At 35.3% G+C, this 72,089-nt stretch overlaps 1 protein-coding gene across 1 annotated transcript; it reads left to right on the top strand.

Moving 5' to 3' along the window:
• The first annotated feature begins 25,628 nt into the window (after nt 1-25,628).
• Nucleotides 25,629-35,984, top strand: LOC131069049 (protein mago nashi homolog 2). The gene is made up of 3 exons (XM_058004361.2): nt 25,629-26,001; nt 28,299-28,475; nt 35,416-35,984. The coding sequence occupies exons 1-3, from the start codon at nt 25,789-25,791 to the stop codon at nt 35,473-35,475; spliced, it is 450 nt and encodes a 149-aa protein (XP_057860344.1). The 5' UTR covers nt 25,629-25,788; the 3' UTR covers nt 35,476-35,984.
• Nucleotides 35,985-72,089: the final 36,105 nt, after the last annotated feature.

Genomic DNA, 72,089 nt, shown 5'->3' with positions numbered 1-72,089 from the left:
TTTGTAAGCATGGAAAGATATGATGGTGGAATAGTTAGATTTGGAGATGACAAAGCCTGTGTAATCTGTGGGAGAGGTTCAATTTCTTTTTATGGTAAGCATAACATTGATGATGTCTTGTGTGTTGAAGGTTTGAAGCATAATATCTTGAATGATGGACAGATGGTTGATAAAGGTTATGATCTACAATTCAAGGATGGTAAATACAAGATCTTGAATGCCTCCGGTATAGAGAATGCATCTGGAACTAAGACTGAAGGTAACATTTTTCATTTGAATGTTGGTGAGAAAAGTTGTTTGATTGCTAAGATAGATGAGAGTTGGTTGTGGCATAGGAGAACGTGTCATGTGAATTTTGATTCAATGATTAAATATCAATTCTACACATGTTGTTAGAGATCTTCCTAAGATTGTTAAGCTTGGTAATCTGGTATGTAAGAAATGCCAGTTGGGTAAGAAAACAAGGATTTCTTTTAAAAGAAAACAATATACATCAGAAGGATTGCTATATCTTGTGCATATTGACCTATGTGGACCTACAAATGTTAGAAGTGTGTAGGGTGATAGATATTTTATGCTGCTAATTGATGATTATTCCAGGATGATGTGGGTTGTCTTTTTGAAGGAGAAATCAAAAGCATTTGATAAATTCAAGATATTCAAAGCTAAGGTTGAGACTGAGTTTGGATTGAAGGTGAAGTGCTTGGGATCTAACAGAGGTGGAGAATTCTATTCCCGTGAGTTCAATTCATTATGTGAGAAGCATGGGATTATAAGACAATTATATGCTCCTAGAACCCCTCAACAGAATGGAATTATTGAGAGAAAGAACATAATTGTTTTGGATGTTGCAAGGACTATGTTGATTGAAGGAAATGTTACGAAGATTTACTGGAGAGAAGCCATTAGCACTGTTGTTTACACACTCAATAGAGTTCACATCAAAGGTGATACCAGTAAGACCCCTTATGAGCTATGGTTTGATCATGTTCCTACTATAAGATATTTTAGAGTATTTGGTAGCAAATTTTATATCAAGAGAGATGAGGACATATGAAAGTTTGTTGCTAGAAGGGATGAATGTATCTTCTTGGGATATTCAACTAAGAGCAAAGCCTACCGGTGCTACAATAAGAGACTAGGAAAGATTGTGGAGAGTGCAAATGTGAAGGTGGATGAAAACCTTGGGAAGGAGATCAGAGCATGCGGTTATGATGATGGTCAACATGTTGTTTTAGCCCCTATTCAGACTAAAGAGCCTAAGAAAAATGATTTGGTAGAGATTCTTAATCCAGATTCTGTTGTTGTTGGTGATGAAGTGCAGGAACCTGAGAATCAGAACAATCAAAAGACTCCAAGGTATGTAAGATTGAATCATTATTACAATCAGATTATTGGTGATAAGAATAAGGGTGTAATGACTAGAAGAAGGTTAATTGTTGAAGAAGTATGTTTGATTTCTAAAGTTGAACCTAAAGATGTTGTCGAAGCTTGTAAAGATGAAAGTTGGATGAGAGCTATGGAAGAAGAACTAGATCAAATTGAAAAGAATAATACTTGGGAACTTGTTCCTAGACCTAAGGATGAGAATGTTATTGGTACTAAATGGGTATTTAGGAACAAATCGAATGAAGTCGATGAAGTTGTCAAAAATAAAGCTAGACTGATTTGCAAAGGATATTCACAACAAGAAGGAATTGATTATGAGGATACTTTTGCTCCAGGTGCCATACTTGAAGTTGTTAGACTGTTTCTTGCTTATGCTACTTATAAAGATTTCAAGGTATATCATATGAATGTCAAATATGCCTTTTTGAATGGTGATCTAGAGGAAGAAGTCTACATTGAACAACTTGTTGGATTTTCATTGTCGGATGATGGAGACATGGTATGTATGTTGAAGAAAGCTCTTTATGGACTGAAACAAGCCCCCAGAGCCTAGTATGCTAGATTAGATAAATATTTGTTGAGATTGGGGTTTTGTAAAGGTGTTGCTGACAACAATGTGTACTTTAAGATTGAAAATGATAATATCCTGATTGTTGAAGTATTTGTTGATGATATCATTTTTGGTGATGATGATGACTTGAGCATGAAGTTTGTCTGTGATATGCAAAAGGAATTCGAGATGTCTATGATTGATGAAATAATTTTTTTCTTAAGTTTGCAGATAGCATAGACAGGAAAAGGTATATTCATATCTCAAACTAAGTATGTGAAGGAATTGCTGAAAAAGTTTGGATTATATGACTCCAAACCAATTGGAACTCCTATGGTGACTGGTTGTAAACTGTCTAAGAATGATGAATCTCCTAAAGTTAATTAGAGTCTGTATAGATCTATGGTTGGTTGTCTGCTATATCTTACTCAGACTAGGCCGAACATTATGCATGTTGTGTGCATGGCTGCTAGATATCAAGTTGATCCGAAAGAGAGTCATGTCACTGTTGTTAAGAGGATATTCAGACACTTGAAGGGAACTGTGGACTATGGATTATGGTATCTGAGGAATGATGATTTCATGTTATGTGCCTACATTGATGTTGATTGAGCTGGCGATGATGACTGAAAGAGCACTACCACTGGAGCATTATTTTTGGGTAAGAAGTTGGTTTCATGGGCTAGCAAGAAACAAGATTCAATATCCTTATCTACTAATGAAGTTGAGAATATTACTGTTGCTAGTAATTGCACTCAGGTAGTTTGGATGAAGCAAATGTTGAAAGATATCAAAGTTATTCATGATGACCCTACTATTATTTACTATGATAATTCTAGTTCTATCAACATGTCAAAGAATCTGGAGCAACATTCTAAGACTAAACACATGTCAATCAAATATCATTACTTGAGAGAACAAGTTAGTGAAGAAAAGGTGAAGCAAGAGTATGTATCTAGAAAGGAACAAATAGCTGATATTTTCACTAAGCCTTTGCCTACAGATACATTTGTCTATTTAACAGACAAGTTAAGGGTATCCACCCCTCCCAATGAGAACAAGATGCATTGAGTTGCATCGATCTGGTGGATTTTAGAGCAATATCTTTTTATCTGGATTGGTGAGTTGGTGTTTCTCCTCTGCTGGAGTAGTTTCTTGATCTGATTATGTGTTTCAGGGAGAGAGATTCAAGTTTTTGTTTTGGGAGAGAGATTTTTCTTATCTGTTTTGAGCACTTTGGGGAAAATAACAGCAGATAGAGACACCCAAAACAAATCAATAGACAGTGACACGAAACAAATAAAAAGAAGCCATGGATCTGGGCAAAACTCCAAGGTGAATCAGAATCACGGAATCAGTTGAAATCTCAAGTGGTGATTCCTAGCAAGACTGAGGAAATAATAAATTTGCAGGGAGCGAAACAAGGCTCGCCCAATCTGGTAGGTATAGTGATAATTCAAATGAATGCATTGCAGTACAAGAGTAATTTTCACAGAAGCTAGACAACTAAAACACTAAGGACATATACGACACACAAAGAACGGGGTCGGGAGCCATATATAGAAAACACAGGCCAAATATATATATATATATATATATATATATATATATATATATATATATATATATATATATATATATATATATATATATATATATATATATATATATATATATATATATATATATATATCCCAATTCACATAGATATAAATATCCGAGTCCATATGATAACCCCTATAAATGATTTCCAAAATGATTTTCCCTACACACAATTCCATGCACAAAACATACATTCTTTTTGAAATAAATTGCAGAGGAAGAGAGAAAAATCCTTCAACCTGGATAATTAGAAGTGATGGTAAGCAATTCAAAGAAGAGCCAAATCCAATTCAAAACCAACAAGCCAAAAATCAAGAAAAACTCCAAACTGACCAAGATCTCCAATACACAGAATAATTTTCGAAGCTAACCCGACATAAAGCTTAGAGAACTCAATAAATATATTTCATTAAAAAACCATGCAATAGAGTCGGCCAATCAAAATATTCCAAAAATACTATATTTCATACCAACCCTTTCTGAATGAAAGGTAAGTATTATTTAGGAATATTATTTACTTACTCATTCGAAATTAACCAATTAGAGAAGAGGGTGGGTAAACTATATATTATATCAACTATACAAATAATATTAATGTAACAATACAAATATAGATGGGATAATAATAAATCAAATCCCAATAATAAAATAATAAATATAAGGCTTGTAAAAATAGAAACTAATAATTAAACATAAAAAATCAAATCAACGATTAAGCATAAACATTAGATAAATAATAAAACATAAATAATTAACACAAATCAATTAAATATTAAATCAAATAAATTAATAAATTAATCTCAACAATGAATTAATAACCAAATTAATTAAAATAATTAATAATAAACAATTCATTAATCAATAAATCAAATAGATTAATTAAATTAATCTTAATTAAATATATACAAACCTCTACAATAAATAATTATCAAATACTTAACTAACCAAATAAATAAACGGTAATCATGCTATAGGATCAATTAGTTTAAACATTAATAAATTACATCACTCCCGTTATTAATTAAATAACAACACACACTCACATCACCTCAAGCAACCCGACAAAAAAGGTTAACATCAACATAAGACTCTAACCACTGACTTGTGTCGTGGCACAATTTGACAAGCTGAACAACTAAGCCTAGAGTGAGTGAAAGAAACCCATGCCATCTGCAACAACTCGCCATTGGGATAGGACACACTCAGACTTGTGAAACCAGTTGGAGTCGATGTCGGATACCTACAATCCTGCAACCACAATATGATACATATACAACATATATCCATCATGATAAACAAGCAAGTGAAAAGAGAATCACAACACCTTATCATGCTCGCAATGAGTGATAAGGCATCGTCCCTTTCATGAAGGCAGTCACACAATGACAACAACAATACATCGCATGAAACCATAATTACCAAATAGGGGTTAGAACCATCACAACATCATACATCATATAGTCCACATAGGAATATCAAGTGCATATGATCCATCCAATGTAAATCCATCCATCAAGTAATCTAGAATGTATCATCGATCACATGAATCACCAGATAGCATATGTCCATATAAAATGTCTAGCATCATTAGTATCATCTGAATAGAAATAGAGTCATAAGTAATCATCAAAACATCAACCATAAGTCTAAATAGGTCTATCCAAGCATAAATCAAAATGTGAGTCTAGGAGGGGCACTACATTGTTTCTTTCCATATATGTCCTACAAACATAGATGGGACAGTTATACATAGAATTGCCCATACTATATCTCTCCTTCCCCTTGGCCAACATGTTAACCAATCCTTTAGGTCATTTTTTCTTGCACCTCTCCATTCCATTACATCTTGAATTCAATCCCAACATTTGCTTGCATATGCGCATTCTAACAAAAGGTGATTCATTGTTTCATAATTTATATAGCACAATACACATATGTTAGGTCCTTAGATATCAATAGTATTGAATTTATTAGTTGTAAGAATTTTTTTGTGTAATGTTGTCCATAAAAATGTGCCTACCTTTGCTAGAACCATTGAACTCCAACATAAGATATTCAGCCATGATGAGTTCAATGTTTTGGATTTCATATCCTAATCTCACAAAATATTCACCAAATTGAGCCCCACATCAGATTATTTCATCTTCTTTTGTCAATTATAATTCTCTTTGTTGCTAGTTCATCTTTCAATGATGTTTTTGCTTTCCTCGTGATGGGTAGTAAATCCATGTCTATCTAGTCATAATGAAAACTATATTTCATACTACCCACATTTATATAGTCGCAAACCTTATGCTCCACTATCTTCATTAGCATGTTGATGTGTTATTTAACTTCCTCAATCTCAACTAATGCTTGTTATCATTCCATGACACCGTCCAAAAGCTTGATTGTCTCCCTCTTTTGATCTTCCAAGTAAGATGGTTTGTAATTATATTTCTACTTTCCCATAGGAATTTCCATATAGTAAAGCCACCCATTGAGTTCACTATAGTTAGAATCCTCTTTGAATTTTAATTATCCAAGCATTTCTTTTGAAAGCTCTTACACTACAGGCACTCCACATTTCTATACATCTTGCATGTGAGCTTGATGCCTAGAGCCATATTTTATTTTTTTATCTTTCTAAGTACTGCTTCACCCACATCTTTTGGTTTACATGCTACATCCCAGTGCACCAATAATTTTTTTTGTCTTCCTTTATCCCTCCCAATAGGAATTTATTAAAATAAATTTCCAATTTTGTTTCAATTTTGTGAGTCATCTGAAAGTAGGATATTATATATATCAAAACTCCCAAGAGTATCGATTTAATCATCATTATTCTGCTTGCAACTGATAGCCATTTGTTTCTCCATTCTAAGGTTTTATTTATGCATTTTTTTTATAATTTCTTCCCAATGCTGGGAGCAACATACACCAAATATGAGTGGAGCACCAAAGTACTTGGTCAAAATAGTAGTAATTGAGAACCCAAGAAAACTCACAATTCTTCTCTGGGTTGCTTTTTTGCTGTTGAAGAATATAATTATTGATTTATCCTTATTTATTAATTGTCCTAAAATCCAATAGTAGTTTTCTAATGTTTCCTTTATCATTTTTGTGTCCTTTGAATTTGTTTCTCCAAATAAAGTTGTATCATCAACAAATTGGGTATGTGTAATTGGATGAAGATCTCATGCCACTTTTATACCTTTCCATATTTCTTGGTCCTATTTTATCTTAATTTCTCTCCCCACAAGCTTGACCATTAAAATGAATAGGAACAAAGAGATAGGGCCTCCTTGCCTCAATCCATTTTCAGCAAATAAAAAACCACATATTTATCCATTCACAATAATTGAATATCTAAGTGTAGATGTGGACTAATTAATCAATTATATCCAATATTCGTTAAATAAAATCTTTTGAGAACCCCAATGAGAAATCTCCACTTTACTCAGTCATATGGTTTCCTAATATCTAGTATTACCATCATACCTTTTATCTTGTATGCAATCATCGTGTGAACTATTTTCTTTGCCACTATAATATTGTGAATAATTTCTCTATCAGGATAAAATCCATTTTCTTCTTTTGATATTATAAAATTGAGAATTTATTTATCCTGTTTGCCAATACTTTGGTTAGGATTAATCATTAAAGGAGTTGCAATCTTGTTTCTTTGGAATGAGAATTATCATTGTATTGTTTTAAGGTCCTTCACAATTTTTTTCTTCTTTCTAAATTCCTCAATTACTTTCCATACATCTTTTCCTATTATGTGACAACATTTTCGATAAAAACTTGCTAGAAATTCATCGAGTGCTTAAGATTTCTCTAGATGATGTTGGAAAGTTGCAACTTGAACTTCCTCCAATGAAATTGGATCATTTAGCATATTATTTTTTGCCTTTGTCATACAATTAAGTATCGCATCAAAAATCCTTGCATTGTCGTTTACTCTTTGAATGTGTTTCATTCCAAAAAAAAATTAAAGAACATTGTTGTCATTGTTTCTGTAGGAGTTGATGATCAACCATAGGAGCCAAGAATCATCTACAAGCAAAACACCTATCACACAAAATGAATCAAGCAAATTTTGTATGCTCTATAACAACTAGACAATTTTATATAACTGTACAAAAGAATTGAAGATTCAATATTGAAGGTGCAATTGCATTGAATGAATGAATTCCTTTATAGAGAGAAAGAGATGCCCCAATCCTAAAATTAGAATAACTAAAGCAATGCAAAGTAGGAGCTAAATTAAGTTCAACTGCAAGCTAAAAAAGCTAACTAGAAGTGCGTCTAAGTTATCCTAGACTAAAAAAGAATAACACCTAGATAAAATAAAGCACCTAAGTTTAGCTTAAGTGAAAAAGAAAACAAAGGACCTAATCAATAAATAATTAGATAAATGTCCTAAAATTACTCCAACAGTTTCTACCGCTTCTTTTTCATTTGCAAGTCCCCATTCTTCAAAGCAATACATTATTTATTATGTTAAAAGCTCTTCAATATTTTGAAGAAACATGAAAAAAATTAGAGTTTGTGTCTCCTAATTTTAAACACTTTCCCCTTGCTCTGTCATGGAAAAAGGCTTCTTCACTTGCAAAATTTTATTTATGGTAGTTCTTTAATTGTTGCTCCTTTTGAAAGTCTTCGAAAGACATTCTATGCATTATCACTTTATTGTTTAGTTCTTCTACTTCTTGTTGTGTTTTTTCTTTTTTCTTTAAATATGTTTCTAATACTTTCTTTTTCCAAACTTCAAGTATTATTTTTAATGAACTAGAGCTTTTCATAAAGATGTAGCTTGATGTTCTTCTCTACTTGCTAGTGCAGGAGAACCCAAAGACAAAAATGAAGTCTAAAAGAGCCTAATATCCCCCATGAGGTGAAAATGACCATTTGTAATAGATTGATAATTTTGTGAGTCAATAAGACCCAATTGATGTAAGGCATTGTCATGGTTGCATTTTATAAGCCACCGTGGATAAATGACCATGTGGGTCAGTAGGAGTCTAGGCATGAGCCAGGAAAATAATACTGGTCTTAGAAACATCAAACCAATCCTTGTAATAGGTTGAATACACCTTATAGTCGCCAAATTTGAAAAATGCAAGTTGGCAACTTTTGTTGTCATTACAAAATGTTGTAAAAAGGGATAACTAATCCTCTAACGGTTTCAAAGTTTGAAAAGTCATTGGAAACCATTAGGGATGCTATATTATACCCACTTGGATCGATTCCAGGTTTTTGTTGGCGTAGTTGTTGAAGTTGATGAAAATTGATGATGTTTTGGAGTTTGGAGCAATACAATATATTTGGAGTTTTCTGAAATTCTGCGTTTTTGCTGTTCATTTCTGACTAGTACAGATTGGTGGATTCCTGAAACCAATTGGATGAGTTAGGGAAGCCTCTTAAATTTCCTTTGAATCAATTTTGAGGTTTCGTAACAATCGGGTTGTAGAGATCCATCAAAAACTAACCAGACTTGTCACAAACCCTGCGACACCTAGGGTTTCACTGTAAAGATGCCCTTAATCTGACATTTTCACCAGAGGACCAAACAACATGTGGGAAAATGTTAGAAGGTCCATTGTATCATAATATTTTGGTGTTGGTTTTCAAGGAGGCTCCAAGCCCGAAGAGGTTGAATTGACCCTAGGCGGGCATCTCTATGTGACTTCCTGAACTATAGAATTGGAAATCACTTGCAAAAGACAAAGAAGATGGGATCCAGTATTGAAACCTTGGATTTGGTGGTTTGACACCTTACCCCACCTTGCAAAAGTGTTGGTTTAGTCATAGGATTAATACAAGGGATACTTGATTTGTAAATTAGGCCTAATTGACTTAATTAGGTATGGAAGGACAGTAAGGGTATAGATCTTTCAACTTTTGGTTAGAGTCTAATCCTTTGGTTAATTGTGTAAATAGATGAAAGATATCTAAATCTACCATTATTTTTTATTTTCCTTTGGAATTTTGTTAAGTTGTGTTTGGAGAACTCAACCGGTAGGGCTACTATACAATAGGACAGTTGTGAGACAAGTATCCCCTAACACATCTGATAGACAGATCTTATGGGTGTTTTGTCTTGGTTGGACCACTAATAGACAAAATCCAATTGGTTTCCATCCCACCAATACCAGAAGATTGTCTTCCATTCACACAAGGGTAGAGTGTTTTCATCATACCCGTATCGGAAGATACTAAACCGATATGGATCCGGTCACACAAATTGTTGCGTGAGTTGAGTATTTCGTAGGTGTGTTGTTTACACCTTGAACAAACAAAATAACTTGTTTTGGATATAGAGTTTTTGGGTGAGAGAAGGTTTTTCACCTAGTTTGTTGCCTAGCTCTGCATCACTTGCATTGTCCCACCGGTTTTCTATCAAAGATATGACGCTCTCATTCCTTTGCCACATGTTTTGAAATTTGAAGTATGATTTTATTAGTTTGTCTCCCATTTGTATTTCTAACAAAACTAGAAAGTTATTTGATGCCAAAATTGGGATGATGGTAGTATTCATGATCGCCTCTTCATCTAACCAACTAGAAGAAATCTGCCAAGTATTTCTGATATATTTGTGAAACTAACTCTCTGATTGGTCCATGTGTAGACCCTATTGGATTTTGGGTAGTCAATTTCTCTAATATTACCTACTAATTCACTAAAATCCTCCATGTTCTTATTGACTCTATTAAGGTCTCCTTTGTTTTATGTAATTTCCAATCTATGTGCATGTTTAGTTCTTGTATTCCATTTTGATATGTCTGTATACATTTATAGCATTATAAATTGTAACTGGTACAATTCGCACCTCATGTTTGTGCTCCTAATTTAGTGCATCCTATCCATTCCCTACAGGTCTATTTTGGTAATCTTTACTCCAACCTTGATGTCACCTATTGACACTATTAAGTGGGCCCCATCTTGGAGTTTCCTTTCCCCAGTTTTCGAGTTGTTGGTCCTATTTTTGGAGGACCAAGGTGTGGAGTGCCTTGGTCCTGGACTAGGGCACCCCAAACTACCTTGGTCCCCCTTAAAAAGGACTGAATTTGAATTTGGGTGAGCTCTCTCCCTCCTTGATTGATTTTGGTCGCCATGGCTACGCTTGACCATTGGAGGTTGGCCTAATCAATGATTTACCCAGGGAACCCTATATAAAGGCATCCTATCAATTCATTTTGACTGGTAGAAGCAATTGATCACCCATTAAATATTTATAATATTCTTGCATCCATCAAGCATTCATCATCAAACATTTTTCAGGCATTCATGACATCATTTATCCTTCGAGCACTATGGAGCAAATTTACATCAATCTCCATGCAAGCATGTGTGTTCAATTAGGTATTTCATGTTCATGTGTATTTCATGCCATTACATCTAACATGTGTGATAATATCTAAAGAGCATTGCATCATTAATCTTTCTATCAACCATTGCAGATTTGAGGTATATCTCCTAGCATTTACTTCAATATTTACATTATTCAATTCGAGGTTAATTCCTAAACCAGGGTTTGACCCAAGGAAAACCCCTATCCACAACCCTTTCTTCTCTCTTTTTGTGCATGGGAAATCGACTCAAGAGTTGTTCTTAGAGATTTTGATTGAGTTGATGACAACAAACAGGTTCAAATTTTGACGGAACAAAAATCGAAGGACCAAGGCGAATCTCTACTACCCGATCTTGGAAAATCAACTCAAAATTTTGGGAACATGTTCTAATTCTCTTCTTCTACTCAAATCCCTATTTGTGGTTCTGTTGGATACCTATGACAATCTGTTTTTACTATTTCATCTCAAATATCCATTGCTTTAGCCTAATTTCACAACTTACATCCAAATTTCAACTAAAAGAGGGTGGCAAATAGAACCAATGAATCTAATTAGAATTTCAACCCTTGTCCTATTTGGATTGTGGATATGGATCTCACCCCTCTTTCAATATTTTGGTCTCGTAGACAAGATTAGTGATTTTATTATCTTAATTGGTGAAACCCTAATTTTTCCTCACTGACACATTTTGGTGAACTTGACTTGTTTCATGCTTACTTCTGATTTGTGGTTCTAGATTTGATTTGTATTCACTTAAACATTACATTTTGCACTCATATATGCAATTAAATCACATAAATTTAGAGGTTAAATTCATAAAAAACCTTAATTTATTTTGCAATTGACTTGTGGGTTGCATAATTTTTCATTTTTGTTTTCAAATCTGATTTGGGCTATTTCATAATAGAATTTACTTAATCTAATTGGTTTTCTATTTCACATATGATTACATTGTTCCTTACTTACATTTATCATCATGTGTTGGATAATGGTTGCCTTCACTTTACATTACTTTTTTTCATTCGTAGTACTTTTTCATATTACATCTTTAGAATTTCAAAGATGTTTCCTACTTGAAAATCATCTCTCAAAGCTTCTATCCATGTGGTATGTTGTTTTATGATGACATTTTTAATAAAATGCATTACACATGTACATCACATAAAATCTTTTGTAGGCAATGATAATCTTAGAAATGACAATAAAAAAGCGAACACTTGTACCTCTCCTAGGATATATCGTGCGAACGAGGAAAGAGTCAATACTCCCATCAATGATCTCTCTAATGGAGAGAATATGACATCATCTTCTTCTCACATGCATATTATAGTGCAAGGGGGGCAAGATCAAAATGTTGGTGTATCAATCTCTCTAGATCCTCCTCAGTCCCTTAGAGCTTATCTTAATCATCAACATTTTTGTAGACAAGATGATGTTATGCATTTTATTCACAATCTATCTCCTCACGTAGCATTAAATAAATATGGAGCCTTATATGATAAGGACCCTCCTTCCCAGCCTATCATAGATGACATGAATGATGATAGAAAGGAGAATTTTCCCACAAGGGATATCCCTTCATCATCTACTTATCCCTTTGAATTCTCTGTGTCCTTACACAACAAATTTTAAAGAAATTCATGATAATAGTCCTTCTTCTTCACAATTAAAATATTCTTATAGGTTTTGTTATGATATAATCTAGAAATAAGGATATAGTGGACAAGGACTTGGAAAACATGAACCGGGTTCTTGTCAAAGTCCCTATAAACCCTCCTTCACAAGGCAATACAAATTTTACAGGACATCCTCGTCACTCATCTATGGATGAGCTCCTTAATGATTATTTTTCTAGACAAATAAATTATCACCCATCCAAACATGCTTCTACATCAAATAATCCTCCTTCTTTACAGATTCCTTTACTGCAGTAAACTAATCCTCCTCCATCTTTACCAATTATTTTGATTAAATAAAACAACACTTCTCCTTCTACTGGAACACATAGTCCTACATCTCAAGAGACGAGACCTACCCATATTGACAATCAAGACAAGTTAGCTACAAAAAACTTTTGGAGATTAAAACTTATGATAATAATGTTGTTTTTCCTTTTATGAGATATAATTAGAAGAATTTAAAGAAGGTGATTAGTATTGCATTTTTCATCATTGTTATTCTCGTTCTCTTGGAAATTGTAAGGCTTAAATTAAAGAATTTGTTCAAGACCAATATGACTGAGCTTGCATAGCTCTTAAAATTGATCTTGCATATTTTCTTGGTCAAGAGGTAGTGTCTTAGCACTCCATTCACCTTATTATGTTGCTCCTCACCCTACGACCTTAGTAGTTTAACCTTATTGGGATATCTTTGTCATGTGTGGTGATACATATTCATTTGCAATCATACTTGGACAACAACATAATTCTTCTTTGTCTTCTTGCTTGGGAGGCAAGGATAGTATATTCGATCCTCTCTTCTTTCGAAGATTGCCTCTTCTTTTGGGTTGTATTTTCTATATCTTGATGTCTTTTCTCACATTAAATTTTCCTTCATGTGAGTACATGTGCTTAGGACCTTTTATTAGCTTGAAGTGGTACATCTTTTATGCATAATATCTCTTCAAAGGTTGTGTAATCCTTCTCTTTATCCTTGTGATTGGGGGGCATTGATTCTATCTTCTATCTCCTATCTTTTCTAAGGATCCATTTTTCCTTTGTTAAGTGGTGTTTGCTTATGTTACGATGTTATTCCTTGTGTGAAGTTGTCTATTTGCTCAAGGATTCTCTCTTCTGAAAGAGGTGTGTATCCTTAAGTGAAACCTCTTCTTTGTCTGGAAATGTATGTTTATTACAAACAAACCCCTCACTTTGGGTAAAAAGTGTGTTATCCTTCATCAAGAATTCTTTTATCTAGCAATAGGAGGAAGACATGAATTCTTGTTCTCCTTCCTTTCTTTTGGTTAATGTTGTTATTTAAATCTTCAAAGTCTCCTCTTGGAGGTAGATGTCTTTGAGCAAAGACATCTTCCTCCTTCTCCTCCAAAGGATTCCCTCTACACTTTTTGCAAGATATCTCTTTTACAATTATCTTTTCCTTGATTATAGGAGTCATGCCTCTTTCGCTTGGATTATGTACATTTTTTACTAAACGATATCTCCTTGGTGATGAAAGTGTGTGTCCTTATTTCCAACTTCCTTGAGACATCAACGCACCTCTATGTTGACATCTTAAGGGGGGAGGGGGGCAAGGGGGCATATATATCACCCTCTTTGTACGGTATTTTTAATTTTGCATGTCTTATATGAGGTGTACATTCTTGAAAGTAGACCTTTCTCAAGATGTTCCCAAAACCATACATATTTGTTTTTCAATTATAGATCTTATATAGGTTGTTGCAGTCTCGAAACCAACTCTTAGACGAGATGCTTAACTCCTAAAACTAGATGACAACATATGCAACAAAGTGAGTTGGCTAGCATAACACAACTTGCTAGACCTTTCAACTCTTCCTTTTTCAAGATGAGTCGAACTAACATAACACAAGTTGCTAGATTATTTAGACTCTCCTTCTCTACATGAATCACACAACATACCACAACTTGTTATCTTATGAGTATTCACGTTCCCGTGGGTCACCTAGCATAATGCAACTTGTTAGCCTGTTGATTCCACGATCTCTCTTTCTCTTCTTCTCATGGATCACCTAGAATAACATAAATTGCTAGCTCATAGCATCCATGTGACCACTTATGTTATTGTAATAGCAATCTGAGAATGAGATTAGTGGCTAAGTCATTTTGATTATCTAGGTATCCTTAACTAGTTGACTTGGAGCCTTTTTTATTTTTTTTAGTACCAACCCCTCGTGTTGTGTGTCTTTGTGTTTGTTTGGCTTTTTGCCTTTGTCTTGTCTTGTCTATCTTTGCATGTGATTGTGTGAGTTAATATCTTAAGATTAGGGGCTTGGTTCCTCAAAATTAGTGATGTATTATCTCTTTGTGCTGTTGCTCCCAATTTCTCCTCTCTCTTTTCTCATCTTTCTAGTTTACTGTGAGTATTTGCATAGGTTCATACTTTAAATAAAGTGGGGGCTAAATGTAGCATTGTAAATTATGACTAGTACAATTCACACCTCAGTTTGTGCTCCTAATTTAACGTGCCCTATATCCATTCCCCCTACATCTGTTTTGGTCCTCTTTACTCCAACCTTAATGTCATCTATTTACACCACTGAGCAGGATCCATCCTGGAGTTGCCCTCCCTTGGTTTCTGAATTGTTGGTCCTATTTTTGGAGGGCCAGTGCATGGAGCATCTTGGTCCTGGACCAAGGTGCCCAAAACCACCCCAGTCCCCCTTAAATTAGACCTAATTTGAATCTGGGCCAACTCTCTCCCTCCCCGATAGATTTCAGTCCCTGCGGCTACACTTAATTGTTGGAGGTTGGCCTAATCGATAATTTACCTAGGGAACCTTGTATAAAATGTTATCAAATCATTTTGACCTAAAAGAAATTCATCATCCATTACCTATTCATAATATTCATGCACCCATTAAACATTCATCATCAAGCATTTTTAGGCATTCAAGGTAGTATTTTATCCTTCAAGCATTATGGAGCAAAGTTACTTCAATCTTCATGCAAGCATGTGTGTTAGATTAGGTCTTTCATGTTCATGTGTATGTCATGCCATCACATCCAACATTTGTGATCATATGTAAAGAGCATTGTATCATCCATCTTTCTATCAACCATTGCAAATATAAAGTATATCTCCTAACATTTACTTCAGTATTTATATTATTCAATTTGAGGTTAATTCCTAAACCGGGGTTTCGACCAAGGCAAGCCCCTATCCACAACCCTTTCTTCTCTCTTTCAGTGGGCAAGAAATCAACTCAAGAGCTATACTAAGATATTCCAATAGAGTCAACAATGACGAATAGGTTCATATTTTGACAGAGTGAAAATCAAAGGACCAGGGTGAATCTTTGCTATCGAATCCCGAAAAATCAACCCAAACTTTTGGGAATGGTTTTTTATTCTCTTCTTCTACCCAGATCCCTATTCATGGCTCTGTTGGATACCTGTGGCAATCTGTTTTTACTTTTTCATCTCAATTATCTATTGCTTTAGCCTAATTTCACAACCTACATCCAAATTTAAACCAAAAGAGGGTGGCAAACAAAAATAGTGAATATAATCAGAATTTCAACCCTTTTCCTATTTGGATTGTGGCTAGATCTATTGGATTCACCCCTCTTTGAATGTTTTGGTCTCCTAGGCAAGATTAGTGGTTTTATTAAATCTTAATTGGTAAAACCCTAATGTTTCCTCACTGATACAACATTATATAGCATAAAGTTTGTTGGCATGCTAAAATATGATACTCAACATTCCATCCAATTTAATTGTGCTTAAATGAGGTCGATAGTGATATTTTCCCTTTTTCATAGGATTGCCACATCACCTGTTGTTCCTATGGCATTAATGAGATGTCTCACCTAAGGTTTACAATATTTTAAGAATTTCTCATACTCATTGGTGCTTAGTTTGGTTTCTCGAAGTAATATAATATCTGGTTTTTTTTTTAAATGATGCTTGATTAAGCGTCTCTTTTCAGGGGTGTTTAGGCCCTTGAAATTCCATGTTTATATCTTCATCGCCTCCAAAGAGAGGTCTTTTCTCCCCTGGTGTTCAAAAATTTGGTACAATACCTTTTCCTTTTTTGACCTTCCTTAATACGTTGGTCATTGATTGAATTAAGAATCATAAATCAATACTTCCTAATTTGTCTGCTCCTATAACCTCTTCGTCTGTATCTATACCTTCAAACTCCATTTCTTCTTCTCTAAGATTGTTAACTCTTCCTAATTTATTAATGAATTTGTTGTCTCTAGGACCTTGTCTTGTTGTGTTTCAAATATGTTACATATCCCTTCATATTGCAATGGATTCGAGACCTCTATTTCCACATTTGAGAGGTCTACTTTCTTTTATTTTGGGCTTTGAACTTTATTCTTTGATTTTAGTCTCCATACTATTTTTCCTTTTGGCTTTTATTCTATGATTTTTCAATCATCTTCTAGTTTTAAACAATCTCTCTATGCTCCCTGCTACAAGAATAGAGACAATTTTTTTTGTTTTCCTATATTTCAATCATTTGTATCGATTGTTCCGCTTATATACATAATAAGATTTAATTTGGTATTGTTTTGATTGTTGCAATTTTCAATCTGGCTTATAGATATGAGTCTTCTTCGATGATATTTTGCATCTATGTCCATCAAGGTTCCCAATGAGTAACCAATTTCCTCTAAACTGTCTTTTCACCAGTATTACATGTGCAAGTTATATAGATGAATCCATACCCATTGATCATAAGGGTTCATCTTGGTTGGATTGAAATTTTGATGCCATTTCTGCATGTATAATGGGATCCATCCATTTCCCGTAGTCCCCCTTGTAATACCTTTTCTCTTTCTTTTTCTGAGACAAAAATAGCAATGAGAAACCCCTTTAAAAGAAAATTTAAGTATCTCCCATTTCATCCATGCTTTTGATACCCATGCTCTAATTCTTCTTTTGTCACATTTTGAGTTAATAAATCTGCATATAACTGTCGAGTATTCTAATAAACCAAGATCATTCTGCGTTTCATTTATTAAGTCAATATTTTGATATTCTTTGTGTATTTTATGTTTGCATGTTAACATCTCTTCTATGATAAATCTTGAACTTGATTCTTGATTATTTTTGAGTTTGCCTTCTTACTTTTTACACATTTTGTGAGAAGATTTTTCATTTACAATATATCTGAGATATTAGTAGTTACTGATAATCAAAATTCCATCTGCAACCCTAAGCAAAATTAAATAAGAAACAAAATCTAAGTTGACTTTTAACTGTAAAGAAAACCTAAGGTCTAATAAATCTGTAACTGTAAAAAGAGTAGTGATGTTTTTGATTAAACAAGCTACGTTAAAAAGGGCATTGACCCTTTACAAAGCCAAAGGCTATCAAAATTAAAAAGACCAAGCAGGGGAGCAAATCCCAAAAGAACAAAGTTGGATAGGTCAAACTGACTTGTGAAACCATCAACAACCCAACCCAAGTCAAGAGGGAGGAGAAAAACCTGAAACTTGACCAGGGGGGCTTGGGAAAGGGGGTTAGATTTTCCTTTCCTCCTACGACAAACAACCGTCCATGCAACACTATAATTAGGAACTTTAAAAGAAGAACTCTAAAATAGTAGCGTTGTTATGTCGCGTTCTTCAGTAATTATTGTGAATGTTTGACATATGTGTGGTGATGTCGGCACTTGATCGTAATTGATTTGATTACATACAAGTTTGCAAATCTTCTGAATGTTGCTAAATCAAGTTTGCAAAAGTGTGAAAAAGTCAGAGCGCTTATTATTATGTATAAAATATAAAAGTAATGAAATAATAATAAAATAATAACAAAAATATATTCTTAAAATATTAAATATAATAATAAATATATAATTAAGTTGAGAGACTTCTTACAATGACAACAAAAATATTGGTAAACAAATTGAAATTTGAGTAAATTTGACAACCATCTCAAAACTGAGGTGGTAACAATGCAAGAGAATGCTATTGATTAAGGAAGTGGAAGAGCTAGTGAAGTAGTGGAAGAGTTTGTGAATAGTAAATATTTCCATTCAATGTCCTTTAGGTGTAATTAGTGGTAAATTCACTATCCTCTCTACTTTGTGTTACCCTCCACACCCTTCCATATTTCATATATGCCTATTCATAGGGAATCATTGTCTCCACCATTGTATCCCTACTCAAGGAACACTTCGCATGCTAAGGAAATAGAATTGAGGAGGCATCATGCTGAGTAAAGACTCGGTTCTTTAGTTTTCTATAGTTTTTCTACAAGATGCTTGGGGACCCCGTTCTAATGTTATCATAGCTAACAACACATTGAGTCCCCATGACCTAATATGGTCATTTGTGGAGATTGATATAATTTATTTCATTTTCAGTTTTCTATATGTACAATTACTTGTAATTTCCATAGAGCTAAAGTTTTAGCACTGTATTTCATGGTTTATTATTTTTACTTTTATTTTTATTTTTTATGCAATTAGTACATATTGACATTTTGAATCATGCAAATGTTTTTAAAGATGGCAGTCCTTTGAATAGCAAAGGTTTTTATTGGTTGAAAAAATAGGGAATCTAGGTAACATCTCCTTCCTTTGCCCATAGTGATAGTAAAGGCGCTCTAACCTTAAACATCATTTGTGCATAATTTAATTAGCTTACCACAAGCATTAACTACTAAAACAAAAGCAATCTCATACAATAGGCCAACCCACCAACAACAACATCAAATTGTCACAAATCTTTATAGTTTTGTCAAGAGTATCCTATTCCTAATAACATAAGTTCTTTCATGTTCGATTTGATTATATTTTCTCATTTTTTCTTATATTGCAATGCATGTATAAACATGAAAATAATGAACCAATTTTGTCATCTTAGTATAGGCATCTACAACTTACAAAGTAGGTGGTTTTAGTTCACCTCAACGTAATGAAGGTATACATGAAAATGCAAAATTCATGGTTTTTATTTTTATTTTTTAAATTTAGAAATTGAAGTCTTTTGAATTGCATGTTATTAATTTTCTTTCTTTCTTCAAATTAGCAAAAAAGAAACACAAGAAGAATAAATGGCTGCATGATGGACCTTTACCTTTCATATGTAGCTATGTATCCTAAGCATCTTATTTCATTGAATTATGTCAATACTTATATGATTCAAAGCATTCTTGTTGCAAAACCATATGCAAATATGTTTTGTAAGCCTTAAAATCTATTATTTTAAAATGTTAGTCTCTTTTTTCTCTATGCTTCCAGTTTTCAAAGCGCTCTCTCTATTGTGTATGATGTCTCCATCATATTGAAGTGCTCTCTTTGTGTATACAAGACTAGAGGCCATCGTTCATGTAATCCAACTAAAATATAGCAATTAAAATCTATCCTAATTATATTCATTGCTCAGGCTGTTGGTGTAAACAATAGGCCTGATGAGAGAAATGGATATGGATATAATAGATATATTTTAGCTTCAACTTCGTCTACGGAAGGGGAAACATTGTACTATAAATATCTTTTAAAATTATTTCTTCTTTCTCTTTGCTGTAAGCTGGAGGGACTGACATTCATTCTATTCTAATTTTGGAGTCGTTCACCTTCATATTTATCGTGTATGTGTAGTTTTCCAATGGCACTTGGATTTGTATTAACAATATTTAATGAAAGTACTTATCTTGCTTTAACTGAAATTTGGTTATGGATTATTTCTCGCCTATTAAAATAATAATTATGAATTAATTGTGATAAAAAGCCTTACTAAAATTTATATAAAATTGACTTTAAAGTAAAGTTAATTTCTTTGAAATCGTTATTCGCTTATATATTATTAATAATTTTAGAATAAGCCAAGTTGACTTATTCTATATATTATTAAACATATATAAACTATAATATGCATTATTATCAAATAATATATCTATATCATTTGATATATATTTATTATATATATATATTAAATAATATTAAACAATAAATATATATTATTAATAATAAATAATATCCAATCAGCCCATCAATGGGCTTCAAAGGGTTAATCCTTCACAATAGATGGCTAACCAAGCTAGATGGATACCACTAGAACAGGGGTGGGTAAAGATCAATTTCGATGGCACAGCGAGAGGCAATCTTGGTCCATCGGGTGTAAGATGTATAGCGAGAGATTGCCAAGGTCATGTTATTCTTGGATGCAACCAACGTCTTGGAGTGGGATCTAACAATGACGTCGAGGCCAAGGCGACCCTTTTGGCAGTTCAAATGGCTGGTAGAATGAGAGTGGAAAAACTACATCTTGAAGGAGATTCTTAGGTTATGGTGCATTCTATCCTTAGGGGCAAGGTGAAAAATTGGAAACTCGATCATGAAATTCAATGTATTAAAAACCTCCTTGCCACCTTCTAGAGTTTTAAGGTATCCCATATTCAGAGAGAGGGAAATAGAGAAGTAGATGAATGTGCAAATCAAGCCTTTGATCTTCAAGAAGGCGAAATCAACTTAACTATTCTCCAATCAGATAGTCAAATTACATAACGATTTTGAATGTCACGACCCGTTTTAGGTAATAAGTTTTAGATTAAGGTTGATAAATTAGGGATTAATAGTTACTTGACAATATGGTGTTTAATGTTATTATTTTGACATTATTATGCTTGGAGACATGTTGTTAATGTGGTGATTAATTAATATGCTAACTGGTATTATTGATGTTATTTAATGATATTAAATGTGATGATGCTATTAACAATGTTATTTTATATGATATTATGTTAATTATGTTACAATTTTTTTAATATCATGTTGATTTGACGATTTTGTTGAAGTACAAGGTGGATCCGGAGTCGACCATCGAAGGCAGACAAATAACCAAGGAGGGGTCTTCTAGCTCGTCGACAGTAACTCAGGGAATGTGGTCTATGCATTCACACACATGTGTAATAATTAAACAAATTAATCGAATTGGGAAGATAACATAATTGACGTATAAAATATAAGATTTAAATTAAAATGTTAATAAGAGATTACAAATAAATGAATTTAAAATAACGACTTATTTCAGTTCAAACATGTTTTAAATTTAGCACATGGGTTTTAAATGGAAAGTAGAGTCGAACTTGTTGTTTCTTCCTGTCAACTCTCAACTTACCTTTCCTGACTGGCTAATCAATATAGTCCAACTTTTGATCAACTGACTAATCTAATTGAATTTACTTCACTTCTAACTCTCCAATCACCCTAATTTTTTTGCATTCAAGATCCACTTTTCCTGGATGAAACCTCAACCAAATTATTTATAAATACTTGACTAGTTATCATAGAAAACACGTCGAAGTTTAGTCATCATCTTCTTTTTATTTGTTCTTGCGTTGAATCAAATTCTTGTGGGGAAGGTCGATTTGGATCAGGTTTCCAACGCCCATCTCCATTTCTCCTCCTACGTTGGTCTGCAAAGTGAATTTGTTTCTAATTTGCTATTTAGCGTCCAAATTCTTTTCTCTTTGCATCGATCTGCGCTAATCATTAACTTAAGGTTTTAAAGATTATTTTTTGCTATTATATAATTGATCTTGTTGTGCAAATCGCCCCTCTCCACATTTACTTCTTTGTTTGCACGAGGAGATCGAACTGGCATGAGGCATTAGTTTGGAAACCAAAATTTGGAGGCCTTTCTTCTTATCAACTTGGGAGGGCACTCTTCTGTAGGGGGAATACACCAAGATTTCCCCTCTCTAACCTCTCCTTCCATTGTGCTCTTTCCCACATGTTGCAAAGGGTTCTAATTTGTGGGGAAAGCAGTAAGGAAAGTCAGTCTCCTGCTGGAGGACCACATTGCCTACCTCCTCTCTCTTCCACAGTCTCTACAGGGTAAAGTTTCCTTTGAATTATGCTTATTGCCTATACTCTTCCACTAATATCAAATCGATTGTTTTAGTAAATATGATTTCCATTTCTTAACGCTCGCAGATTTCTCTGAAAACGTGGCAGACATAGATACATAATAATATCGATTTTGATTGTTGATGTTTGTTTTTAGTGTTTCACCTCTTATTCCAGATTTAGCATGAATCAATTTTCTATGAAGACTTTGGGTATCACATTTTCTTCTTTCTACATATCCTTTGGTGCTCAAATCTGCATTTAAATGATTGAATCGACACTTAGGGGGCAAGAAATTCATCGCCCATTCTCTCCTGTCAAAATCGACTTCTCTCCTTAACCGCTGTGACACATGAACTTGTTATTTTCTGCTTGATTCAAATCGATTTTTCATATTTTAAATGAAACCAGTTAGGAATGTTGCAGGCAAAGATCTGAATTGAAGACATAGTCAATACCCAGGTGGGTAAAATCACATTATTAGTTAAACATGAGGTTTGAATCATTCCTTGTTTTCCTACCATTTTTAGATTCTTATTTATTTCTTTTGACAATTCTTTGTGATTAGCCTTATGCTATTATGGTTAATAAGAATAAACCTTAAATAATAATCACTTGGTTTGAATTTATCAACAATTCATTTATATAAAAATATATAAAAATATATGGGTTGTGTTATAAATATTATAATATGAGTATGAATAAAAATTAAAAATATTAATATTGAATATAACTAATCGGGAAGGGTAAATTTTCCAAGTCTATGATGGATGTATGGAAAGATGTCCTTGATTATGGGTTAAATCAGGGAAGGGTGTTTACACCTACCCCAAATAGGTTAAATTGGCTAATATATGAATTAATAATCTCTCTACCATAACATATGTAGCTAAGTTCAATACATGGGTTGTCAGATACTACATGCACGCATAGGTTCCATTCTCAATGGTTAATGTCGGTTTGTTAGGAAACTCCATCGTGAGGGACAAGAGCTTGTCATGAGCACGAGGAAGCAAGAGCTTCGTTTGGTTGGGCAGATAAAATGCCTAGGTTATTTGTCTGTCTTCCAGATCGCAAATGGAGGTGACTTCGATGGCAAGGAAGACACTACATCCGGAGACAAACTTATAAAATCTTATGTAATATTGTATGATGTATTAATGATTCCTTGTAATAGACCAATGTGGTCTCAAAATCAAGCTAAGTAAGCTCTGCATGATCAAGCTATGTAAAAGGCCTACGAGGCCTAATGTTAAATATGCGAGAGGAAGCCGCCAACAGAATGTAACTAACAGAAAGTAAGGAAAACTACTAACCACTAACCCACTAACATGTGTCCTACTTGTGTGATTTGGAATGCATGACTTCATGTTTATTTTTCCTTCATTTTATGAATGCTAGTTTAAGTTGATGCATACCTTAAGTTCATGCACGAAACATTACATTCGCTTTTGATGAGTTTTCTTTGAATGTGTGATGCTCGGGTTAGATGCTTGTCGTAATTCATAGTTTTCCATTAACTCGTGGTCATTTTTAATTTATCTCTTTCGTATATTCACTAACTAATTGGTTGGATTATTTATCCATTTGTCCATTTTTCATAACTTATGGATCTTACTTTATATTGTTCTTTTCATTGAATGTATTATTGGCATTCATATTAATGGCGATTGCTATACATTTGTTTAAACTAATTGCATTTATGTAAATAAAAATTTACTCAGATTTAATTAAGAATCAATTATGTTAATTTTTCCAAGGTTAGAACTGCGAGTCCTTACATTGAAGGACATTCAATTGACATCCATCGACAAGGGGTTGAGGTGGTAGGGGGCGTTGACAAGGGAGATGACTAGATTCAAATTTGAATTTGCCAAAGAGTTAGTTAATGCTTGTCAGAGTGTATTAATATTGGGTAGTATTAGACCGAGTTTGTAGAAAACATATCTTGGCAAGGAGATCCTACCATACAAATGATATGTGTAGGGGCAATAGTTCATTGTGGTGGCGACGACCAACCCAGGCTTCGTACCAATATTGATAGTGATCCTAACAGAATTGGAGATAATCCCGTTGTCCATCCCCTGTAAAGGCAGTGCATTAATGGAAATGTATCAAATGGAGATTTTGAACTAGGCTGAGTTGGAGTGATCATGAATCGTAGATACAATTTGTGTACATTTATGTTTTCAGGTGGCGGGATGTCCTTTGTCTAGCTTTATGTAGCGGCTAGAACCCGGTGCTATGTGTATCATCTGAAGGAAGCTCAAAATACATTCCAAGGGAAAATTCTTCAACAAGAAAAATGGAAGCAAACTTCTCCCTATAGGCGTCAAAGCCTATGGTTGGCTTTTGGGGACACATCTCTGATTAGCGCTTATTGAACGTGTTTAAGTTTGCAGACATGTATTTCCTTAATCGAGTTAAAATTGTCCTTGAAGATGAGTACATGAAGGCACATTTTCGATATAGAACCAATGCCAATATTGCCTCCATGTTTATTGCATGGTCTTTGGAATTTGAATCCAGAGGGACGATGGAATGGATCTTCGACAATTGTGTCATAGAGGAATGGTGCGGGGGTTTGGAGAGTTTCATGGGAATGTCAAGGGATGGTAAAGGCTTTGTTTGTTCTGGTGGAGATTGGCTAGATGTAGGCGAATTAATTCCACCTTGGAGGCCTTTCCTTTTATGGAGTGCCAATTGTAACAAAGAAGTGCACAAAGCCTCAACACAAATTGGAATGAATGGTGTGAAAGATTATTTGAGGGCTAAGCAGGCACAAAGCATTAGGGAAGAACTGGCAAAATGGGGGCCATAGGAGTCGCGATTGGCACCAATGACAATTGCCTCTTCTTTGAATTGTAAGCAAGGAAGGTTGCAAGGGTCGACAAAGAAGAAGAGGGTTCATGTATAAGTTTCGGTCCCTTCCTTTTGTATCTGTAATGCAACATTTAGAGGTAAGCCCTAATGTTTGTACTCGTGTAAGGAAGTATAGTTGTTTTGTATGTTTTAATCTGTTTTTAGCAGGTTGAGGGCGAAGTGTGGATCATATACATAATTTTAGTATTTTCTGCTGATAATGTACTTTCTTTGATAATACTAATATAAAGACATATTTACGGATAATAAATAAATAAATAATATCCAATCATAATAATAAAACTAAACTACAAATGCACAATTTATATTCTAACATTTTATGCCAAGTTTGTTTAATTTTTCTATTTAGCTGATTTCTTTTGTTTTGTTCACAGGGAAGGGGATGATATGTTTCGACTCTCTCGAGCCACATTACTGACCGATATGTTCGTATTTGATGTCTAAAGAGGTCTCATTCTCTGTCAAGTGGAATATTGGCTTCCTTTTCAGAAGCTAGATTAAGCGGTCGAGTCGGCAATAATGGCAGAGGATGCGGGAGAGTTTTACGTTCGGTATTATGTGGGGCACAAGGGCAAATTCGGCCACGAGTTTCTCGAGTTCGAATTTCGTCCTGATGGCAAGCTTCGTTATGCGAACAATTCAAACTATAAAAATGATACCATGATTCGCAAAGAGGTTTTTCTAACCGAGGCCGTGCTCAGAGAATGTCGTCGGATTATCTCAGAGAGCGAGGTGAACTTTTTTCAACGAAGTTTTTAGGGTTTTTGTGTGATTTGTAGTTCTTGATTTGCAAAACTTTGTTGAAGTTCGGTAAATGCTGCTAAACGGGTTCGTCTCTGATTGATAATCTCTAGTGAGAAAAATCGATGTTAATGTTTTTTAAATGCTGCAGAGCCTAGTTTTTTAAATAGGGTGGTGGTTTTCTTTTTGTTCTTTTCGTAAACCTTAACGCATAAAACCCCATTTGAAAATGTGTTGTGTGCTAGAAAATCCTAAAAAATATAATTTTAGGGTTTTCTGTGGTTTGTAAACTTTAATGAGCAAAATCCTAATCAAGGTTTCTTGTTTGGTATTGCTGGAAACTCAGTTCGAGGAAAGAGGTTTTACAGTTTGGTTTGTATATGATTTTTTTTGAAACCCTCCTCTCAAAGAATATAATCCTAGTATGGAAGATTCTAACCGACAATCCATTTTTTAACTGCTGCATAATGCACCGAGTCAGCTACATTTTTCATGAAATTCTCCTCAACAGATGCTTTATTACCCAAAATCCAAGTGTTGCTGAGGCATTTCTCTCCTAAAATATCCTTACCTGAATCCAATGTCTTAGCATCATGAACTCAAAAAGTGCATCTCAGCATCCTGTCTGAGATGGTACCATTGTAGGGGTAATACCTCTCTCATATCTCCTGCACCATAATCCTAGCGCTGGACCATACGAATCCCGAAACAGTTTAAAAAATGAGGGTTTGACTCTTACAAGCTGCCTACCGGTGATATAAAACAAAAAATCAGCTATAATCAGATGTGATTCTGAAATCTTTCTGATGAGGTCTGGATTAGGCTGTGTGCCACTTCCCACATGTGGATACCTTGCAATGACTAAAAAGATGGTGGCCTCATTCTTTACAGATAATAATTAATCGGAATAATCTAAATCAAATGGCCAGGGATAGCAAACAAAACTAAAAGTCAGGGAGAATTGGAGTAGAGAAGGGAATCTTCTCGAATAACAAGTTTGCTTTAAATCCCTAATACCCAGGAAAGTATCACTCTCAGCCTTGGGAGAATCAATCTTCAAAAGGTTTTTAATCACCCAGTTGTTTGAATAGTATCTTTTGAGAAAGGCAGTTGTTAAATACCTTCATTTGCTCAAAATCTGTCATTAGTTGCATTCTTTGTAACAAGGACAACATAAAATCTCTCTAAAGATTCTGCCAACTTCTGGAATTTCATGTAAAATACTGGGGAGCTTCCAATCACTCAGCAAGCTCTTAACGCATCCCTTTATAATCACCTGTGAATCACCCTCAACTTCCAGAGAGTTATATTCCATAGAGGCTGCCAATTTAATGCCTTAATTCAAAGCCAAAATATTTGCTTCATTATTAATCTTCACTCCAAGGAAGAAGGATCCACCTTTCAGAAAAGTTCCTTATGGGGATCTAATCATAACACTGACTTCACACAGATCAGGATTACCCTTTGAAGCGCCATCAAAATTCCACTTGACAAAACCAGTGACTGGCCATTTGCATGAAGCTTACCGTTTGTGCTTATTCTTGATTACTCTATTAAAGGGGTTGTCAACCCTAATGTTGCAGAACCTTAGTGATGGTTTTATTTAACGATTTACCAAATTTAATTTTTTTCTTCAGTAATCACTGGCTTAGATGTCTTGATCAAGGGGTTTCTCTTACCTCAAAGTCATACTAGATTTACACCCTGCCTTTCTTTTGGGATATGCAGGAATCAGCGTGTTAGATGTGGCATTTTTGCTATTTTCAGTCCATTTTCATGTCTTCTGTGATATACTTTACTGCTTGGGCTCATCTCAATTGACCTTTTTGACATTTGTTGTAATGTTGCGAAGTTCAGTAGGTAAGCAAGAGTTTATGGGTCATGTGTGATTTTTTGTATATCTTAGTGTGCAATATCTAATTGAAGTTTAATAAATGAGGCAAAACTCACTCTTTAAATAAGGGTTTAGGGCTTTGATGTAAAATTTTGTAAACTTTAATGTGGAAAACTCTTATTAAAGTTCTTATTCAGGGGTTTTCTGTATTTTTTTGATAATCTCAGTGTGTAAGCACCTAATTAAAGTTGTGTCTTTTTATATAAGGGTTTTTTAACTTTTAAATTTTGGGGCTTCCATGTGAATTTTTGTGAAGTTTAATGTGAAAAATTTGTAATAAATTGTGGTAAATTTTGCAAAACCTACTTTTAAAATTTTTTCTTAAGAGTTTGCATGTGAATTATTGTAAAGCATAATGTGTAAGACCTTAAATAAACTTTGGTAAATGTTGTAGATCATGAAGGAAGATGACAATAACTGGCCTGAGCCTGATAGAGTTGGGCGACAGGAGCTTGAAATAGTGATGGGGAATGAACACATTTCATTTACAACTTCCAAAATAGGGTCATTGGTTGATGTGCAGAGCAGCAAGGATCCTGAAGGCCTTCGTATTTTTTATTATCTCGTTCAGGCATGTTTATTTACCTTTTTGCAGAGAGGTTTATGTTAAAATAACTAATATGATATCAATAGATCTATCTTTTAATTAAGCTTCAATTAGTTAATTTGATGACTTGATGAGTGCTCATGGAATCCTTTTCTAAATATAATTATAGAGAAATATGAGTCAAATCTTAAGCTACCAGGTTGTATCTATCAGGTCTACTTAGGATGCTAGAAAATCTGACAGGTAGAAACTGTTTTCAGTAGGCTAGAAATTTGTTTTCAGGGTTATTGAATCTTTGTTTGCATATTATTTCTTATTATGTATACATGTCTCAAATTATAGTGATGAGGTGATTTGAGTATGACTCTCAGGGTCTCAGACAATGCATTGGCAAAATTAACCTTTGTAATAGCTGCAAATACTTAAGAAAAATGAGTACATTGAAGTGTAATTACACAAATTTAAAGGTGCAATCACTTCTGAATTCAAATTTTACTTTGCTCTGTTGCCTCCCATTTTCTGGTGCTTTGAAGTGTAGCCCTTCTAGTCGTACAAATTGCATATTAATTATTTTTAGATGCTGCTTTCACAATAACAGATGAAATTAATTATCATAACCTTTTATTCTCTTGGGTTCTACAGCAAACAACAGTGAGAATTGACTATGGAAGTAAATAAAGAGCTATTCCTATATTTTGTTTTACTAAAGCTGTCCAAGCTTTCAAAATGTTTGACATTGAGCCTGTTTCCAGTGAAGCCATTATCATAATGGTCTGAAATTTGAATAAATAGCCAATCGATATCTTGGACTACTAGCTGCTTAGTACCCTGCATAATGAAAATGAAATTTTAAAAGTTACAATGGAGTAATGATACCTCTACTATAATTGGAGAGTGTTATAAAGCTTCAAACATAGCTCGAGTAATCTTGTAGCATTTGTCATGAATTGGTAAAATATCCATGTAGGGCAATCTTCAGCTTAGATGCCATGTCTGAGGGGTATCTCTTCTGTCAAATTCACCTGGGGCTTCCACCTAGCCTAGTCCAGTGGTGTATGCAATTCCTTGCGGGATCGATACTGTCTTCCATTAAATATGAAATGAAAATAAAAAGGTATTCCCTAGGTTACTGGGAGACGTGTCTCCGAACCCTTGGGACATGTTGCCGGTACTGGGTTCATGGGCGGATATGTCTCTGTCAAGAGGAGACGCCATGCAGAAGTTTCCCCGTGTCTCCAATGGCTTGCGTGCGATAAAACCTAGCTTTTAACACTGCTGTGCCAAGAAACGGCTGACACAATGCCGCAAGTTGAGGGAAACTGCCGCTAGGATGAAAATATGTTGGATATTTGAATGATAAAGCGGATTCGTGGTAACATAAATATAATATTTGACGAATCATCCCAGATAGCTCATGCTATGTAGCAAGGAGTGCTGGTTATGAATAAATTGTCCAGCAAGAAGTAAAAATACCCATGACCTCCAAAGATTGCAGAAATATTAATGTTTATGCCCAGTGGGCCAGCAATAAAAGAATAAACCCTCACGGCAATCTTCTATGCAGTGGTTGACTTAGGAAATGAACATGTCAGACTCCAGCAAGGCTCACAATTCTCCACTTGTGGATGAATATCATATATCAATAAATTTATTATAATATCATTTGTGTTCGTTAATTTTTATTTATTTATATTTGGTATTAGTTCTCACACAATTTTTAATTTTATTTTTTATGGTATAAACAAAATTATAAAATCCCTACACTTATTGATTGTATAAAATGCATTATATTCATATAATAATATTTTAAATATATATAATCTAAGTCACAAGGTTTGGATTCGAGTTCAATTTCGGTAGCAATAAAATTCAGATGAAGTTTGACAAGGATAAAATATTCGAAAAAAATTTGGACATTAAATTTGGTTTATATAAATGTGTTTAACTTAAAATAAAATAATATTATATATTTGTTAAATTACCTTAAATATATTAAATTTTAGTATATTTGTTAAATTTAATTGAAATGCTTTAAATCTGTTAAATTTAATATATAGGTTAAAATCTAAATTGAATATTTTAAAATATGACAGTTCAATTTATAAATGTTAATATTAAAAAATCAAATAAAGCAATATTAAATTTAATTATAGTAAATGTTAAATTTCTTTAATAGCAGTTTAGTTTAAACATATATTATAAAAATTTATAATACATCATTAAATTTTATAAATGAAGAAAAACCTTAAAAAGATAAAATAACAGATCATAAATGTTATTTTTTAAAAACGATATAATGTTAACAAATTAAATTTGACATTATGATCATATATTGTTAAAATTTAAAATGCTTGATAAACCCAACATAGAAATAAATAAGAGAAAGAAACCTAAAATAAAATGTTGTGGTTTGTTTGGACATGGGAATGGAAAGAAAAGGCACATGGGAGCTGCAAGACCGATGCTGGTGAAAATGCAGCTCGACAGACCGACGTGCTTTGCTCTCAACATTGGCTAAAACCTGAAATGCAGCTTGTGCCCTTCTCGTTTCTTCTGCAGTGAATTCACAGTGTTTTAATGAGGAGAAAAGCCTGAATATGCTTTCCACAAACCCTAAAAAATGCTTACGAATATTATGGCAAATTTTAACGAATTTTACACAGAATGAAGTTCACCAAAAATTCGAATTTCATGGCTGAAATTCAGCGAACTCAGTGACTTAGTATACAATATTTATTATATTATATTTTTTATATTATTTTTATTATGTTTTGTAATTGAAAATATTATTTTAATTATATCGTCTCCAAGTACTTCCGTCTCCTATTTTGAAAAAATAGCCATACCAGTACCAGTCTCCGGAGTCTCCAAGTACCCCTGCCTCAATACAACCTTGGGTATTCCTATATTTTGTTTTACTAAATCTGTTCAGGCTTTGAAAATGTTTGGCTTAGAGCCTGTTTCTGGTGAAGCCGATACCATAATGGCCCAAACAAAATTAATATCTTGGACTGCAAGCTGTTTAGTACTCTGCATAATGAAAATGAAACTTTGAAAGTTAAAATGGAGCAATGATACTTTTAATATAATTAGAGAGTCTGCTACAAAGCTTCATACCTATCTTAAGTAAGCTTGTACAATTTGTCTTTATATGGTAAAACCTCTGTGCAGGGTAATCTTCAGCTTAGATGCCATGTCCGAGGGGTGTTTCTTCTGTCATATTCACCTGGGGATTCCACCTGGCCTAGTCCAGTGTTGTATGTCATTCCTCATGGGTTTGATAGTGTTTCTTTTGTCAAATCTGCCTGGGGCTTCCACTTGGCCTAGTCCAATGGTGTATGCAATTCCTAGTCCGGTGGTGTATGCAATTCCATGTGGGTTCAATATGTTATTTTGCCATTTTTTACTCTTTATCTTGACTCGTGGCAATTTGAACCTGTCTCTCCTGTTTGGAATTCCCATTTGACAAATGAAGATTGTAGCATTGCTAGAACATTTTTTCTGAGTTGTAGTACCAGATTGCTTCATATTCATTTCCTTGGCAACACAGGCTGTAGACAGAGTATCAACAGGGTGAGAATTTAAGCTTTTCTTGCCTAGAATCATTGCATTAACTTCATCCCATATAGTTATCAACTATGTCACAGGGTTTGCTGAATCTAATCCATAAAGCTTGAACTTATGCGAACTTTTTAAAAAGCCTAAAAAAATTGTTGGATTCCTCCTGAAATTTGTAAGAAATAGGGTTAGCATTTTTTATGGTTTACAATAGGATTTTCCAATTTTTCTTTGTACTGTAAGACTTGGGACACATGTAAAAGTAGATTGTGGGCTATTGGATGTTTGTTTGGACTTCCGTTTTTGTCTTGTGACTTTGCAGAGATTAAGTTTTGTTCGTCGATTGTTCCCTGCAATAGGCCAATGGTGACGGAAGCTGCTGGTTGTTGCAGAGCCAATTTGGGGCCAATTCGGGACCATTCTATCAAGCAGTGACTTTGGTGACCTTTATATGGTTATACATTCAATTTAAAGAATGAATCTTGGATTCGATTGTAGTTTTTATATAGCAAATGAGTGGTGACTTGGGAAATAAATGTACATTCAATTTTATTTTATAAAATATCCCAGAAATGCAAGGACTTTGCAGGGATGGTTGGCCATCCCTGATATGGTTGGGGACATCAATTACATCCCCTAACTGTCCTGGGGACAGCCAGCCGTGTTCCTAGCAGTTACACTCAATTAAAAATAAAGGGCCCAAAATGAATTAAAAAATGTAGTATTGTTTTTTGTGGGTCCCCATGCCACTCTCAACCCTAAATGAGAGATTTTGGTCTGCAAAACAATAGATTTTCAAGCTTCTTTATGGTGTATGACAGTCACATGTTGTTAGGGTTGACTTTGCAAGATTTGAAAGTAGTTTTTAGTCATTTGTGTTGGCAAAGTATCAGGGTTTTTATAATAAAATCATTCCAAACAATACTTAGGATTGCAAGCTCCATTTGTACCTTCCAAGATGGTGTTTCAATCTCAAGTTGGTGGTTTTCTAGCACCAAAAACTAGAGTTTTTTGTTATTTTTGCAGTCACAAAATTGCAGGTTTTGCAACATTTAATGGTAGAGATTTCAGTCTTATTGAGGCAGCCTCCTTTCCAATGCCAATACAAAGTTAAGAACTTGTCACTTGTGTCAACCACCATAATCCTGAGACAAGGGAGACAGGCTTATTGACTGCACAAGTTCTGTGCAAACTTGGGTAGCAGCAAAGTTTCTATGTTTTTGTCATTTTGTAGTTGAGGTTTGCAGTCCTTGGGCATTTTCTTTTAAATGTTATGTCTTAAGGATCTATAATATATATGACAAATGCCTTATCAATGTTATTATATGAATATTTGGAATTTCCCTATATTTTAATAGCTGTCCCCTTCTCCATCCATTAAAATGGCATCCAAAAAAAACATCTCTGAAACATGTTCCCCCCTCCCCTACCATCCCCGTCCTAGAAGCTTGGTGGAATATAATTTTTGAGACATTTGTTTCATTAGCAGTAGCATAGGAAGGTTGGGCAGGAAAGTCAATTCAAGCAATTATTGTTGCAGAACTAGAAACTGTCTATTTTTTACTAGGAGTTCTTGTAAAGTCTCTACCACTCTATCCAAATTGGTTTGCACTTTCTTAAGAATTTACATACGTGCAAGCACTGGCGAGGAAGGACTTGATTGGGGTTTGAGAAGAAAGACCTGACCAAATATTCAAAGAAATAAATGCCACACAAGCGAGCCTTTGTTCCAAGCCACAAAGATGGGGACGAATTTTTTTTTTTTTTTTGAAATCTATATTTTCAGATATCATAGTGCATGCTTTTGTAATGGTGTCTGATCTACACACAATAATTTTGTATCAATAATGTTAAGATCTCCTACATTGCATTTGCTTTAGTATCCTGGAATATTGCCTGATCTGGTTTCAGGAACTTCAGTCTATTGAATACAAATCCATGTGAAGTAATCATTCTTCTGTTTTGCTACAAAAATTGGAAGAACCCCTGGGATTTCTGATGTACAAGATGTACACTTTGCTATGCCATAATGGCCTCTTTGAATTCTCATATCAAGTGTGAATGTGTGTCAAGCCTTGCCTTTGGCTTTCAAATAATTCATTTCTGATTCTTCAAATTTAAGAAATAATTATTCTTATTCCATCTTCTGCTGAAAAGCAGCGAGCACGTGCACACACACACACACACACATATATATTGATCAAGAAGCTATTGCGCCTACCCAAATGTATGGATTGTCAGACTGATGAAACAAGAGTGCAAATGAGAGAAAAAAACAGATAGCAATAGAGATTGACCACTTTATGTTTTGTGCGGCTATATATAATGAGTGTTAGAGATAAATATATCTTCTGTAGCTGCCACAACATGCTTTTAGACTATAGGTGCTGTAAATTGTGGCTGAAAACTTGTCCCAAGAACTCTATCTTTTCACACAATGTTAATTATCATAGAAATTGAATGCAAGAATTAGGAGAGCTGGAACAGTTTCAGCTTGGATATCCCCATTCCGATCAGGCAAAGTCAAGTCCAACACCTGAAGAATGTTTCATATCTTGCTTTCTTCCCTATGTTAGATAGTTGAGTCAGAGATTTGCACATTTTCCTTGTTGGCATGAGATTGGTGATACAATGATGAGTGATAACTCTATGTTGGCATATTTAGTGCCATAAAGCCTTATTTCTTGAGGAAGAAAACCATCTATTAGAACTATTCAATCCTCTGAATCGAGAAAGTCTGGTAGGCTCAATTGTTAGAGTGCTTTCCAAATTTTAATTATAAATTGGTGCTCTTCATCTTTCTAGTTATGCTAGGTGTCCCAAAGTTACAAATGCTTCAAAAAATAATGACATTGAACACGTTTTGTTCATTGTGCTAGCAAGCATCAAAGTGAAATAAAGTATTTTCATGACTGCACACAACTGTTTTATGCAAGTGAACAATAACCATGTACCAGCTAGTTTTTGTTGATGATTTTGCAAGATGTATTCTGATATGCTGAAAAATATTTACACATCATTTGATCCATTAATATACAACAAAATTCAGAGCCCAATCAAGAAAAAGCATGTCATTGGAGAATGTTGAGTGTGCAATTTTTTGATTCTTAACAGGCTTCCCCAGTGTTTAGATTTGACGTCTCACCTTGCCATCATTTGGAAATGGTGGGTGGCCCCATTAAAATTTGTGTCACTCATCATACATTTATACAATATCTAATTCCATTAAACTTTGCATATATGTTATTTATTTTTCATATAAATCTCCATATTTTGAGAGTTAACGAGTTTGAATTCTTTTAAATATATGGATTCTACATCGTCTTATTTCTGGACTTCCTTGTATGAACTGATTTTGGTTAGTAGTAGCTGATACTGACTTATTAATCTCTTTGCCTTTATGCAGGATCTTAAGTGCTTTGTGTTCTCCCTCATTGGCTTGCACTTTAAGATAAAACCTATCTAAATATTTCAATGCAGCATTTTGAAAGATGTGATGTACAATGTGAAGGTTTTTTAAGAGCATGGGCTACGTGAATGAAAATTGCTTCTAATTTTTAGAAACTCTGTAGTGGCTGTCGTGTCTATATATTGAGGAAGAAGGTGGTTAGTTGCTTTCATTTGGGGCATTAATACAGAATTTTGTGTGGTCTCTTGGCAACTATAACTCAATGTGAGATTTTGCGTGATGTGCTACAGTCACTGGGTTACTTGCAAGCTGCTTTCTAATTACAGAAGTATATGTGGTCTCATTATTACTATAAATTGATGTGGGATTTTTGGGTCATGAGCGAGAGTCAATGAGTTTCTTACAACACATTTCTTCAAATTATTTCAGCTTTGTTTGGACATTCTGCAAATTGTATCTTATTGTGAAACATGTACACTGATTTTTTCCTAGAAAACTATTGATAACTTATGAGTTAGAATATTGCAATATTATTATACAGCTGATATGTACCATATTGTTGACAACTTTAGTCTACATTGTTTATATCATTGTGAAGTTGCGTTTGTATGATTTATGAGGAAGATTTTCACAGGTTTTCATGTTTAGTCAACTAGCTCCCCAAAACCTTACAACAAACATCATTTTAAGCGCTTTCCTTGCTACCAAGCTCACCAGAGATGGAGAGAGTATGATTTTAAGGGCCATTTGATTTTTTTATGACATAGAAACCATTCACAAATAACATAAAGATTCATGCGGACAGGTGTTCCGACTGAAATAATATGTTGTCATGAATAGGTAATTATTTCATGCTAGAACTTATAGGATTTACGTGTTTTTGGGTATGCAATAGATCCCTTTTGTTGGGTCATTATTTTGTTAGCCCTCAAGGTTCTACAAGTGTTCAGGTCTCAGTGCTGGGTATTGTTTGAGGATGAGCCTTTAGCAATTGGTCAGTATCTTGATTATGGCTACATGATTATATAGCATTATGAATGAAGGTTTTTTTTCAGTTAGGTCCTTTGTGGTGGGGGGTTATGCTTGTAAACTGAGATAAAGTTATATGCCTCGAAAATGTATGTTCATGAAATTTCAATGCGTTCTCTACTTTATAAGTAGGTTAGTACAACTTTTCTATTGTTTTTTGGCCTCGGATATTTGGTTTTCTTGCATGAATGGTGTATAATTTTTATGCAAATGGGTTAATAATATTTTTTTTTTGAATTGCGAGTGATAAATGTTTAAGTTGAAAATATTGTGAGATATAAAGGCATTTGTATAGTTTTGTTCCCGTCTAATTTATTTTTATGGATAGTAAGCAATAGAGGAAGATACGTTGCCCGGTATGGAGTTAGCTATTCATTTCATGATTATTTCTCTATATCTGTTATTATTGTTTTCTTGAACTAGGTAGATGAGGCTTTTTGAACTTTAAATCACATTATAGACATCTTGGTATATGCCAAAGATTGCATTGCATACCCAGCATAGCATTGAAGGGTTATCTTTTTCTTTTTATAGATGATATATTTCCATTAATATAGAGGAGAAAGGTGTATACCTACACTTTTCTCCTCTTATTTTATTGTGTCTTTAATTTCAATGCAAGTCCCATCACTTTTGGGCTCTTTGGGCAAGCTTACTATCCTAATATCCTAACCAACTTAGTGTCCTAATATCCTAACCAACTTTGTTTTGTCTCGTCTCCCTGCTTAGCTGGTTAACACTCGCTTGCTTATCCTTGATTGGATTTTTTCATGATTACTTCGTTAGGCAAAATGATAAGCACAACTTTCTCCACCTTTTTTAAATTTTAAATTGCCCACAAAAAATTCAGACATGTCTTTTACCAATTAAGATGTATGCTAAAAGCTTAAATTGTGTGCCTAGGGCTTGTATTTTATATCATTTCATTATTAAAGGAACATGTATAAAACATTTTTTTAAGGAAAACATGCCTCCATATTTGTCACAAACATTTTGTAGGTCCAACTTATTAATGCCTTTGTTTACATCAAGATGCAATTTCATTATCATCATGTCTATAAATATTAACTCAAGGTGGGGAAGTGTTCCCTATTCATCCCGACACCTATTGATGGTAGGGTTCTTGAATCACTTGCCTACTTATCTAATCGAAATAGGGCATTTCTTGGTTAGTCTCAATTTGTGTTATTCCAATAAATGTAGAAGAAACAATTTGATAGAAGCACAATAAATGGAAAAAATTAGAAGAAACAATTTGATAGAAGCACAATAAATGGAAAAAATAATGAAGGAATGTTGCTTCCAAAAGGAGTAGGTTTGTGGATTTAGTACAAAAAGGATACTGAATAGTCTTATAGTTTGACTTAAGTATGAGAAGTCTTAAACTTTAATGGTTGCATAACAAGCTCCACAATGTTACTTGGTATCACATTTTTTCTACCACCCTAATAGTATTGGGTGATTAGGCATTGGAGCCACTAAAGACTCATTTTCATAGGATAGAATCACCCAAAAAATGTATATGTCTAAGCCTCTCAACATAATCACTAATCACTAATCACTAATTACACTCATGTCTCTAATTAGCAATCCATGATCAAATTCTTAGTTGTACATCTCTCAATAATGCTGGTCAAGATTCACTTTTCCCCTCTTCAAGGTAAATGAACCCTAACCCATTCGAGTTTTATTTCAATACGTGTTAAAATTCAATCTCAATCAGCTTATTTCAATTAATTCCCACATTCAATTCCTTTTAACTAGCATGTTAGTAGTATCTACTTATTCATTTGTCTTTTAGCATTTAGATGTATGTAATTTTCTTCATTTTGATTAACTCATGACTTACAAGCCTATTCGTGAGGGTTATAAATAGTTCCTTTTTGAGCTCCAAATCTATGTGTTTACCTTTACTCTTCAAATTGGTTTGCTCATTGTGCTCTTAGTCCTTTACCTATGTTCAACCCATAGTTTTTGTCACCTTTTAGATCCTCTTATTGTCTATTCTTCATTGTTATATATTTAACCGTGGATTCTAATCAACTATTGTCTTTGGCTTATATTATTACATACATCAAGGATATGAAATTGTTCTATCAACCTATTACATTAAAACCATCAACCATTGAAGACATCATATACTTTTATTAAATGGAATGTATTCCATGTAGACATACTTTGGTTCGACATGTTCTCAACTTTTCAAAATATCTAGATCATGTGTTCATGGGATCTATTATGTTTTACACAATAAATATTGATACTTATTATTACTACTTTTCATGATGTTACTAGACCTAATAATAATGATATAACTCATGTAGTCTCTCTTGTGTATCTTTGGACTTATGGTCTATTAATGATTTGTTCATGGGGAGATTAGTGACACTTACTTAAGTTATGAACATTCTTTTTGCTCTTTCTTCATATGATATTGATGATGACTCATTACTCCACAATGACTTGGCTCAAGCTATGCCTTCTAATGCTTGACAATCGAATGCTTGACAACTTTAATGGTGATAAGAAACATCTTTACAAGTCAAAGTCATTTCTAATTATAAACTATGAACATATGCATGATGATAAGTGTTGAGACACTTAAATAAACTTTAGAAGATGAAGCCTTACAATGGTTTGATATGTATCACACTTCTTATACTTCATACACTATTCTTCGACATGCTCTTAGTGACTACTTTCAACCTAGAGCATGTTTTTCTCATGATTCTAATTTTTCACTTTCTAAGTGGTTATTTCTTATGCAATCTCATGGATTTATGTATACATTGTGTTGATATACTAGTTTTAGAGGCCTATGATGACTCGCTTTTGTAACAATTTATGCTCTCTCATACTTTAACTTTTAAGAACTACGAAGTACACGACTATTGCAATGCATCACGTACTTATTTTATTGATGAACATGAACAAATACATGGCTTAGAAACACATAGAACATGCAGACTTTTTATAGATTTAACTAGGCTTATAGAACATGCAATTAATGATGAACTAATATAACTTGCTCTACTATTACAAATGACATTGATATACATAAGGCTATAGGATAATTGTTGACGGTGGCATCTCAAGCCCATTATTTCTTTGACACCACACAAGCTTTCAAACTAATTCACAATCATTGTAAGGAAGTTACAAAATTTAAAATGTGTCAATTAAAATAAACTCCAAAGGAGGATTACACAAATGATATATTACTCAATCCATTGGCATATGACGTATTTACTCTTCTTAACTGATGGTATTACACTACCAAACGTCTTCCAACTCTCTTTATCTTGCCATTTTCACCTCATTTTGCCTCTAGACAATCTTTCAACTCTTTGGTGTTCTCTAAGGTTTTCACAGCTAGTTTTCTACATCTTGCTCGACATCTTTCACTCGTTCGTTTCATCACCTCCATTTTTGAAGATTCATCTACCTGAGAGATTCATGCTTGCCTTCACCCCAACAAAATTTTACATTTTGGTGTTGGAAGGGGGTTCTTTCTTTCTTGTCTCTTGCATTGCATTGTTCATTTGATCATCTTTCTTATAGCATATTGTTTGTGGTATTTCCTTTATTGTATTTTTGTTATTATCTATTAATATATCTATCTTGATTGCCTGTGGAATTGGAAACACCAAAGCAAGTCTTTGACTGTGGCAAACCTCTTATCACAACCCCAAATTTTTTTTCCTCATTTGTTTATGTGCAGGTTTGGGGAAGGAAGGCATAACGTTAGCTGGAGGCTCCATTCACTGGACCAGTTGCGAGTTTCCTTTCATCATTCTCATCTTTTTGTTAGATTATTTTATTTCATTTACCATTCTATGTTTTTCACAACATTCAACGTACAAAACCTTAAGTTCTAGTATAGAGAGTGTATAGAGCTTGTCAGACGGTCTCAATGACTAGTATTTTCAGGTTATGTGGTTAGAATATATTTGTCTGTTAGCATTAGACAATTTTGCACTCTCTTCATCTTAGTGAGTAAACTTAGAGGTCCGAGCACCCCAAAGGATTACTTAGAGTAGAGAGAAGGTTGTTAAGTCTTCGAGGGGTTGACCACCCTTCACAACGGTTCAATTTTCCTACTTTACATTTTGGTGAACATAATGCAAACTTGCCTCTCAATTTTAAAACTTGGTAGAAAGCTTTTGCCAAAACTTTTCTTAAGCTTATACAATAAGTGCTTGTGTTTGTTTTCTCTCTTGTGCATTGTTGAGGTTGTTAGACTGTTGCAAGGCTTGTCTATGAGCTATACGACCCAAACTGTTTTAGGAATTATGGTGAGGAGGACCTCTAGACCTAGCATTCCTCTTGATCAATATAACCCCACATAACCTAATCCGATGTTTTTGGGAACTATGGATCCTAATGATCGTTTTGCTTCTCAACCTCTTATTTTAGATCTTGGTTGAGAAGGTTATACTACATCTGGTTCTTAGTCTTAACTCCCAAGATCATACTTTGACGAATACTCCTCTCAAATCGTCCTCCTATGGATCATGAGTCTTCTCTAATGATTATGTTCGTTTAGATTCAATCCCTTGAGAATCTAAGGGATTGGAAAAATATCCTCCCCCAGGATGACTTTTTCATTGGTAATCTAAGAGGGATAGTCATACGAGATTGTAAGAGGTTGGAGTTGTTGAGGGTATTATGTATGATTGTGGGATCTCATGTACCTCCTATTGAACTTAAGCCTTAGGACACTCATTCCAATATCACCACCCTTAGATCGGTTTTGCTATGTTCGTGGTGTTAGTTCATATGGTAGAAACAACTGGTACAATTGATTTTATCTAGTGGTACGATTCCAAGCATTAATATTTATCATACTCTTTTGGGATATAATTGTCCTAATTCTAGCTCCACACTCACTTCCACTGTTCATGCTGCTTATGTTGGTGTTGGCGTGGGTGCAAGTATTGGTACTGGTTCTAGCACCGGTACTAGTTTTGGTGCCATTATTGGTTTTGGTGCACATGTTTATATTATTATGTATAATTTGCCTCCACCTCCTCCGCCTAGTAATCTCGTTCTTAATTCCATGCTGTAGAACATGGGACAACAACAACATGTTGCCAATCTTACCAGTGTTGCTAATCAACCCTCGCTTCCACCATAGACCACCGCAGTCTGCTTGCTTTGCATGTCCTTAACACTAACCTTCCCTAAGGTGTCGAGTCTTTGGAATTTGATTGATATAATGGTGATAGATATCCACACTTGCACATTGATTCTTTTCGTCCTTTATGCAGTGATTATCACAACTACAATCATATTCTACTTAGACTATTCTCACGGTCTCTCAAAGGGATTTCATTAGAAAAGTATAACTCTTTATTGGATTATTCAATTCAAACATTTGATCTATTGATGGATTTATTTCTCAAACGATTCAAAGCTGACATTGGCAACAGGGTCACCATTGTTGTCCTTGTTCATTGCAAACAAAGATCAAATGAGAAGATAACTAATTTTATCTTAAGATATCAATCTATATCTACTAAAGTCCCTTATGCCTTGCCAGTTGGTGATCTTCAAAGAATTTTTATTAGTAATTTGCAATCAGCATCAAGAGAAAAGCTCTCCTTAAACAAATAATCTAAATTTCACCAATCTTTGCCTTGCTCTCACTGATTATCAACATACATTGGCCCAATTCAAAGATTCCATTTCAAATCCTTGTGTTGATACCTTTGGAGGTGCGTCTTCCTCGAGTAGGTTCCAAAAGAACAAAGACATGGCTAATTTGATTACAATTCCACAATCAATTGAATGAAGTACACACGAGCCTCAACATAATGAGATATTCACTAAGTTATCCACTTCTTACTTAAGTGTGTTGCAAAATTATTAAAGGATAACCTGGTGATACTCTATGAGATTAGACCTCTTCTAGACAACAAAAAATACCCTCATTGTTATGATGGCTCTAAGTTCTGCCAGTATCACGGTGTGTCTAGTTATGATAGTGAATGTTGTATGTGTCTATGACACATCGTCCAATCCATATAGATATCAATACCATTTGGGTTGGAGATAAGAGGCAGAAGTCTAATAAGTTTGTTGACAAAAAAAATAGCGAATTCTAGATCTATAACAATCCATTCCTACCTCATTCGTCAAATTTTATTTTTGCATCATTTTTTCTTGTATCGAGTGATTGTCCTTATTTAAACAGGTTTTCTTATCACTCCAATTTTCCCAGAGGACTAAAAGTATGGATATATCATTCACATCTCCCTACATCCTTGCTAAAATCAATAGTAACACTATTACAAATGTTATGGTTGACCCATTCTACAGAGTTGATGTAATCACGAAGGAAGCTCTCTTTATTAACGACCTTCATCTGGTGAAATATGACGAGTGTTGTGCTACTATTTGGACAAATGATGGAATTTCTATTCCACCCATTGGGTGTATCACCTTGATGGTCATCATGGGATCTAAAGTGGTATCTAGTATGTTTGTTGTTATCCCTCAGTTGGACCTCTTCCGTGTAAAGCTAGGTATTCCCTAGTTTCTTGCTATGGATATTGTCCCTTCAATGGTACATAGATGTTTTAAATTTCCTCATGAGAGGGTCGTGCACATTATTCAGGATACTAGATATCAACCACTAGTGTCCGATGGGGGCTTTGTTCTTGATCATTTTTGGCCCACTTTAATGGGATATATGCTTCCCCTATATGATTTATTATATAAGATTTATTATAAGTATAAAAATAAGAAATTTACATCTAGATTGGTCCAACCTGTAGCGTCTTTGGCTCCCCTTGCATCCATCTCTGCTCCAATATTGCAGTGTGTTATGTCTTCTGCTCCCTCTTTGTTGGGTGTTAAATTAAAGGAAACTTGCAACCATAGAAATGACAATTTCCACATAACCCAATTGAAAAATCAAGCAAATAAACACTTATAATCCATATGAAAACAATAGACAACACACCCAACCTTCAAAGGAATCCATCATCCGTGTATTATCAATAATGCAACATTACAATATGTCCATGAAACCCTTTGAACTCTAGCCATCAACAAGCACTCCATATGAACAAGCATGTAACCACACATCCCGTGCCATGCTTCCAACCTCCATAAATGCTAAACTAGCTTACCTACTAACCTTAAACAACTACCTTGTGGTTGCTTTTATAGTGTCAAGCTCCCACAAAACCACTAAGTGGTATTACATCAAGCTATGTCCTAAAACCATGGGCTACCTAACCATTGACCCCACATCTAATATTGGGTACTTTATTATTTTACTTTTTTCAATATTAAGTAATTACAATATAATATCCCTATGTTATAATACAACTCATCAAGTGGCCCCGAGAATATTTGAAAGGAATCTTTACATGTCACACATCCATGTGCAACTCACATAATAAATAAATAATACAATTATAAACATTATAAAAGATTTACAACACCTATCTTTCTAACATTAAAGACAAGCTCGTTCCTCAAGGTAGATGTTCTCATTTGCCAAGGACCACATAGCCTCCAGTGGTGTCTTCTATTCCTATGGTTGTGTCTAGTGCAGACAAAGGAAAGGCCCATCCTTTATTCGAGTTTCCTATACTTGTAGATATCCATTCCCCTAGTTTGTATGGCAAGGGTAGTCGTTCGCCCCATGTCCTTCCACTTTGGATCCTACATACCAACCTCTAAGCAATCCTCCTGTTCCTTAGTCTATTCTTAGGGAATAATGAGGAGAGGTGTCCATGGTTGAGCCTACGGTGCCTGCTATGGTAGCACCTCCTACTTCATTGGTTGGGCTTTTGTCTTTGCTAACAATGACATCGATAACCTCTCTTTGTTGATTAGGTTGAAAGCCTCGAAATACTGAGAGGGGGGGGTGGTGAATAAGTATTCCCACTTATTTAGAACAATAAAAATTTTACCAATTGAAGCTCTCCTAAAAAATATCAAACATACTTTGATTGAAGAAAAATGCAGAATAAACAATAAGAACACAACCACAAGATACACGCCATAATTTGTACTAGAAAACCCAAATGGGAAAAACCACAGAGAGTGTTAACTCTTAGGAAAATATAACTAGTTATAGTTGTGTTTACAAATAGGTGGCTCACTACCGGACTAATCACTGCAAATACAAAAAGAAATGGCTAACTACTGGAATTCTCATTGCAACTGAAAAGGTTGAGCTGAGAAGGTTTTCATCTCCAAATGCATGAGACCAGTTCCAAGTTTAAACTCAAATTATAAATCTCAGATTTTACAAAAGATTCGATTAGAGATCTCTGCACCATTTTTCTACAGTAGGTCCAGTAAAGGACTACTGCACTACTGTGACACTAATTACCTTTGTTGTCTACAAATTTCACATACGCTGCTTCTTTTGCTGCCAACTATTGTCTGCACATCACAAACACTCTCTCTTGATCGATGTCTCTATTCACCACTCATGTACATGTATATATATATCAGAGGGTAAAATTATATAGTAGTGTGTCAGCCAAGCCCAACACGTTATCAATAAGCTCATGTTGGCCTCCACAATAATTCTACACAATTCCTTTACATACTTCCGATTACCAATGCATATAGGAAAAAAAGACTAGGGTCATCTGAATCCAAGAGAACAGACCTATCATCACAAGATTAAGCCCAATATCTCCAAAATGTAGACTCCACACGTACCAAGGAAATCATAATCACAAAACTCAAAGAGATACTTTTGATAGCCATAAAAAATGCAAACTCTCGGATGCATAACTAATATCAGGATCAACAAGAATTCTTAACATCGGGATATTGGGGTCAATGAGAACTCAAAGGGACCACTAAAGGTCATCATCGAAAGCTGTCCATGCGGCATAATATCTTCTAACAAAAAACCGCAACACCTAAACTGCACATACATACTGACCGCACACAATCCTTGCATAACTATTTCCATATAACATCCATAACATCCATGACGTTTGGACTGTTATCCAGGCCTGCATACACTATCCGATATAGAACTGGATGACTGGTCTGACATCAATGACAACATTATCCATGACGTTTAGACTGATATCCAGGCCTACATACACTATCCGGTATAGAACCAGATGACTGGTTTGACATCGATGACAACATTATTCATACAAGTCTAACAATCTCCCCCTTTGTCATTGATGGCAAAACATATTCAAAATATAACTACGCCAACTCCCCCTTACTCATGCAATTCCTCAAAACCACATTCCTTGAACTTATATTCCTTTCTCCCCCTTTTGACATCAAGGACAAAGGATGCCTTTGATGAAAAAAAAGAACATATATATACAACCAAAAATGTGAATCTTACACAAATAAACTTTCAGGTGCTCTTCTTCGGAAATATACTCTTGCATTTTTCCTTCTGTTCTAGAAGAAGAAACTTCCCAAGAACATATAGCGAATTTGATACTTATTGAAAGATTTCTGCACTCAACCAGCAAACCAACTGAATTTGAAAAGTTATTTGGAGCAGTTGGATTCTGCTCATACTCTACTGTGTCCTCAAGCAAAATTGAAAATTGTTCTAGCTTAGTTTCAACAATTTCCTTAACTTTCCAAAACATGCTCACAAAGTCTTCTTTCTGTCTTTGCAACAAAAGAAGCTCAGTTTGAAAATAATTAACTCTTTTCCTCTACTCACCATCCTTATCATTCAGAAAATCAAAAGATTTACCTAGACTTGTGTTACCTATAAAAATTTTAATCTTTGAAAAGCCGCTCCCCTCCGCTATTTCTCTCATTCACTCTTGTTGCGGCCTTTCTGTCACGAGACTCTTAACTTTTAGAACCGCCTCCAACTTAAGGAAGCATGCATAATGTTGGCACCTTTGAGAAGTCAGACTTTTGGTCAGTTTCGAAAGGAGTTTGATGGTTGTGAAGTTGTTCGACCTTCTGATTTTCTGACACTCTTTGTGTTGTGGTGAAGGTTCAGCTCTCTCGAGAATCTAAAGGACAGTACTGGTTCCAAGTAAGGACATTTGGTGAAATAATTTCAAGTGGTTTCGATACCTAGGGGTGGCAGCACGAGTGATAGGTCTTGCTTGGGCGTTGACGAAAATAAATGGGACTATCAGATTGATAAGAATAACGACTTCTTGCTATCCCTCCTTCCACCTTGTTGATTGCCACGTCATGCATTATTTTCAGGGAACAAATCAAGGCAAGATTTGTGAATTACCGTCATTAATGGCCATTAAGCAATATAAATACGAAAAAAGGGTGGTGGCATGCGTTACTTCATTTGATGTTGTCATTCTTGCAGAAAACATTAAAGATAGCTAAAGGAGAAAATTGTCGCCATTTTTACATGTATCAGAATGGTCTTACCTCATGACGGTGAACTGCCTTTTCATAACCTATATTTGAATTGGCTAGAGAAAGAGTAGGAGAATATAGTCCGACAATTATGGTCTTTTGCATGAAAAGCACAAACTGATTTCAGTGAATATAGGAGGGTTGTCAACATATTAGATAAGATTGCAGAACAAGTCGAAAACCATGAACAACGCTTGCAAAATGAGCTAGCAACAAGAAGAAACTCAGATAATTAACTTTAGCGAAATGGTGCTCCTAGTTGGAAGGGGTCCCGTAATGCAGCTCGATTCCAACCCAGTGCAGTGGCATATTATTTTGAACTTGTCTGACTTTTTCCGAGCCACTAGTTTTGATTGGGAAGAATTCAAAGATATCTTGTTGATGCTGATCGAAGAAGAAGAAAAGGCAGATGAGATCGACAGATGAATTGAGGAGTTGAACCTGGTACCTGATGATGGAGTATGAGCCTGGTGATCTTATAGTCTTATTTGTTGTTAGGCGGTTTATATTTTGATGTTGCTCTATAGAATTTTTGTTTTGATACAGTCATGTTCAAGACCGTTATCTTTAGTAACCATTTCTTGGAAACAGAAAAGATAGGAGGATGGTAACTTTAATAGGGGTGAACTCACAAAATTCGCGGAGTGGGAATTTTTTTTTTTGGTAATTCAAATGAACTAGGGGTGTTCGAATGAACCACCCCCTGTGGGTTCGATCAAACCCACAATCGGATCCAGGTTCAATCGAACCCGAGATGGATTTGGGGGTTCGATCGAACCCAATAAAATATTTATTTTAATGGGGTTCGTTCGAACCCCCCATTCGATCGAACCATTTTAAAAATTATTATTTATAAATGTCTATAAAAGCCGAAAATGACAGTTAAACTATCATTTTCAACTTTGGAGTTTACTGTGCAGAGGGGGTTAGAGCGAACCCGATGTCAAGATGATGTCACCGTGCCCTGTTAGCAGCAACCAATGCTTCTCATCTTTCAGCTTTCGGCCTACATTATTTCAGGTGCACAATATAACCTTTTTTTGGTTTAATAATGTTTTTTTTTGTTTTATTTATTTTTTATTAAATTTATTTAAAAATTAGTAATTAATTTGTTTGTTAATTTGTGCTTTTAACTAAATAATTGTACATTTATTATTTTTTTTAGCATTTTAGAAAAAACGTTAACAAAAACTTAGAAAACATATCTAAACTAAAATTTTAGAACTTAGAAAAACATCTGAAATTTTTTAGAAAAACATTAGCAAAATTAAAACTTAGGAAAATGTTAGAAAACTTAATTTAATGTTTTAATTTAACGTCAAATTGTTTTTTTAATTAAATAATTGTATATGTATTATTTTTTCAACTTAAAAAAAATGTTATGAAAAACTTAGAAAACTAAGGTAGTAAAACTTAGAAAACTGTTAGAAAACTAAATATAATAAATTAAAACGTTAGAAAAATTAAATAATAAATTAAAACTTAGAAAAACATTATAAAACTTAGATAATAAATTTTAAAAAATTAGACAAAATAAAACCTCTATGACCCCTTTTCACATCCTATTACACACACAACATGACACCTTTGGACCCCTTAAGACCACATATGCCCCTAACGCATGCGTGACCCCTTACAACCACATATGATCCATTATAACATCCTAGTGTGTACGACATACCCCTTTAGTTCACATAGTGTCCTAAGGGGTCATATGTGGTCCTAAGGGGTCACACATGTGTTCTGACACATGCGTGATCCCTTTACGACCACATATGACGCCTTATAACATCCTAGTGTGTAAAACATACCCCTTAGGACCACTTAGTGTCCTAAGGGGTCATATGTTGTCATAAGGGGTCACATATGTGTTCTAACACATGTGTGACCCCTTAGGACCACATATGACCCCTTATAACATCCTAGTGTGTACGACATACCCCTTAAGATCACATAGTGTCCTAAGGGGTCATATGTGGTCCTAAGGGGCCACACATGTGTTAGAACACATGTGTGGCCCCTTAGGACCACACATGTGTTAGAACACATGTGTGGCCCCTTAGGACCACATATGACCCCTTATAACATCCTAGTGTGTACGACATACCCCTTAAGATCACATAGTGTCCTAAGGGGTCATATGTGGTCCTAAGGGGCCACACATGTGTTAGAACACATGTGTGGCCCCTTAAGACCACATATGACCCCTTATAACATCCTAGTGTGTACGACATACCCCTTAAGATCACAAAGTGTCCTAAGGGGTCATATGTGGTCAATAGGGGTCACACATGTGTGACCCCTTAGGACCACATATGAACCCTTATAACATCCTAGTGTGTACGACATACCCCTTAAGATCACATAGTGTCCTAAGGGGTCATATGTGGTCCTAAGGGGTCACACGTGTTTTAACACATGTGTGACCCCTTAAGACCACACATGACACCTTATAACATCCCAGTGTATACAACATACCCCTTAGGATCACATAGTGTCCTAAGGGGTCATATGTGGTCCTAAGGGGTCACACGTGTGTTCTAATACATGCATGACCCCTTACGACCACATATACCTTATAACATCCTAGTGTGTACAACATCCTCCTTAGTATCACATAGTGTCCTAAGGGGTCATATGTGGTCATAAGGGGTCACACATGTGTTACAACACATGCATGACCCTTAGGACCACATATGCCCACTTATAACATCCTAGTGTATACGACATACCCCTTAGGATCACATTGTGTCCTAAGGGGTCATATGTGGTCCTAAGGTGTCACACATGTGTTCTAACACATGTGTGACCCCTTCGGACCATATATGACCCCTTATAACATCCTAGTGTATACAACATACTCCTTAGTCCATCACATAGTGTCCTAAGGGATCATACATGGTCCTAAGGGGTCACACATGTGTTCTAACACATGCGTGACCCCTTACGACCATATATGATCCCTTCTAACATCCTAGTGTGTACAACATACCCCTTAGAATCACATAGTGTCCTAAGGAGTCATATGTGGTCATAAGGGGTCACACATGTGTGACCCCTTATGACCATATATGACCCCTTATAACATCCTAGTGTGTACGACATACCCCTTAAGATCACATAGTGTCCTAAGGGGTCACACATATTTTGTAACACATGTGTGACCCCTTACGACCACATATGACCCCTTATAACATCCTAGTGTATACAACATACTGATGAATACTAAGAAGGGGGGGGGTGAATTAGTATACCAATAAATACTGAACTCAAACACTTAAACAATTTAGCAGCTAACCGGTATAGCAGATTTACTAACAAACCGGTTAAGACAAATGCAAACCAAATAACAAATAAAGCATTCACCCACAAGAGCACAATCACCATAGCACAAGAGATTTTGACATGGAAACCCAAATGGGAAAAACCATGGTGAGATGAAACTCACAAGTAACTATCTGCAGAATAGTAACCAGACCGGTTAAGGTCATATAATGTTCTTCACCAGGACAGATCCTGTTAGGAATCTAGATCTCGGTTAGGATATAAGTCCCGTTAAAGACTACCTTGTGAGAGGATTTCAGATCCATGGTTGTGAACCACCTTGTTAGAGGATTTACAAAGGCTTTGCTAGGCCTACCTGGTTAAGGGTTTCAGACTTGTCAAAGATGTGAGTAATCAACAAGTGAGTGATCTAGATACTAGCACAATATGCATGGTTAGATCCTTGATAGCTCATTGTTAATGCATTTCAGCATTACATCAATCTTCAGTATCTCCATACTCTATTTCTTCACACAGACCTAATCTTCTCTTCTGTAATCGCACATACAAAAAAAAACTCATACACTTCTAAAAACCCTAACAACCTCTAAAACCCTAGACATGATGTCCTTATAAAGGAATCTGATTTCATGTCGGTCCAATAGGATTACATTGCAAGTTCCTAGGTTCAGTGCATCTGGACACATTTGGTAACATGACACAAACTCACAGCCAAAGTGTTGGTGGATGATAACTCATCACAAAAATACCAGTTGGTAACTCATCACAGAGTAATACCGGTTCATACACATTTTACCAATTACCGGTTTGTCAAATGAAGACTGGGAAAAATGATAACAACCGCTTTGTTCCTTCGTATCACTTTGGGATCCTCAAACCGCTTGAGGTCTTCATACCACTTGAGATTGGTAAACACTTTCTGCAAAACATCGATAGTCTAAAGACTATAATACATAATACCGGTTGGAACAAATACCGGTTGAGCATAACTCATACATACAAAGAGTGATCTCAAAGCAAGTGTGTGTCCATTAATGACAATCACAACATCATCAAAATGCCAACAATCTCCCCCTTTGGCATTGATGGCAACACTTAGGAAAATTTTGACATCTAAGTGTTTTACAACAAAAAAAATGCCATAATCAAAATTACCCCCCCTAAGCATATACACTTTCCCTTTTGCAGAAAATACAATGTATACTACTCCCTTAAAGAGATAACATGAAAGTATACATTCATCAAAATTTTAAAATACAAAATACCACTCCCCCTTTGCCAACAATGACAAAGTACTGCAGAATAACCCCTGTTTCTCATTATCATTAATATAATAAATGTTTATGACAGTAATGAGTGAAACTTATCAAAAACCGATTTAAAATCTTGCATAAAAGTCTTCATGGATAAAGACCATGATTCAAGTAATGAGGTAGCCACCTCACTTTCTATTTGCATATGGGATACTTGTTCTTCCATGGCATCAATTGTGCTCATCTCTTGAGTGACCGTTAAGGCATCCAGATTGAGATAGCATTTCTGAAGTAGTTGCAGTCTGGTAGTAGAACCACTTGAAGTTCCTGCAAATCTTTGGTCCGGTTGCTAATTTCCAACTCTATTTTGGCAGACTGGAGTTGAAACCCTTGAACAATTTGCCCATATGTAGTGAAGGAATCATAGGACGTCTTAAAGGTGTATATATATTCCTGCAAATCAGATTGCAATTTTTCTTTCTGTGCAAGCACATCATCACAAAATAGATGGGATTGGCTTATCTCACTGAGCAACAGTTTTCCCTCATCCATAGCATCTCTTATGTCCTTTTGTTCTTTCTGAAGTTTAGACCGGAGCTCGTTCAGTTTCTTCACTAAGGCAGTGTTTAGTGCCTTTTGATGCTTCTTTTGTGAATTAGCTTCAACAACCTCTTCCAAGCATTGTACCTGGTCCTCCACAACTGTACATAGAAGTTTTAGTTGGGCTAGAGAGGAATCGGTACTGGGGAGGTTAGTACCGGGAATCAAACTGGTAAGAGTTTCAACCGCAATTTGAATAACATCTTGTTCCTTTTTCCTCCTCAATGCTTCCAGTCGTTCTTGTGCAAGCTTAATGCTTTGGAGCAGCTCCAATTCATTTGCAGATTGGAGGTCAATAGGACTGGTGATGTCAACCGGTTTGGCTTGACCACCGGTTGCCTTTGGGGTCTCCACTTGTGTGCTCTTTGTTGCTTCCTTCTTTTCTTCGGCTCTTTGCTTTTCCTCTTCTGCCTTCTTTTGCTCCTCTGCTTCTTTCTTTCTCTTCTCTTCTTCCTTCTTTCTATCTTCTTCTTTCCGCTTCTCTTCTTCTTTCTTCTTCTCCTCTTCCTGTTTCTTCTTCTCTTCTTCCTGTTTCTTCTTCTCTTCTTCCTGTTTCTTCTTTTCCTCTTCCTGTTTCTTCTTATCTTCTTCCTGTTTATTCCGCTCCTCCTCTTTCTTCTTCTCCTCTTCTGTTTGTTTCCTCTTCTCTTCTTCCTGTTTCTTTTTCTCTTCATCTTGTTTCCTCTTCTTTTCATCTTTCTTTTTCTTTTCGTCTTTCTCCGCTTGCTCGTTGTCAGCCTTTTCTTTGTCCTGTTTCTTCTTCTCAGCCTTTTCTTTATCCTATTTTTTCTTGTCCACTCTCTCTTTATCAACCTTTTCCTTTGCTGCATCTGGAGTGATATCTTCACCATCCAAAGCATCAACATCAATACTATCCATCTGTTTAGTAACCGGTTCTCCTTCACTGTCATATACCTCATCCGGTTTTCCGTTTCTTGTTCAACCTTCTTGTTGGCTTCAGACACTTGGTGCAACTTCAGAGCGGCTTTGGCATGGGAGTGTGTATCTTTCACCACTTCAGAAACTTTGCCTTCTAGTAACAAGAGTCTTCTTCTTCTCATGAAGAAGAGGCCTTTTTACTTATCCATGATTTCATAGAGCTTAGAATTTGACAAATCAGGAAAATATTGTGCAAGGATTTCCTCTCTTATTTCTCATTCTTTTTCAATGGCAATGCACCATTTGTTATCTAAAGAATTGTTTAAAGAATCTGGTGTCACAGATCTAATTTCTGATGGTGACCGGTCATTAATACATAGATATTGAATAACTTCTTGTTCAACTTCCTCCTTTTCATTATCATTAAAATCATCAAAATGATCTATTAAATCACTTAGCACTTTTCTCCTAACATTCTTGATAGTCCTTTGACAACGTGTCAATGGTTTGTAAGAGGAAATATCTATATTTACTGGTGCTGACGATGTCGATTCATTGTTGGTTGTCTTTGCCTTCTTCCTTATTTGCCTAGTCTTTTTAGGCTACACTTCAGGTTTTGTATCCTCAGAATCTAGTGAGTTGCTCTTAGTCTTCCGCTTTCTTTCAAAAACCTTGGCGGGTGCAACTTCCGGTTTCTTCTTGGCCGGTGACCGCTTGGTCACTTTAGGACTTGCAGAGGTAACTAGTGCCGATACCGATGGCACTGCCTTTCCCTTCTTCACTGAAGGTTCTTCAACCAGTGCTACCCTTTCCAAGTAGGTGTCAGTTCCCTTCTTCTTTGGATCAAGAGGAGAGGCAACTAGGGTAGAGGCATACCCATCTAGCATCTCATACATCACCTCATATCCCATGGGTTCAACTTTTTTCTTTCTGGGCTCCACCGCCTCCATTATGCACTCATCTACTCTGATGATAAAGCAGATGTCTGCTTCATACTTCTTAACAATATTGCCAGATATTCTCATCCCCTGGCTCATCTTCCGCTTGAATTCATCAAAATATTTATTCAAGACTTCAGGATACCCGGTTCCCACCGCTTGAAGACTTTCTCTGATTTGTTTGGTAACCAGTTGGTCAGCAGACCATTGAATATCACCGACTCCCGAAAAATAGCCTTGAAAGTAGAAAAACAAACCTACCAACAGTTGTCCAAATTTAAATCTTAAGGCATTGTCTTGTTTGATAGACTTCAGATTTACCAGAAGTTGCCTCTGCATACAGGTGCATAGATGAAATGAGGCATCTTACATGATCATTTTGTAGGCGGTATTTACCGCAACAATAGGGACATAGTTGATTATACTAGCATAGAACATCCGGTATCCGATCACCATGAAGGCATACTTGACCAAATCATCCTTGATGGTGTTGACGGTCATTCCCCGTTGGTCGCTCACAGAACCGGTGAGCTTGGTCATTTTAGTCTTGATGACTTTTCTTAGGGCTGGCACCTCACCAGTGTTGCAGAAATTGGTGACAACATGAATAGCTTCAGGCTAATGTCATGTGTCCTCTCGAGATACATTTTGTCTCCATGCACTCTGCTCAGGATGATGTGTATGTGATCTTCCGTGAATTCTTCAAGAAAATACACCGCATTATGAAGTTTCTTCTTTTCTAGGATGTTGTATTCCAGTTTTATCTTTTTGTCATCCCTGCAGAACAAACCTAGTTGGGAATGGATCACTAGAGATCCTAGGTCTTCCAATTTACAATCAATGTACCCAGAAATATCATCTTCCACTATGACTCCAGCAGGTATCTGGGATAGGGCATTGTATTTCATCTTCCGTTGGATAAAATCCGCTGAATCAACAGGTGCACTAGGATTGGAGTGCGATGCAGAAGCCATGATTAACTGATAAACAAGAACTTCGATAAATACCTTCAGAATTTTGAAATTTAGGGTTTGTCAATACAACATACACTTTACCACTTCGATTGTCTGAATACCGCTTAGTGTTCTTCACTGATAGGTTGCAAGTACCTCATAATTCTTCTGCAAGATTTCAATTCATTCTGAATCGCAAGTTGAATCACCTTTGGTCGCTCTGCACTTGAAAATCCCTTTTAAACAAATTCTTTGCCTACCATAATAAATGCTCCACCATTAGGTTATAAACCCTAATTTTGCCTTTTACCATTTCTGATCTTCTATCGATTGACAGGTAACACATACCGGTTAAGGTCTTTTACCGGTGTAAACCGGGGATTCGAAACATTTCACCGATTTGTTCCCCCTAAGCTTTTCTAAAGCTTAGTTTGCCAGTTCAGGGACTTCCACATTAGGTGCAGAAACCGGTTCTTCTTGTGACACTTCTTCAGGTTTCTTCTTCCATGTTGTCTTCATATCTGCTTGAACAGTTTCAACATCAATCTTTCCTTCCGGAGTGACCGGTATATCATCTGATATGTTCTTTCTCATTCTGCAGGTTCTGGTAGGGTGTCCCAATTTGTTGCAATGATAGCATACCATTCCAGGTGTTCTCCATGGTCCATTGTTCATTCTACCATTCTTCCTCCTGCATGTTGTAGCAATGTGACCACTACCATGACAGATCAAATATGTTTCTCTCCAACCGGTTGCCGCTTGATAGCCACCACCACCTGACTGACGGTCATAGGCATTATACCGGTTTGGATTCCGGTTCACAGAGGATTCAGGAAAAACTCCTTGACTCCTTTTAGGATATGTTCCAGTGTTGTGTATAACAGACCTGCATTCAAATGCTCTATGCCCAAACTTGTTGCATGCATAACAGTTACCATCCAAAGGATTTATGCCAAAACTTGTCAAGTTGCTTGTATTTTCTTACAATATTTTAAAGCTCAATGATGAAAAATAAAGCACTATGGATCGTCATTCTATCTCATTTGTATATATTGCATTCCGTTGCATTCCATCCATCCACACATTCATAAATAGTTGCATATCATTCATACATAGTAATGACAATGGGTGCATACTCTATTTTCCTCTTCTTCCATAGGAATGAGTCATAGGTCCTCCATTTCTTCTATCTAACATTTAATCCCCCCCTCACCCTCCCTATCTTGATCATCAACATCATCATAATCCCTTCATCGTTTCCCATCAACTCAATTAAGCTACGTTCATCACCATCCATTCTCTAACATGAGGGATTGTGCTTCCCATCCTAAGTCATCCATGCAATCAAGCAAGTTACTCTATCTGCACAGGTACATCGACTCACAAACACCTAGACTATCAACAGATACTCTGATCAAGTATCTTCGGGTCTCAATAGGTAATCGATTATGGAAAACCTAGACTACAACAGACATTTCTCATAATGACCTAGTCTCAACGAGGCTGCTATGATTCATCACAACCATCCATCACACACACACACACACTATCAATTGATCAACCAATCAAACACAATCATAACGGACAATTACATCAATTGTCTAAGTCTCAACGAGTATTTTGCTTCATATATCTTGACTTCATCGATCAATTACATCAATTGTCTAAGTCACATTAGGTCACTTTGATTCACTTACTCAGACTTTATCCTGTCCAAGCGACCAACTGACATCAACTATCATGCTTTGACTCGATCTGGGCAATTAAACCGATTGCACCAGACTGTCCAACCAATTTTGATCAATTGTATAGTATCAATCCAAACCACACACTACATCTGCTTTGTATCTCTTGCATGACCTCAGGGTACTCATTGGCTTGTTGTTTCTTCGTATTCACTCTGTTTTCTCCCATTCTTTCCCCGTTATTGCTAATTTCTTCTATTCTACCTCCTGTTTTTGGCCCATCTCTCGAGGGGGCATACCACCCATTAAATTAATATTTTATGGGGCATTTCTTCACACCTATGTTTCTTTCTTTGAAACGACGTGATAAACCGCACTGTCTCAAAGAGGGGCAAATGTAGTCACATAAATCTGTCCATTTAATTAAATAAATATTTGCTATTTATTTGATTAAAAATCCACTAACCAACAGTTAATTAAATTAATATTTAATTAATTCATCTTTAAATATTCTCCTATTAATTAAATAAATTATTCAATTTATTTTAATTAATTCATTAAACCAAATTCACAATCAATTAAATAAATAAATTCTATTTATTTAATTTAATCCTCTTTCCTCTTTTAAATAAATTAAATAAAACATTTATTTAAAACATTAAATCCCCCCCACTTGCATTTTCCTAAAAATGCAACTTGCAACCACAAGTTGAAATAAATTAATTTTATTTTAATAAAAATCTTATTTTCCCTCACCCACCAAACCCACTTGCAATCCTAACCCCCTTCTAGATTCTTCTAAACCCTTCCTAATTAGCTTAATCCATCCCCTAATTATTGTCACATTCCTAAGCAACTTGGAGTCACTTCTCAAAGACTTCAAAGTCTTTGAAAAACATTTAATGCTTTGTGTGTTCAACAATTTAACCTCTAAAGTCTTCTAAACCATTTATGGCTCTTACATGACCATTTATGGTTAACCCCTAACTCAACCCTCATGTGACTCATGTGTCTCCTCAAACATTTATTGGTTTGACCATGGTTATCCCTTTAACTCTTGCACAAGAGTTTATCCATTGGATAAAGGCTTTATTCTTGGGATAAAGGCTTTATTCTTTGAATAAAGAATTTATTCACTCAACCCAACATTGACCTTAACTCCTAAGTTAACTCTCAGGTCATGTCAAACATTTAATGCTTATTCCCTCTCCTCTCAACCTATCTCATATTGACACTTGTCATCCTAGAATTGGGTTGAAAGTCTTCACATGGATTGAATACCATTCAATCCCGACCCTTGTTGAGATTACTCAATCTCAACCATCCATTACTTCATTTTACCTATAAATAGATCTCACATTCCTCATTTTGAAATCCTCAAGCATTTAGCATTCATAGTCATAATCCTAAAAACTTGTATGCATTTAATCTATCGTGAATTTTAGAGAGAGCATTTAGCATAAATCACATATATTGTCATTTTGGACTAAAATAAATCTTAGTTCATTTCATAATATATCTAATTAGTTTGTTTTACACTTGCATAGCATAGTTAATCATCTACAATCTTGAACCTCCATAAGCATCCATAGTGCAAAAAGCTGCTGAGAGCTACACTAATTTGGAACTTGGGCAGGAGAGAAACAAAGGAGAAGGAGCTAAGAGCATGGTAGAAGGCATTTGGAGATGCCTTGTTGTATTTGCTTCCATAGTTAGATATCTTTTCATGTTTTTAGTGTCTCTTTTGATATGTCTGCTTAGATTAGTTTTTAGTTGATTAACACTAACAATTTCTTGTGTTTTTGTGTGTTATACGACCACAGGATTTAATATAACACTTGTCCATTTTGGAGAGCATCAAATATTAAATATTAATATCAATTATTTATTTAATTTATTATTATTTTTTGATAGGTAATGGGCCGAAGCCGATAAGATGTACATTACCCAAATTAATAAATAATAAATATCCAATAATCATTAAATCAATAAAATAAAATCTCTTATTAATATTAAATGTTAATATCAATTATTTATTTAATTTATTATTATTTTTTGATAGGTAATGGACCAAAGCCGATAAGATGTACATGCCCTACCCCCTTGTAGGATTTGAACTTGTGACCTCTCTTTCAAGATCACAAGATCTCCACCACTAGGCCAACTCAAGTTGTACATTTATTTAATTTATTATTATAAACTATGTAAATTCATTAAATTAATTTAACATTATTAAACTATATTAATTAATTAATTAATTAACATTTTAATTAATCAATAATCATCATCGCATCCAATATAATCATGAAATAGGGTTAGTACATAATAAAATACCATCAAATCACCATAGTCAATTATAAACCACGCATGAGTACATACAAGAGTCTTTCATCATAATAATCTATAAATGTCATCATCCACCTGAAACCATAATGTCAAGTGCAAATATAGTATGTCTATCATCCACAATGAAGAATCAAAATCACAAATAAATCCATAAATATCTAATCAAAGCATCATAGAATAGTCTAAGCTATAGCAATATAGTCTATTGAAGCACAAAAAGGAAAGATGAATCAGTGAGGGGCACTACAGTCTAAACTCACTTCCACCAGGTAAAGTCAACAATCAAGTTACACAAAGATGAATCTCATAATAAGGAAACTCCAGATACTTACAAATAAAACACGGATAAAACACGACAGGACGCTAGTGCTTATGAGGGGAGAGTGTCATCACATAGCTTGATATGGGTTATTCTGACAGGTCTTCATAGGCCCTGGCCCCCATCCTTTGTTAATTATCCTCGCAACCTCTTTCGAACCTTGACCCCCATACAAGTCTCATGTGGAACTAACATACCTTTCAAGAGGACAAGGTAGATGATCTTGCCATTCCAGACCTTCCCACCTCATCTTGAGCCGAAAGGAGCATTCAAACTATGAGTGGGGCATACATTCTCTTGATTAGTGTGATTAACTACCCAATCCCCCCTAATTCAATATTTAGGTTATCACTTATTAAGCAACTCTTCCAATGGGTTATCCTGGTGATCACTTTTGGATCTTGACCCCCATGGAGAGCAACTCCCCCTCATGACACTAAGATTACACAAATCGTACTCCAAGGCGTAGGGTGAAACATCAACCAAAAAATGCATCCAATTGTGGTCTAATAAAAATACAAAACTACCATTACAAGTTAGCCACACACAACCCCATCTCAGGAAGGGCACACGAAGGATCACATAGATGTCCAACCCATACAACAATCCTCAATACAATGACTACAACCGATAAAAAGGGATAAACTAACAACTGAAAATGTAATTTTAACTATACTATAGAGCACCTAAAATTATTATTTAAAAAAAATAAAAAATAAAAGTTTACTAACATAATTTTAATAAAACATTAGACATATACACATATTTCTTGAATTAATTTTCATTTCTCAAGTATAGTTGTGCAAAAATATACCACCAAAATTAAATCACGAAACAATCATTTTAATAAAATCAATAAACGATTTAATTAATTACTACAACTTGTATATGTAGACACCTAAAATTGTCCAATGTAATTAAATAAATATTTTATTTATTTAATTATCTAAGCTTAATTCTTCTATTAATTAAATAAATCTTTATTTATTTAATTAATTCATTTATCCTCTTCTAGCCTTATTTCTCATTTAAATAAATACATTTATTTATTTAAATTATCATTTTCCTAAATTAAATAAATATCTTATTTATTTAGTTGAACCCACTTCTTCTATTAATTAAATAAATCTTTATTTATTTAATTAATTTATTAGCCTTCTCTACCTATGACACATGTCATTCATTTCTTAATTCATACACTACCTACCCCTCTCATTATTTTATTATTTCTTTTACCCACCCTCTAATCATAGCCGACCTTCTTTTACACCTCTCAATCTTATCCCTCCATTTCATATAGTGTCTTCTATATAAGGAGATGTTTCCTTCATTATGAAACCCTAATCGTTCTATGCATTCTAATCAATCATCCTAATCATTCATGCTAATCATCTTTTATGCAATTGACTACACTACGATCCTACTTGCAACCACATTCCGTTCTTTGTTGAGCTCTTGTGCATATAAAATCTGAGAGCAAATATATCAAGCAAGATCAATGGAGATAAGAAGAATGGAGATCAAAACCCTATTGGACATGTGATTGTATAATCTTTGTGATTTCATGTGATTTGCATTGTCTTAGGTAATCTTCATATGTTATGGTGGATCTTTGTTGATTGTTAGGCTAGGATTTTGTGGTTGAATTCATTTAGCCTTTCAATATTGTTATTATTGTTATCCATTTTCACCATATACATTTTGGCATGCCCTGTAGGACATGGATTTTTCTTAGTTCTGTGTTTTTTGCAGATTTTTCTAACCCTATATTGCTATTTTGTAAAACAATTTGGAGAATAACCTTGTGCAGCTAGGGTTTTGGACACAAAATCAAGATCTTGGAGAGATTCGATCATATCTCACAAACGGCTAGAAAATTTTGCACCAAATTTTTTTTGCAGGTTGAAGAAAGTATCAGGAGCTCTCAAGCCAAAATTCAGAATTTTTGGAGCACATTTTCATTTTCTATGAATTTTTTATGATTTTTCATAAAAAATTAATTTTGAGAGAAAATGAGAGAATTTTTTGGGTTTTCTTACATTTTTGGAAATCTCTCATAATTATACATAGGATCTGTTCTTTGTGATTTTAATTTTGATGCAAAATATTTCTCTAAAAATTGGATCTTTAAAAATTAGAGTTTTTCCTTATTTTGATCAGATCTCACAAACCGATTTGAATTTTGATATCAAATGTTTTTTGCAAGTCAGGAAAAGTATCAAAAAGATTCAGTAAAAATTTCATATTTTTTGGATCTATTTTGCATTTTGTATGAATTTTTTATAATTTTTCATAAAAATATAATTTTGAGAGAAAATTAGCGAATTTTTCAGATTTTCTTACATTTTTGGAAATCTCTCAGAATTATACACAGGATCTGTTCTTTGTGATTTTAAATTTGATGCAAAATCATTTCTCAAAAATCAGATCTTTGAAAATTAGGGTTTTGCATTATTTTACTTATATCTCACAAACTACTTGGATTTGTTGCAGAAATTTTTTTGTGCAAGTTTGGAAGACCATCAAGACTTTCCAGTAAAAATTTTAGATTTTTTGGATCGATTTTTCATTTTATATGAATTTTTTATGATTTTTCATAAAAAATTAATTTTTGGAGCAAATTAGCAAAATTTTTGGATTTTCTTACATTTCTGGAAATCTCTTGAAATTTTACAGGTGGTATTTTTTTTATGATGAATCAGATCTTTGAATTGGTCAACAAAACGCATTATTGAAGGCCCCTATTTCACAAAGTCTTTTGGATCTAAAATTTACCTAACTTGTGTGCTTGCAGGAAGGGGTGATTATTTCAAACAATCCAAACTACTAATAAATCTTTGTTGCAAATCCTTGGTAAGGGTTTTTGGATTTTTATTGTGTGCCTTGTTTTCATAGACTAGCAAACACTTCAATTGGTGCACTAAAATTGAATCATTGTCTTTTGTGTCTTGAGCAATAGGCTCTTTTTGTTTAAACTTTAGAGGGTCTGTCTTCCCGTGTGGTCATTAAGACTACTAGTGAGAAGAGAACGACCCAAGTGGTAGCGAGGAAAACCCACCTCTTCCGAACCACTATAAACAATTGTATTCATGGTGAAAACTATGGATAACGTGTGCTGATTAGTTCATACCGACACTATGTCTCCCCATAAACCCGTTTGATCAAATTTATTTGATCATTTGTAGGGCGTAACCCCTACCGGCTGGGAGCCTTCTGTATTTACAGAGCTGAAAGTGCCGCATGTATGGCCACACGAGCGGATGCCCTTACTAGCACCTTTTTGTTTTAGAAGCCCAAATCCTTCTAGTTGTTGGGGCAGGAGGTCGGACCTCTGGTAGCGGCCCACACACATACGGTTCTTAGTAGAGATACAAAGTTCGCCATGGGGAGTTTTCGTGGGGACTGATGCTTGGCTGACCCGAGAAGTGAGTGCCGAGGGTGGAGCTAGTGAGGTCAAGCATCTAAGTATCTACTCTGAATAGCGTAGCCTTGGGGGTAAAACCCCATGTGGGATCAACAACTATTGTCTTGGCCAGCCATAAGAATTGTGCTTGACTTATTTTAAACATTCAAAACATTCAAAACCAAACAGCAAAACATTGTGTCTTTTGTGTTTTCAAGTGTATGTAAAACATTTTTACATCAAACAACACACTTTTCTTGGAGAGTCTAAACACTTGTAAACATTGAGTCCTCATCAACATTGTGTCCTCTTGTCACGAAAAACAGTCAAACATTCAGATTTGGTCACAACTTCACAAATTGGAAAAATTTTACAGTCCAGCAAACAAGAGCAATCAGTTTCGGAATTCTTGAGCTACCTAGGTCATTTCTCCAAGGTTTCATTTAGCATTCAACCTGTATTTGGGTCTCACAAAGTCCATCATTGCTTCACATCTCACATTACATTCACAATTGTCTAAACTTGAGTCAAAAGGTCACTTGCTTGTCCTCATCATACTTTGTCAACACACTACATACAACAACACTTTGCTAAGTGGTCCCTCATCAAGGTTTCTTACCTTTGGGTCTCATTTGGTCTTACTTAGAGTCAAGGTCAACTTACCTTATCAAGAGAAACTATCCTCTCTTTGGAAGTCACACCTACTCTACTACATACATACTTGGTCTTACACTTTGGACATTACAAGTACACTTCAGACTCATTTACATTTCATCCAACTCTTGGTCTTCCATACTCTTTCCATTTTTCATCTAGTCTCACACATCTTGGTCAATACCTAGTTCATGGTTGAAACCCGTCTTCAAAAATCTAGGAGAGAAACTAAAGAGGCTCAAAAGTTCGCAAACATGAGTTCTTATGAGTATGACAATGATATCTTTTTCAATTCTGATCATACTACATTACCTGACATGGATGTCTATAGAAACATTCCAAATGTTGAGAACATGGACACTATAAACAACAATGCTACACAAAATGACAATGTGGACAACTTTTCAGTACATTCAGCAGATGTGGAAGAATCCATCATGAATCCCCATTTCAATCGATTGGTTGAGGAAATAATGAGGAGGGATAGACAATACTTCTTACACATGATGACACAAAGTGGAGCCAAGATACCTCATGATTTTGACATGTCTCAAATAATGGAACATAGACCTTTGCAACAACCTCACTCCAATATGGATCAAAGGAGACCTAATAGTGGAGGAAATAGAGGACCACACATAGTACCTGAATCACCATCAGCTTTGCTTCAAAAACCAGAGGTCCCACATACACATGGTCAAACATATGATACTCACCTTCGCAGACCATTATGGAAGTCTTATGGAGAAAAATATGCTCAATCACATATCAATGCTAAGGATCAACCACCAAAGCAATGGGATATTCCAAGGCATGCTCAAAATTTGGACACAAGGAAACCTCATGTCAAATTTGGGGGCAATACAATAGAACATGACATGCCTGTAGAGTATGGTATACATGAACAAAATAGATATGGTGTTCCTCAACATGAATCTATACCAAGTGGTCCATATATGCAACATCATTACAGACCTCCTCCATATGAACATGTGTATGATCAATATCATCCATATATGCAACATGCACCTCCTCCAATGGGTACCTCAAACATAGGATATGGTCCAAGAAGTCGATCTCCACCTAAGAGCAATTTGGAGCAACAAATCAGGGACTTACAAAAGAAAATGGAGGACATAAATACACCGAAGCCAACATACACAATGAGAGACATATGTCCTTATCCATTTGACAAGAGCATTCCAATGCCTCCTTTTCCTACACACTTTGTGACGCCTAAATTTGATAAGTATAGAGGAAAAGGGGATCCTAAGGCACACATAAGACAATTTTTCATAGCTTGCATTGAGGTAGCAGCAGAAGAGACATATTTGATGAGATTATTCCCACAAAGCTTAGGTGATCAAGCTATGGAATGGTTCTCCCAACTTCCACCTGGTATTAAGTCATGGGGTGACCTAGCAGAAGCATTTATTCAACATTTCTCCTACAATACAGAGACAGACATATCAGTCACTACTTTGTGCAACACCAAGCAAAAAGAGGGAGAATCTTTTGCATCATTTTTACAAAGATGGAGAAATCTAGCCAGCAGAGGCTCTTGTGAGATTCCACAAAAACAAATGGTAGAGATGTTCACCCAAAATGTTAACAAAGAGATTGGTTATGACTTAAGGAAAGCTTGTTTGTCTACCTTCAAGGACGTTATCGAAAAAGGCTTAGCAACAGAAAAGGTCCTAATTGAACAAGGAGTCATTAAGATATTTAAGGAAAACAAAGATGACTTTAAAGGAAAAGACAAGCCAAGATTTTGGAATAAAAACAAGAATACAGTCAATGATGGTGTTGTTGATGCCAACACAGTGCGACCCAAATTCATCTTTTCAGGATCAAGTTCTACAAACAATCAAGTAAATACTCAAACAACTTCCAGATCATGAAGGAAGTACACTCCATTGGGAGAACCACGTGAGTCAGTTTTCAAGAAGCTTGTGGCAAACAAGGTAATCACAGTTCTAGATTTTCCTCCATATGAAGCAAAGGTTAAGCCGAATTGGTGGAATGATGATGAGTATTGTGAATTTCATAAGAGCAAGGGTCATAAGACAGGAAATTGTCATCGACTGAAGAACATCATACAAGATCTCATTGATAGAGGTGACATTGAGATTGAGGGACATTCCTCCAATCAAGAACATGAGATGTTTAAGGAACCATTCCCAAAACATGACAAAGGAAAAGCTAAAGCCAGAGAGGATCAAACCAACTATACCAGAGCATCCTACAACTATGATTCAACTATCAATCATATCTCGATGGACAATTACGTCTCTACTATTATCATCAAGGACAAAGCATCTGAGAATTCTACTCAGAGACCCAAGATTGTCCTAAAAGGTGTTGGATCTTCTTCCGAACCTACCTCTGAATGTCATGTTACAACCCATCGAGGTAAGATCACTTTGCAAGGTGCTCCAGCTAAAAACACTGCTTCCTCATCAACCAAACCTGAGTATGACCTTGTAGAACAGTCAGGGAAGACACCCGCGCTCATCTCCATCCTTGAGATCTTACGCCTATCCCCTGCACATAAATCCATTCTTGACAAAATCTTGAGAGAAACTGTCGTTCCTACTGATCTGAACGTGGACCAGTTTCAAGCCATGGTGGGATACCTTTCCGTTCCACACTCCCTTACATTCACAGAAGCCGATGATGCCTCCGTAAGTCAGCCACATAATGCACCATTACACATTGAAGCCTTCATACACAAACATAGAATCAAACGAGTCCTGATAGATGGAGGAGCTGGTCTAAACATTTGTACATTGAGCACTATTAAACAATTGGGATATTTTGATAAAGCTATGAATTCTACAAACAAAATTACTATCAAAGCATATGATGATGAAGAGCGTTCATCCAAGGGTACAGTCACCTTACCTCTCAGAGTTGGGCCAGTTACAAAGGATGTGGTTTTTCAAGTCCTAGATCTAGATCTCACATACAACATACTCTTGGGACGTCCATGGATTCATGAGATGAGCGCAGTCCCTTCTACATATCATCGATGTATCAAGTTCCCACACAATGGAGTTGAAGTGACCGTCAAAGCGGATCCAAATCCATTCATATATTGCAACAATCTGCAACCTCAGTCAGAAATAACAATACCAGTCAATCGACAAGCTATTCCTTCTTCAGCATATGTGGATCCAGAATCCTTGAAAGCTTCTACGTCAAAACAAACAGAGTTCAAAGAAAAATTCAAGTTTAAAGACCTAGGATGTGGTGAGTATATATTTCATGTTGACCAACTCCCACTATCTCCTAAGGTATTTAGTCGACAAGAACAAACTACAAACAATTTGCAATGCCAAAGAATTAGGTGTGAACCACCTAGTGTTGTGGCTACTAAGTCCGAATGCAAATCTCCTCTAGTGGTGCAAGCATCTCTTGATATCAATAGTCCTAAGAGTGGTTCCAGCGAAGAATCTATTGAGCGTATTACCAACCCTCTTGATAATCACATAGCCTTACCATTTCATCCACTCATTCCATTTCCACTCCACTTCCAGACTTGGATCAACAAGAATTACAAAAGCCCTTACTAATTGGGGATCAAAAATCAAGCTTTGAAAAGAAAAATCTAAAAGTCAAAAATAAAGAAAATTCCTTTAGTCCAGATCAAAATCAAAAGCTATTGGACTCTACAAAAATCAAAGTCAAGGATAAAAATCCTACGAAAGAAAAAGAACAAGAGTTGATCTCCCCTAATATCAAAATAACTGGGGGCAAAAGTTCTAAAATTTTAAGTCAAAAAGCATACTTGTTGATCCTAAGTCTCCATCATGCTATCCTACTTTCACTTCTTTTCGCAATCATAAGCCTTCATCACTCATCTACTTGTTCCACACATCCTTTCCCTTCTAGCAATACTTCATAGACCTTTAATGGAGCTTCCTCAAGGGACTTTGTTATCAAGGATACCCAAACTTCTTCAGGTGACACGCATACGGGCCTGTGTAGTCCACACACTAGTAATTCTATCTCAGTTCCTTCATCAAGGAAGACATTCAATCAAGCTACACATCATTCAATCAAGGAACAATGCAACTACAATCACAAGGTCAAGCCTCGCACATTTGAGGTAGGTGACTTAGTTCTCAGAGAAAACCCCAAAAATCAGCAAGACAGAGAGAAGAAGGGCAAGTTCGAACCAAATTGGCTTGGTCCTTACATCATTACAACAACATATGGATCTGGTGCATATCAGCTTTCAACTACAGAAGGTGAACCTTTGGAGGATCCTATCAACAACATGCACCTTCGCAGGTTTTACACATAGCTCTTCAGAGTATTCTAATTCGAAAAATCAAAAAAATCAAAAAATTCAAAAATACAAAAAAAATAAAAATTTATAAAACAAAAAAATCATTACTTGGTGAAAACCTGGCAAACAGACGCCTTGTGACACAAAAAACATTGAAAAATCGAAAAAAGTAAAGAGAAATAATTTTGTCCAATGGTGAAAACCACTTCGGTGGCACCCTGGGCAAGTACCATGGTGAAAACTGGGTCACCAGCGCCATGCGTAGAGACATTGCTCCTCCCTCCTTCAGGATTCACTTTCATCCTTTCACTTTGCACACACTCACAACCTATTCATCCATAATAAACTTACCCATTCCCATCATGGCTTGTTATTGATCTACCTAAGATTGGTTAGCCATTCATAATAAACCTCCCTTTTCACATCCCTTTCCATCCATAACAAATCAGACCCTATCTGTGGCTAAGGAAAATCCTATGTCTAGTGATGGGTGTGGAACTGAGAACATCACATGTTTCAAGGAGTACAGTTTCTTCCAGTTTCTTCCAGTTTCTTCAATCTATTTGCGCACAATCCGCAATAAAGCAACATTTGCATCACAGATCCGCAATAAAGTTTCATCTTCTCCGCAATATAGTATCAGTTTCATGGATTCAGTCAGTTTCAGATGAGACACAACAGCAACAATGGGCTTCAACAAATCAAATCTTTCAACAGACTCAGACAACATTATGGTTCAGTGCTATCTATCCTTTCTGTGAAAGTAAACATTGTAACCACAATCAAATAAGACTTATACAAGTGACAAGAGACACTAAACTTTAGGACTACAGTGGATGTTGGTGTCGAGTCTTGATTTTCTTTTGATTTCATCTTTTTTGGTGACATGTCTTTTAGCTTTTCCAGGATGTCCTTGACTAGAGATTCTATCTCCAGGATGTCTTTGACTAGAAAGGCGAGGATGGGGTATCGTCACCTATTTGTATTTGCTGTCTGTGGATTGTCTCTTAGTAATGCTATGACTTGTCCAAGGATATGAGGACACTGTGAGTCTAGTGTGAACTGGGGCATTCCTTGTTTGTGACTGTCTTATCTCCATGCAAACAGGTACAATGACTATCTGGGTCGAACATATGCCTCGATTGTCATAACCTACTTGCCATAATAAAGCTCAATGATGATAACGCACAAGAAGCTCTTTCACTTTCATATCTTCTGTCTTTCATCCCCCTTTCTTGATCGACTTCCATCGTCCTTCTCGAGTCCGTGTAGCCTGCTATCACATGACTGAGTATAATGACACACCAAAAAAACATTTGCATTTCAGGTAGTTGCACCTACATTACCACATATAAGAATTTCATACATACATATAGATATCACAATTGCATCACATCCTGCACACAACACCTGTTAGCACAATTTACATTTGCATTATCATATTCATCTGCATTTCATACATTCACATTTGCATCATGCATACACATATAAAACATAAACGAACAAAAAAAAAAAATATTGCATTCCATCATATACATATTTGCATCCATATCATAAGCATCACATAAGAACATCTCATCACATAGGTACACATGCATATGGCTGCCGCAAAGATGAATCATCTCATATATATATATATATATATATATATATATATATATATATATATATATATATATATATATATATATATATATATATATAAAGTGTCATGATACAATGATGTCAAAATCATATGGCTACAATCACCCGCAGGTGTCTACATCATTATACAAAATGGTACAAAATTGATATAGAGGAACTCACTGATCACTCTTGCCAACACTATTGGTAGTGCTAATCCTATCCATGTCATGGTATCCCATGCCACGTGTCCCACCCTCATCTCTAGTCTTGGATCCTAGAACACTCGTCTAAGGGCATCCCTGTCTCCATCTCAATCATACGGAATCAGCTCCCCATCAATCGGTATCCGCATAATCCTATATACATCCTCCAGGGTGACTGTCATCTCACCCATCGGCAGATGAAATGTGCACGTCTCAGAGTGCCATCTCTCAGCCAACGTAGTCAACAGTCCCATGTTCACCCGAAACTCAAGCACATATAGTACATGTCTCAAGCCCATCTCCTCGATGGCAGCTCGGTCCCCAAGTGTCAACTCAGGTCGCAACCTCTGCGTCGACGAGAATCTCTCCCGTGACTCTAGCATCGGCAAATACTCCTGCAGTCAAGCAAATCAATCATGTCAGTTATAGTGGCATTCACTGTATATCACAAAATGCTACTCGCTATCTAAATGCATATGGCTATCTACCCTAGTGACACTCACTGTTCATCACAAAGTGTTGCTATCTATCCTAGTGGTACTCCCTGTTCATCACAAAGTACTACGTGTGTGACACTCCCTGTTCATCACAAAGTGTTACTCACATTCGCACTCCCTGTTCATCACAAAGTGCTGCTCATATTTCAGTACTCCCTGTTCATCACAAAGAACTCTATCTTGGTACTCACTGTTCATCACAAAGTGCCTTGATCTATCCTAGTCTTCCTAGAGGACCTGCTTGAGTGTATCCCCTCAGCAGCTTATCCAATCGACAGCATATGTTCATCACAGAACTGTCGATTTGACCTAGACGATGCAAATTCATACTTTTCAAACGCAAATGCGCTTACATGACATAAACACACTCAAAGACTGCACAGACGCGCCTTCTTGACACAGACGTGCCTATGCTCTGCACAGATGCGCCTGGACGTTTTTTGACACTTTTTGGACCCTAGTCTAAGTGCATTTATTACCTTATTCGATATGCATTAATGACAAAATTAAATGCGTCAAAGTACGAGGAGGTTTGGTGGTACTTACCGGCTCTCCTGCCTCTGCTGGCCTCTGAAATCGACGAACACGGTCGAATCTATGCACGAAAGCCATCGCTGCTGACTGCTCCTGCTCTATTTTCGCTCTGCAATGTGCTCTCATGGATGTGTAGATGACAATGAGGATGTATTTTCCCCCGTGGTCTATCTTATAGACTACCCCTAGCCCTTGCTTTCGTTTCCCGAGTCAGTCTTCGTTATCCCGTGACTTTGTCACTTTATCCGGTCAATCCATTCTAGCCTTTCTTTCTTATCGAGAGATTGTCTGCAATCTTTTCAGACATTTTCATCCAATCTCTCGAGGGGGCATATCATTCCCATTCTGGGGAAACTCTGTATCAGTTCATCTTATCTTCTTTGAAACAACGCGACAAGTCGCATTGTCTCAAAGAGGGGCAAAATGTAGACACCTAAAATTGTCCAGTCTAATTAAATAAATATTTTATTTATTTAATTATCTAAGCTTAATTATTCTATTAATTAAATAAATCTTTATTTATTTAATTAATTCATTTATCCTCTTCTAGCCTTATTTCTCATTTAAATAAATACATTTATTTATTTAAATTATCATTTTCCTAAATTAAATAAATATCTTATTTATTTAATTGATCCCACTTCTTCTATTAATTAAATAAATCTTTATTTATTTAATTAATTCATTAGCCTTCTCTACCTATGACACATGTCATTCATTTCTTAATTCATACACTACCTACCCCTCTCATTATTTTATTATTTCTTTTACCTACCCTCTAATCATAGCCGACCTCCTTTTAAACCTCTCAATCTTATCCCTCCATTTCATATAGTGTCTTCTATATAAGGAGATGCTTCCTTCATTATGAAACCCTAATCGTTCTATGCATTATAATCAATCATCCTAATCATTCATGCTAATCATCTTTTATGCAATTGACTACACTACGATCCTACTTGCAACCACATTCCGTTCTTTGTTGAGCTCTTGTGCATATAAAATCTGAGAGCAAATATATCAAGCAAGATCAATGGAGATAGGAAGAATGGAGATCAAAACCCTATTGGACATGTGATGGTATAATCTTTGTGATTTCATGTGATTTGCATTGTCTTAGGTAATCTTCATATGTTATGGTGGATCTTTGTTGATTGTTAGGCTAGGATTTTGTGGTTGAATTCATTTAGCCTTTCAATATTGTTATTATTGTTATCCATTTTCACCATATACAGTATACTTAAAATCAACTAAATAGTTTAATACATAATTAAATAGTAATTACTAACAATTATAATAATACCATAATAAAGAAGATTCTCGAGAAAAACATAGGTGAACTCAAAATTAATAACTCCCATAACCCAATAAATATGTTTATAAACAACAATACAGAATAATAATTTTTTTTTTATAAAAAATCTTATATTAAAATTTCCAAATAAACTTGAGGAATAATTTGTGGATAATGGCCATGTAGGGCAATGTACATATCAATAAAATATAAAAACTCAAATACAATAACAAAACACCTAAATATATAAATGCCCAACCCCAAAATCCATACCCAAAACCATACTGGAATCAAAACTATTTTAATAATTATTCATCAAACCCAAAATCCAAATACCAATTACAAAATTATAATCACACACAATCATTTCACAAAATACTAAACAACGATTGGCTGAGCAACAAAACTAATATGTTGGAAATGGGAATCTACAAAGTGGAATGCAGATGTATTATTTTATTTTTTTGCAAGGTGAGGGAGGTAAGTCAAGGAGTCCACCCCACGTAGGTGGGATGGCTCCCCAACT

The sequence above is a fragment of the Cryptomeria japonica genome, chromosome 4 (genome assembly GCF_030272615.1).
Source record: "Cryptomeria japonica chromosome 4, Sugi_1.0, whole genome shotgun sequence".
Taxonomy (NCBI): domain Eukaryota; kingdom Viridiplantae; phylum Streptophyta; class Pinopsida; order Cupressales; family Cupressaceae; genus Cryptomeria; species Cryptomeria japonica.
The sequence above is the reverse complement of the archived record's forward strand: the minus strand, read 5'-3'. Positions and strand labels throughout refer to the sequence as shown.

Bases quoted from the DNA above. Each gene is read 5' to 3' on its own strand.
- LOC131069049 (XM_058004361.2), top strand. From the start codon at position 25,789: ATGGCAGAGGATGCGGGAGAGTTTTACGTTCGGTATTATGTGGGGCAC. The intron at 26,002-28,298 runs GTGAACTTTTTT...TAAATGTTGTAG, and splicing joins GGATTATCTCAGAGAGCGAG to ATCATGAAGGAAGATGACAA. The intron at 28,476-35,415 runs GCATGTTTATTT...GCCTTTATGCAG, and splicing joins TTTTTTATTATCTCGTTCAG to GATCTTAAGTGCTTTGTGTT.